Source organism: Tachypleus tridentatus, chromosome 8 (assembly GCF_004210375.1).
Source record: "Tachypleus tridentatus isolate NWPU-2018 chromosome 8, ASM421037v1, whole genome shotgun sequence".
Taxonomy (NCBI): domain Eukaryota; kingdom Metazoa; phylum Arthropoda; class Merostomata; order Xiphosura; family Limulidae; genus Tachypleus; species Tachypleus tridentatus.
The window spans coordinates 72980108-73052196 of NC_134832.1; the positions used below are offsets into that span (position 1 = coordinate 72980108).

The following is a 72089-nucleotide window of genomic DNA, read 5'->3' on the forward strand; positions in this document are numbered from 1 at the left end:
CCATTATTCCATTCAAACTTTGCTTTTGTGACCTGGATAATGAAATTTAGAAATTAACCTATTTCCTATGAAAAAACAGGCAAATTTGCACGTGTTCATTTACACAAGGTCTGAATAAAATAACATATGAATCAAGATTTCCATGTATTTATACTAAAGTTATACAAAAATGTTTAGAAGTGAGTAGTTTTTCGAGATTTGCAACTGTAATGTAAATCACTTTCACATAACAGCCTCCAAATATAGTCTTCCATCATGTTTTCGTTATACGCTTCTTAGTAGCGGCGTTCAAAGTCCAGTATATCTTGGTGGAAGCGCTCGCCTTCCTCCTCTAAGGATTCTCCCATGTTCTCCTTAAATTTATCACGGTGAGCGTTAAGGATATGGACTTTCAGGGACATCCTGCAGCCCATTTTACCGTAGTTCTTCACCAGAGTCTCAACCAGTTCTACATGATTTTGAACCTTGTGATTGCCCAAGAAACCTTGAATCACTGCGACAAATCTGCTCCAAGCTTTATTTCCTTCCTACTCGACTTCTTGAGGAATTCTGCGCACTCGAGGATCTTTATTTGTGGTCCAACGAAAACACCAGCTTTGACCTTTGCCTGAGACAGCTTAGGGAAGAAGTCTCGAAGGTACTTGAAGGCTGCAGACTCCTTATCAAAAGCTATGACAATTTGTTTCATCAGATCCAATTTTATGTGCAATGGTGGAAACTACACCTTCTGGAGGTCCACTAGTGGCTCACACTTGATATTGCACCTCCACACAGAGAATTCAGTCCGTGGTGTCCAGTGCTTCCTGTTGTGGTATGCTGCAATGTCCTTGCTGTCCCAGAGGTAAAGGTAACAGGAATACTTGGTAAAGCCTCCTTGGAGACCAATCAGGAATGCCACCATTTTGAAGTCTCCGATAACCTCCCATCCATACTCATCATACTTCAAAGCTTCTAGCAAGGTCTTGACGCTGTTGTATTCCTCTTTGAGGTGCACCGAATAAGCCAGGGAAAGAGATAGATTATTATTCCCGTTATGGAGCAGCACAGCTTTAAGGCTTCTACAACATTCTAGAAAGTTCTTGAATATTCTTGTAAGTTCGTGAAAATTCTCTATTAGTTACTCAGCGCTGAATCTACCTGGAATGTTCTGGAAAATGGATAAATTGAAAAATTTCATTACCAAAGCCACAAAAACAAAGTTTGAAGAGAAAAATAGGTCTTTTCCATCTACTTTAGGCATAAGCGATTGGGAAATAACGCTTTCTTCTCAGAAACAAGAAAAAGTAAAAGTTACAGGCAATGAGAATAATGAACAAATTTTTCTTGGTGATTTTCAATCGCAAAGAATTCATCCAACCACATTTCAGTTTAATAGTTATATTAAATTAGATGAGGCTGTGTGTTTTCTCGCAGCTAATTTTTTACGTAACTGGACGCAGATTGTGAGCAACACATGAAAAGTGTAGCTTGCTTGCGCACAGAATGAACAATGAGCCTTGGTTACATGTTAAACTCACGCATAAAGACATAAGAATAATGAAGAAAAATCGAGAAAAAAAATTCTTGTAATTCCAAAATAGAGATCCATTACGAGCAAGTATTTTTATTTTTATATTCGTCCCGGCGGCAGTTTCTGTGCAGTACAGAAAATTGATATACTTATACAAAATCGTCTGGTATTTGTAACCAATTTCTGTGGTAAGTTCCACCTTATCACTGCTTTTCACACGTTTTGACAGAGAAAGTGTCCATCATGATAATATTAATTGTTTCTTCTTGAGTGTGAAAATCAAAATACAAAAACTCAAATAATCAGTGATGACGAGAAACCCACTTGTTGAGAAATTTATATGCAAAAACGGCTCGTTTGGGCTGAGAAAACACTTTTACATAGAAGAGCGAACAACGTTTCGACCTTCTTCGGTCATCGTCCATTCACCGAAGAAGGTCGAAACGTTCACTCTCTTCTAAAAAGTTTTTCAGCCCAAACAACGTTCTAAAAACTCAAATACATTACCAATTGCACGATATTAGGAAAACAAAAACGTGCTGAAGTACATTCGGTGGTCTAGTGTATTTTTACAGAAAACATTATTGCAATAAATATGTTCTTCTACTTTTCTACGTTGGGAAGAATACTTCAGAAGAAGGGAATGGGCTTACAAACACTTTCAGGAGGTCAGTGAAATCTCTAAAGGAAAACATTTCAGAAACATGATGAGCTGTTATTTTTATTACCACACGAAAGTAGGCGCTATTTGAATATTTATAATGTTTCTGTCAAACAAGCAACAACAACAAAAGAATCGTTGATTATCTTCAAAGTTCTCTTCTCTCTTCAAAACATAACACAATAGTTACACTGTCACAATCAATGATTTACCCTATTTTGGGATATCGAGTTACGTGACACTTGTGGGTTATGACAAAGCAAACAACCCGGACACTGGTGAAACACGTTTGTGAGGAAAGTCTAAGCGGCAAGCAACTTTAAAAGAAAAAGAAACTGAGAAGGACACATTAAATTTCTTTCTGTACAAATCTGAGAAACAGGTGCTGGGTATTTTCGTAAAATGAAAAAAATTATACATCTGACGATGATAGAGTTGAGGATATTCTGCTCCATCCATTCACAAACCTTTCAGAAGAATGTAAGTTTGCAGTCAGAACCGAAACGATACAAGTAATAGAGGGAGTTGTTAAGCAAAGCGAAAACAACCACACACACATACACACAAAATAGATTCCATTCTACATGACACAGTCACTTCCACAACAGAAACACTGCTTCATTCATGCAGGTAGAATACTACGACTATTTATCACAATAATTTATATAAACTTCATCTATTCATTCTCCTGTTTCTGGACCTGCAACACTACTCATTCCAGTATTGGGTTTATATTAGATGTGGAATAGAACTTTTGAAAGTTAAGCCCTTCCTGGAGGCTCAGCAGTAAGTCTGAGCGTTTATAACACTAAAAATTGTGTTTTTGAAACAGTTCATTATGTAATTATCTGCATAATAGCAAACAAAAACTGCGATAAAGAAAGAGAAGTTATTAAATTAATCTAAAAAACAATAAAGTAAACTCGACAGTATCTGAGTAACACAAATATTTCATAAAAATGTAATTCCAGTAATAATTATTATTCAGCCTCCAGTACTTTCGATATAGTAAATTCTGCACTACAGCATTTAATATTACGGCGCCCGGCCTGGCCAAGCGTGTTAAGGCGTGCGACTCGTAATCTGAGGGTCTCGAGTTCGCATCCCCGTCGTGAAAAACAACGGCCCTTTCGGCCGTGGGGGCTATTCGTTGGTAAAAGAGTAGCCCAAGAGTTGGCGGTGGGTGGTGATGACTAGCTGCCTTCCCTATAGTCTTACACTGCTAAAGTGGGGACGGCTAGCGCAGATAGCCCTCGAGTAGCTTTGTGCGAAATTCAATACAAACTTAATATTACGAGAAATTTTTTAAATTATATTAATTCGGGAAACAATTAGTTTACTCATTTATTTAATTAGTTTTTAGGAAAAGTTTGCTTCCTTATTATAAGATGTTTAATTTTTCTTTCAGAAAATTTGATAAAATATAAATTATCTTGCTTTCGAAAGTTATAATGAAATATGTAATTATATTTCGAAATAACTGTTCGTATAGTGATAATATTTTCTAATTGTATCCATAGAGAAAACTTACTTCAGAAGTTTATTTATTCAAAATGACTTATCTTAACGTCAAGACTAATCGTTTTTCTGCCCAACTTGAACAGCACAAGTTTATGTTCCAAACAGTTAACCTTCCTTAAGAAAAATGGTGTATCCCTTCGAAGCTTAGTGATGTCATTCGTTAGTAACCGTACAATGAAGTTTTCTTTCATTTTGTCGAATACTATTGTGTAACATATTATAATAACCTATATTTTTAATGATGTAATATTTTGTTAGCTGAAGGGCAAATTTAATTCTAATTTGATATCAAATTTATGTTCTAGCATATTAAAAAGATAATTATAAATATGAGGTAATGTTGAAGAGTTGAGTAAGTTAAAAGATAGTGTTTGTTTGTTTTTGAAGTTCGCGCAAAGCTACACGAGGACTATCTGCGATTGCCGTCCCTAATTTAGCAGTATAAGATTAGAGGAAAGGCAGCTAGTTGTCATCACTACCAACCGTCAACTCTTGTTTTACTCTTACCAACGAATAGTGGGATTGACTGTTAAATTATAACGCCCCCAGGGCTGAAAGGGCGAGCATGTTTGGTATGACGGGAATTCGAACCCGCGACCTTCAGACTACGAGTCAAGTACCTTAACCGCCGGGCATGAAAAGATAGTTATGATGATAGAAGTTTATTTCTAGTTAGAAAGTGAATGAATGGGTTAACTATTACAAGTATATTGATTTAATTTTACATAATTTTTAGAAATATTAATTGCTGGAAGATGAACGTAGGTCTACCACACTTTGTTATAGTAATAGTATATTGTCTAACTTAGAAGTATTTCAAAATTAGAGTTGAAAGGTATGACTTCTTGTGAAGCCCAAGAGTTGGCAGCGGGTGGTGATGACTAGCTGCCTTCACTCTAGTCTTACTCTGCTAAGTTAAGGACGGCTAGAGCAGATATCCCTCGTGAAATTCAAAACAAATAATGCTTGTGAAGTATAATGAAAATAAAACTTATAATTTCTATATTCACACGTTTTACAGTTTAGTAACAATTATTTACAAACGTTGACGTCTTGCTGAGCTGGCTTTTTTAATCATGTTGATAAAGTGTACAGAGCAGATAACACTAAGTATAGGAAATATACAAAAAGCACAAGTAGTCGTTCAAGAATATCAAACTTCGTAGATGATGAGAATTTCGTAACATGTCAGAAATTGAGGGGCGTTAGGATTATTTTAAATTGTTTGCTCGATAAAACTGTACCCAGTTTAAAATCGTTATCTAGGTTTGGAGAAATTGTTTAATATAATCGCTCTTCTGGTCTTTGGGCCTGAAATGTGAATAATCGGGTTTCGATACCCTTGGCTAACAAATAACCTACTGTGCAGTTTTGTGTTTAAAAATAAGAAGGAAACAAATTAAGATAATCTGAAATTAACTGTCAACTTAGTCTTCGAAATCTGCACTAAATTGTTGTTGTATAAGTTGCCAACATAATTACGAATATTTAGAATTACTATTGTATTACGTTGTTTTCATTTAGCATAAATCATAATTTTAACCAGGAGCCTTTGTAATCATATTTTTAGGAAATAAATTTTCAGTTCCTTCTAAAATTGCATTAAACAAATAACAACAACCAGTGTAAATAAACAAATAATAATGAGTTGTAATCGACATATGACACAAGAAGTTCATTTGACTGTTTTGAGAAAAAAATCAAAGAGAAAAACAACATTGTGTGGTAGCTCGCTTTTTGTAAGAAAATTTAAATAAAGATTATGCTGTTGCTGGAACATTGTGAAGGTAACAGGAAGAAACACTGCTTTTTAAGATTATATTTCCAGAAGTTTGTCTGTCTAGAGAACAGTTAAAGCTGTTTTTTCTTTGATTGTAACATTTATTTTTATACAGCTGTTATCAGTGCAGGAAATCCCTATTTTTCAATATGTTCCATTTAAAGGGCACAAAAATTCAGAAAACTGTCAGGAAAAGTGGGAGAACGAATAAAGAGCTTCTTGGGCTCTTAAGCGTGCCCTAAACTCTGGCCTCAGTATGCACGACTTTGTGTATTCCCTCACTTTACTTGGTCAAATGAACCTTGTCCCCACTTTTAATTTGCCTTTACTCCTCTGAGAATGTTATTTATCAAAACCTATCAGCGTAGAAATAAAAATTTAAAACATTTAACAAATCCCTTTCTTAAAATTCGGCCAATTTATAAAATGAAGTTTACATTGACAAATGATTTACGAAAGAGCTGTAAAATTATATTTCATGACGGGTATTAGTTTGAAGATGGCCTGAGAAAGTCGAAACGTTGTTCTCTGCTTTTCTTGTGTTAATACTCATACCAGCCATCCTGACATATATTTTTTACTTCAAGTGGGTTTGTCGTCATCACGAAAAGGTGTAAATATTTTACATTGTGTAAAATTCCAACATGAAAAAAAATGTATTTAAATATGTATTTAATATGTTTTTAACGTGTATATAAAAGTTCATCTCTTATGTTTATCGGTTTTAAGTGCTATCATATTCCTTAAAACATTCAACAAGATGAATAAACCTCTTAGGATAGCGTTTTCCAGAAAGTGGCGAGGGCGGGTCGGCCTTTTGGCGGAAAATAAAAAAATAACGGAGGAAGAAAAATATTTCATTACAGAATATTTAAAATCAAGAAATACCAAAGACTGTATAGAATTGATGGTAAACAATTATAAAACACACAGCACACTATACTTGTCACAGATTATTAACTGTACAATTGATCAATGGATGTATAATATCTTAAATTCACAGTCTTATATATCAATATCAAAGGTGCACTTGCTTCCAAGAAACATGAAATTGAAGAAATTAGTCATAGTCAAACCAATTACATATGTCATGTTGACCTGAAATAGTTTTATCTTTGACCCAATCTCTAATAAAAAATATTTATTGCGGCGCCACCTTCCTCGAATGTAGTGTTGACCCGAAATATTTTATCTTTGACCCAATCTCTAATAGGTAATCTGTATTTCCGCACCACCTTTTTTGGAATGTAGTGTTGACCTGAGACAGTTTTATCTTTGACCCAATTTCTGATAGAAAATCTTTATTGTGGCACTACCTTTCTCGAATGTAATGTTGTCCACATTAACTCCCTCATAGAAATAAAGTACTCTGATTCTTATATTAGATTTCGCGATCGTGCCAAATGGTCAAGATGCGGTTAGATTTTTGAGATAGAAATGTTTCTAAAGTTCGTCAAAAAAACAACAAACCAAAAACGAATTATAGAAATAGCCGACTTTTCCCAGTGTTGTCAAAAAAACATACACCTAAATTTCTTTAAGCTTTCGTAAGTAAACAGAAGATAAACATCTTCTGTGAAATAAAATGCGCATGTCCGAGGTTGTGTCGTGCGTGTACAACCACTGTTATTGATATTAAAACTCTCTTCTGAGCTATCGTGGTTTCTCGGTAGACAATCAATGCACTTTTTCGGTTTCGATCATTTTCTTCTTGACGAATAACTTTCTCCTGTACGTAACAAAACATCCTTTCTTGTCCTTTAGGAGCAAGAACTGTGAATAACGTCATCCGTGACCGAAGCAATTTTCAATATAATTTCACATTCTAAATATTGCTCTTTTATACAGTAGCGTGAGAGTGTGAAACACACATGTTGCACATAAACCATTAAAGATATTTATCGGATTTCCGGTGTCAAAACGTACTCTACCGTCTTGTATAAGAATAAAGAAAACTGTGCCAGTGTATGAGATTGATGATTTAAGTTTTATCGTATAAATAACACAAATGATATCAGAACACAAAGTTTTGATATACATTGTTTATTTACAATATTTTAATGCAATATAAATGTAAACAAAACACACCGTATCTAAAGAAGAATTCTCTTCCAACATTTGTCTTTACTTAAGTACATTTTTCCTCTTATGTGGCTCGCTCGTTCTCTCTGGGCAGGACGTGATTTAGCACTTAGCGTGTTGGATTGTGGATTCGTGGTTCGCATCCCATTGCAGAAACAAATCGCGCAAGCACTTTGTGGTTTTCAGTATACCGTAAGAGTGATGGTCAAATGATGTAATCATAATAGTCTAAAAGCTGACGGTCAAGTTATGTAATTATTATAGTCTTAGAACTGGCGAACTTGTGATTTGATTATAATAATCTAAAAGCTGACGATCAAGTATCATCATTATCATTAGTGTCATCATTAGTATCATCATAATCATCATCATTATCATTAGTGTCATCATTAGTATTATCATCATAAGTATCATCATTAATATCATAATCATCATCATTAGTATCATCATCATCATCAGTAGTATCATCATCATCTTCATTAGTATCATCATCATCATCATTGGTATCATCATATTTATCATCATTAGTCTCATCATCATCATCATCATTATCATCATAAGTCTCATCATCATCATCATCAGTATCATCATAAGTCTCATCATCATCATCACTGCTTATTCCCCGATGCTAGAGACATTTACAACAGTGCTTAACCACTCGTTGCTAGGTACATTTCCAACACTGCTTACACCTCGTTGCTGGGGACCTTTCCAACACTTCTTACCCAAATGTTGCGAGGGAGATTTCCAATACTGCTTACCCCCGTTTCTAGGGACATTTCCAAAATTGCTTACCCCGTTGCTAGGGATATTTCCGACACTGCTTACCCCCCGATTCTAGGGACATTTTCGACACTGCTTACCCCCCGTTGCTAGGGACATTTCCGACACTGATTAACCCCCGTTGGTAGGGACATTTCCCCCACTGCTTACCCCCGTTGCTAGGGACATTTCCGACACTGCTTACGCCCCGTTGGTAGGGACTATTCCGACACTGCTTTCCCCCTTTGCTAGGAACATTTCCGACACTGCTTACTCACCGTTGCTAGGGATATTTCCCCCACTCCTTAACCCCCGTTGATAGGGACATTTCTAACACTGCTTACCCCTTGTTGCTTGGGACATTTCCCCCACTGCTCTCCCCCCGTTGCTAGTTCAGGAATTTGACCATCCTACTAAAAGAGATCTATAGTGAAGGAATTTTAACGTTTTGTCAACATGACGAGGGGCGTAATTATCATTTTGATGTGAGACCTTCTCATCACATGAAACATTACACCGTATTCTCATGCTGCTCTACCGTTTGTCAATATTTAATTGTGGATTATCGTTACAAATGTCCCGTATTACTCTCCACAGTTCAGCTAAGCCTTTTAATTAATTTTCTCAGTTTTTATATAAGACTATTCAGCGTAAAACATGTTAATTGTGAAATCCAAACCATTGTTGTGAATATTCCATTGATCCATTTTTCTCTATCCCATCAAACAAAATGTCTTTCATCCTTACTAGATAATTCGATATAGAATGTACCTGCTAAAAGTACACGTTTCTAACTTTGGTCATCTCGTTGTGTGTGTTTCATTGTCACTTAAAACCTTTCATCCTGTCACCTGTTGTCAGTGGTAGTTTTGTAGTGGCTATACACCCATTTGGATTACTTCGTACTAAATGTGTATCTTACTGTTGTCAATATTACCTTCATCCTTGTATTTCAGTGTGGATTAAACTGTCAACAGCTCCACGAAAAGCTTGCTATTTCTCTGTGGTAATTATCCTGTTATAGACCGCCCTTCAGTTTCTGTTAAAGTTTGATCTCTACTGTCTACTGGTTCGTTATCAAGTGAAACTATCTTTCCTTCTATTTTATAACACACTACAATTGTAATCTGCTTTTTTTGTGAGATTATACAGGGTGTTCGGAAAGTCACTGTTTAGTTTTGAAAACAGCGATAACAGCATTCATTCAGTCTATTTCAAGCCAGCAACTGATAGCGATGTTTAGAAACAAAATAAAAAGGATCCAAGCCTGTATTGATGCCAACGGGGGGTCACTTTCAACATTTTTTGCAATTATCATTCATATTTACCTCCTATTCGATATTGAAACATGTCTGTTAATAAATATATAAGTGCACAGTGACTTTCCGAACACCCTGTATTTCTAATAAATATTGTTCTGTGTGTTATCGTTCTTTCTATTTTGTCTCAGATATTTCTATAAATCTCTAAATTTTATATAAATTTGTAACTCCCGAGTGAGCCCAGCATGACCAGGCGGTTAAGGCACTCGACTCAATCTGAAGATCGTGGGTTCGAATCCTCATCACACCAAACATGCTCGCCCTTTCAGTGATGAAACTGATGTTCTGTCCCAGTACTCTTCATCATTTTCTATAAGTAAGGATTTCCCAAACTGACAATTCATAATTCTAACAAATAAATCATAATGGTTATGTTGAATGTTATTCAAGTGTTTTTGGTATAAAAAATAATAACAATGAACTGAATCTTTTTCTCGTTTTTGCCACGACATGAAAGGAAGGTTCAAGAATTGATGGTGGGTTTTATTCACTAAATAAAATATGTTTGTGTGTGGGTTTAAACTTAACAAGGGGGTATCTGCGACAGGCCCACAACAGGTATTCTACAAACTTTATTTTTTAGCTCAAAAAGTAAAACTAATAAAGAGAAATTTAAAAACGTTAAGATAAAATCTTTTCAAATACGATGTAAAACGCTTAATCCGTCTCTGATTTGAAAACCAATTAATGATTCAAGTAACTTTTACTTAAGTTTGAAATAAAAAAATGTCGATTGATACAAGATTAAATAGCGTCTAAACTAGCTTTGTCTTGATATCTGTTTTGTTTTTGAATTTCGGGCAAAGTTACTCGAGGGCTATCTGCGCTAGCCGTCCCTAATTTAGCAGTTTAGACAAGAGGGAATGCAACTGTCTTCTCCCTTATCTGTCTTTTGTTTTCTCACAGTTTGGTTCAACAAAGGGAATATCACTGACATCAAGAGGATTTTGAAAGGTCTTGTTGCTAATCACACCAGAAGATGTGCTAATTGCCCTCTTCTAAACTGAAGAAATAACACTTTTCTTTGGAGTGTGATGGTTTGGAGTTTGATAGTATTCTCCAATTCTGCTCCTATTCCTTACTTCACACTAATGGACACTAATTTCAGGTCAGACCAAAAACCAATTTTTCAAAGTAATTTTATTTAAAAAACTGAGAAATTCCCTCACTCTACACTTTTATAAACTCAAATATTACACTTTAAAAATACGCAATCTGTTCTACCAATATCAGCGTGAATTTTAAAAGCCATTTAAATATTACACTTTAAAAATACACAATCTGTTCTACCAATATCAGCATGAATTTTAAAAACCATTTAAATATTACACTTTAAAAATACACAATATGTTCTACCAATATCAGCATTTTATAAAGTAAAATATTACACTTTAAAAATACACAATCTGTTCTACCAATATCAGCATGAATTTTAAAAACCATTAAAATATTACACTTTAAAAATACACAATCTATTACACTTTAAAAATACACAATCTGTTCTACCAATACCAATATCAGCATGAATTTTAAAAACCATTTAAACTCTAATAAGCGAGACATCTCTAAGGTGTCCCTATTCTAAACACTCTTCACATGAAATATGTACATACACAATCTACCACATAGATTTGGAGAATCGTTTTCATCACATGTGTTTCTTGAACTTTTTGCTCTTGATACCCGTCTTTGGGAAAAAACTAGAAGCTTCATTGAAGGGTGCGAGAGTTCTTTTCTAACACTTGTGTTCCAAAGTTGTTGATATATCAGATTTTAGGTGTAAAGTAGCCAAAACATGTATAGAGATACTGAAATGTTTTACAACTGGATCATTTGCTGAAATGGTTGAATGGCTGCATAGGTTGGTACGACATGCTGAGGTTAACTATAGGGTTTTTAGCTTGGAAATATTTTCAATGCTGGTCAATGAACCAGAAAGAACCCAGAAGTAAAACAAAATAATGTCAGCAGACAAGCAGATAAGATACTGATTAATTTCTGAACCTCTTCAAGAGACAGGTCAGTATCTTATCCAATGCACTTTCTGATTTTACTACCTTATTGGAAGGTTTTACTCCGAAATTTAATATACATCTCATTGAACATGTTATCCAGCAGTTAACAGAACTGGCAAAAATAGAAACTGAAAAATGTTTGTTCTTTGACAGTCATCATCAGATTGAAAATACTCGAAAGAAGAGACCAGATATTTCACTGTTAGCTTTTATCGGTTTGAAACATCTTTGTCAGCCTCTGCATGGAGATGTTGAGCTATTGGATCTCACTGTTATGAAATACCTTCCATCAAACATCCTGATGTTGAGGGAAGTCAATCTATCCCTCGAGCCCAGCAAATAGTTAAAGATAACGCTGTTAATTTTATTTGTTACCTTATGAAGAAGAACCAAGAAGCTTCATTGAAGGGTGTGAGAGTTCTTTTCTAACTCTTGTGTACCAAAGTTGTTGATATATCAGACTTTAGATGTAAAGTAGCCAAAGCTTGTACAGAAATACTGAAATGTTTTCCAAGGTAGTAAAATCAGAAAGTGCATTGGATAAGATACTGATTAATTTCTGAACCTCTTCAAGAGACAGATCAGTAGTCTGCAGAACAATAGGAAAGTTGTTATCTCTAACGTACTGTGACGATCTTCTATCCAAGTCCAAATATGCTGGGATAGGATTCCAGATTGAATAAATATCATAATACTTACCTCATTTCTGTCAGACTTACTTGGATGGCAATATAAAAACCTACAGAGATAATGATTTTGTTGTTAAACGTTTTTATATAAATACATCTTTAATAATTGGTTTTTAAACATTTGTATTTGTAGCAACAGTGTTAACAATAGATCACTGGTATTTCATACTTAGTATTTATTTTCAGGTCATAAGTATAAATACAGTGGTTTTAGATCAGTGTAACAGTTACGTGTTCATGTTTCATTAGATGTAATGTGTGGGTTTTATTTAGGAACTTAATACTGACATATACTTTTAATTTTACTTATTCTATTATATTATTGTCTTTAAGGATAATTTAATTAAATGGTAAGGTTCGGTTTTGTTTGTTTGTTTTGAATTTCGTGCAAAGCTACTCAAGGGCTATCTGCGTTAGCCATCCCTAATTTAGCAGTGTAAGACTAGAGGGAAGGCAGCTAGTTATCACCACCCACTGACAACTCTTGGCCTCCTATTTTACTAACAAATAGTGGGATTGACCATCACATTATAATGCCCCACAGCTAAAAGGGCAAGAACGTTTGGTGTGACAGGGATTCAAACCGGCAACCTTCAGATTACGAGTCAAGTTTCTTAACCATCTGGCTATGTCGGGCCACTAATATCTGGTAAGGAACCTGCTAGGTTGAATAAATAATATTAAAATACAATAACAGTAACTTTTACATAAGGTAAATTTTGACTTTTAATAACTTCATCCTTTCGACCTTTGGTAAAACATAATCATCAGTTAGAAATAGTTGTTATTGTATTTTGAAATTATCTCTTACCTTATTTTCTGAGATATTATACCATGATACTTGCCAGGTTAGTTTTGTTTTCCCTGTAATGAATTAACTACAAAATAATAAGTTGAATATATAATCATTTTATCTTTCGTTAACTTCTAACTTACGAAATATATTAATAAACTAGATAATAAACGACCTCTAACGTGTTTTCTTTCAACAGCAGATAAAAACAAAATGAAGAGTAAGAAAAATATTTTTTCAAGTTCATACGTCATGTTGTGTTGTATCGTACAGTTTATAATTCTTTTCGTGATTTATGGCATGTGCACGTTACACTAACGTCACGACAGTACAAATTATAACGTTAAGTACCCCTTATATGGCATCATTTTAGTGTTTACTGACTGAGAGACAGACAGATAACACCCTACAGTATAATATTGCAAATGGTTAAAACAGAAGATCACCAAAGGCTCTCTTACACCGCAATTAAAATAAAAAGAGGCGCTCTGTATTCGGAGAGTGGTTGAGAATTGATACCATATTATTAGTATACTCCGGTGTAGAGTGACGTGAGTGGGGTTTGATACGTCACGTGGGGAGAAAACAGTTGTAGTTAAAGTACAGATTGTTGTTTTCTTTTATATTAACATGGATTAAAAGTTAAAGTATGCAATTAGTGTCATGCCACACGGATGTTGGTAAAAAACATAAAAACAAGTGTCTCTTAGTGTCTACAATTTGAGCCAAAATGTAGATAAATCCAGTAAGTAATTTCAATTGAAATTATCAGTATAAATCTATTCAGAGACATTCCAGAATGGCTAGGAAAATTATGAACTCTCGACCTTTAACATATTTCTGTTCAAATGTATGATAGTCTAAAACCAAAAACACCAACTAAATATCCATTGTAAGTTAGAATTTATCTTTCTCTACACATATAATATCAAAAGGAGTTTGTTTCTAGATCACTGGTGCCCCGATAAAGTTCATGCTAATAATACCATTTTGTGGATCAGATAATGATTATTGTATAAAGAACACTTTTATGTAATAACTTGACTACTAACCAAATATCGTCATTTCACCAGGTAAAATATGTCTAAGTAGTCAGTACGACTTCCAGTTGTACAGAAAACAAACCCAACATTCTCTGTAAAGCCACTTACCCACAAAGTTTAAGTGTTTAATCGTCATCTAAGAAATAATGATTATTCAGTCGTGTGTAGTCGGAAACGCAGGTTTTTGAAAGCGGTAAGGCCATGGCCCACCACTTCTTAATAGCTACAATTAATGAATTAATGAATTTAAACTTGCTTCTTGTAATACAGTACATCACGTTCTATATACGCAGTATAAAAATTCAGTATCCTACTAAAATCATAAAAAACCAGATACTTACAGATCGTCACACATTGGTTACCTCAGTGTCACATGATCGTTTAGATCTTCAAAATGACGAAACATAATATTTCTCCATTTCACGAGAAACAGATTTTCGTAAACGGTGGAGAAACTTCTTCAGAGATTTTTTGGATTTTTTGTCACTGAAATAGAAACAATAATTACAAATACTGAATTTGTTTTGGTACATTTACACAAAAGTGAATTTCATCAGAGAAGATCTTTAGATCTATATTTATTTATATAAACTGTATTATACTGATAAATCCTGACATTAGGTTTAGTGGCTAATAACTTTAATAACATTGACAAATGTCATGATTTAAATAAGTTCAAACATAAAAAAAATATTGTTCAATCAATTTGACAGCACGAGTAGTGTCTCAACAACTACTAGATCTACCGTATACCAGCTAAACTGAAGAGTCCTGATATTACATGAAATACTTCGATAACACAGGGTTTAGTAGATGTGATGTACTTTACATCTTGAAGTTCGTCCTGTGAAATTAAACGTGCTAGAATATTTACATGTTGGCATAAATATTGACTAAATATTCAATGTGTATTTGAGGGTCACGTAAACTACGTCACAAAATTTGTTTTCCTTATTTTCAAATACAATAATTAAAGTTTCAGATAAAATTATAATTGAAAATCGACACTTAGAAAGTATTGAAGAAAAAAGATGACATGAATGGTTGCGTTTAGCTGACCCGGCATGGCCACGTGGGTAGGAGGGCACTGGACTCGTAATCTGAGAGTTACGAGTTCGAGTTCCCATCACATCAAACATTCCCGCCCTTTCACCCGTGGGAGAATTTTTAATTTATGGTCAATCCCACTATTCTTTGATTGAAGAGTAGCCCAAAAGTTAGCGGTGTGTGGTGATGACAAGCTGCCTTTCCTTTAGTCGTCCGCTGCTATATTAATGACAGTTAGAGCAGATGGCTTTCCTGTAGCTTTATGCGAAATTCAAAACAAACAATTATAACACCATGACTACTTAATAGTAGCTAATACACAAAACAAATAAACAATTATGACACCATGACTGTTTAATAGCAACTAATACACAAAACAAACAAACAACTGGCCCGGCATGGCCAAGCGCGTAAGGCGTGCGACTCGTAATCCGAGGGTCGCGGGTTCGCGCCCGCGTCACGCTAAACATGCTCGCCTTCCCAGCCGTGGGGGCGTATAATGTGACGGTCAATCCCACTATTCGTTGGTAAAAGAGTAGCGCAAGAGTTGGCGGTGGATGGTGATGACTAGCTGCCTTCCCTCTAGTCTTACACTGCTAAATTAGGGACGGCTAGCACAGATAGCCCTCAAGTAGCTTTGTGCGAAATTCCAAAACAAACGAACAACTATAACACCATGACTGTTTGATAGTAACTAATACACATCACTGGTGTGTGTTCTTCAAATCTATCAATATATATCTTCACTATGGTGATTGAAAAACAACTATAAAGAAAAATATATAATATACATTAACCGATACACATATTTTTAAAACCTAACGTGTCCTATTTGATTTAGAAAACATATGGAAACGTCTTTCTAGTTTCAAAATGTTTATTCAGTACTTCACCAGTTTTCGTAACTTCATAAATGCTACATTTGGCTAGGTTTTTTTAAACTTTCCAAAACGCTACATGTGGGTTATCTGCGCTAATTGTCCTTAACTTAGGAGTTATAAACTAGAAAAGGAAGACATATAATCAACATCACCCAATGTTAACAACTGGGTTACACTTTTACCAATAAATAGTGAGACTGATCATCATATTATAACAGTCCCCCCCCCAGCTGAACTGAAAGTGTGTTTGGTATGACGGGAGTTCAAATCTACGAAATAAAGGTGGGATATTCCAGTGTTTAATTAGATATATTTGTATAAAATTTACCTGGAATAAATTTCTTTTCATCAAATAATCGATATCTGTATATAGGAGGATAAACTTTGATGATTAACAAATGTTAGGAATACATTGAACTCATCTTATTTTTAAGTATCACGTATGCAGTTTTTAATATTTTCGCCTAGCAATATCTAATGCAAATATTATTCTGTCCTTGATATAAATCTATGATGGTTTGTTATTTTTATAATTTAACGACACTTCGGTGAATACAAGTGGAGAACAAATAATATTAATGTTAAATTATTTTCAACTATAATGAGATTTATCAATATAAATATACGTCTAATATACACTGCTGGCCAAAGTCTTAAGGCCAACGAACATAAAGAAGAAATATGCATTTTGCGTTGTTAGACTCAACCACTTATTTGAGTAAAGCATCGAAAGATGAAAATAAGAAAATGGAAAACAAAAATAAAAAACTCTTTTAGCATCTAATATGGAAAATGTGGACGCTATGAAATTAGCCTAAATACCAGCTGGTCAAAAGCTTCAGACCATATTGAAACGAAGCATTAATCGGTAAACACGAAACGAAATTTAGTAATTTATGTTCAAGCAAAAGCGTTGAGAACATTTCCCACTGACATCTCCTGTTTTACATTGGGTAAAAACATGGCAAAGGCTAAAAAGCTGACAGAGTTTGAACGTGGCAGGATTGTCGAGCTGCAAAGCAAGGTCTCTCTCAGTGTGCCATTGCTAGTGAGATTGGGCGTTGTAAAACTGCTGTTGAAAATTTCTTAAAAGACCCCGAGGGATACGGAACGAGGATTTCATGTGGTCGGCTCAAGAAAATTTCGCCGGCGTTGAGCAGGACGATTCGACGGGTTGTCCGGCAAGACACCAGCTGATCGTCGAACCAGTTTAAGGCCCTTACGGACGCAGAATGCGGCTCAAGAATAATAAGACGGTATCTACGAGAAAAAAAAACTTTAACATCTGTAAACGTTTTCAAAGGTCAAGGCTCCTTCCACACCACGAAACAGCTCGGTTACACTTTGCTGAGAAGCACCAAACATGGGACGTAGAAAAGTGGAAAAAGGTGTTGTTCTCTGATGAGAAAAAATTTAACCTGGATGGTCCAAATGAGTTCCAACGTTACTGGTACGATAATGATATCCCACCGGAGACATTTTATACACGACACAATGAAGTAGGTTCCATCATGATCTGGAATGCTTTCTCCATTTATGGAACAATGGAGCTTCAGGTTATGCAGGGGCGTCAAACAGCAGCTGGTTACATTGCCATGTTGGAGAGAGCATCCTTATTGACTGAAGGCCCTCGCTTGTGTGGAAATGGCTGAACTTTTCAGCAGAACAACGCTGCAATCCACAATGCCAATGTCAGGACAAAGAACTTTTCCATGGCGAATAACGTGATTCCTTTGGACCATCCAGCGTGTTTTCTGGGACTGAACCCATTGAAAATGTTTGGAGGTGTATGGCAGGGGAAGTCTATAGAAATGGACGTCAATTCGAAACAGTGTTTGATCATCGTGAAGCCATCTTCACTATTTGGAATAACATTCCAGCCAGCCTTCTGCAAACGCTTATATCGACCATGCGAAAGCGAATGTTTGCAATTATTCGCAATGACGGCCGTGCAACTTACTTCTGAGACCTTTTGTTGGGCATTTCCTACACTGTTTAGGACTTATTTTTGGTATTATCTTAAACTTTTGGCCAGCTAGTATTTGTGCTAATTTCATAGTGTTCACATTTTCCCTATAAAATGCTGAAAATGTTTTTTATTTTTATTTTTCCTTTTCTTATTTTCATCTTTCGAAGTGCTACTCAAATAAGTGATTGAGTCTAACATCGCAAAATGCCTATTTTTTCCTTATGTTCATTGGCCTTATGATTTCGGCCAGCAGTGTGTGTATACAGATAACATTACTTTGCGTACGTGACAACCTAAGAGAAAATTCGTTAACCACTTGGTCCATCAGAACTTGTAACTTAGTTATGGTTCATACTCTTCAGACTGTAAAACACATTTGTTTATTTTTGTTTATTTTTTAAATATAATAAAATCATTTGAATATTATAAATTAGTACGTTAAAGAATTTAATCTTTAATGTCAAAGAATCAAACTTAAAGTAGATTTGAATTTATTTCAGAAGAGTGGACTGTGTATTCAAATTACAATATACATTTAATATACATAACTATATATTTCAAGTGTAATATAAATGCAACATGAATAAACGTTTATTTCGAGTGGAAGTACAATTATGAGTAATTATGTTTATTCGGGGTTCACTATCTAGTTGATCTATATTTTATGTATCAGTAGATTTGCTGTTTAATTAGGTGCACATACAGAATGTTTTTATGTTTCTCTTATCAGCGTGACTTAGGAATTAAAATAGGTTCGCAGTTCGAATTATGTTGCTGTGAATTTACTCTGTTGATTTTTCAGGCTGAGAGTTCGGTGAAAACACGTAATTCGATTACAGTAGCTCATACGTTTGTAGCGGATGGTGTTCACCAGCTACTTTCTAATCTACCACTTGAAAATTAAGGACGAACAACACAGATATCTCTTTTAATCGTTTTGTTTTCGTTCAAAACGACAGTTATATTCACTATTCGTCCTGATTTTAAATATGCAGAACTAGACATGGATTTGTTTGTTTTTGAATTTGACCCACAGCTACACGAGGGTTACCTGTGTTAGCCGTTTTTAAGTTAGCAGTGTAAGACAAGAAGAAAGGAAGGCAGCTAGTCAACAACAACCACAGCCAATTCTATGGCTACTGTTCAATCAATGAATAGTGGGATCGACCATCATTTTATAACGCCCCGACAGCTGAAAGAGCGAGCGTATTTGGTGAGAGGGGAATTCGAACCAGCGACCCTCAGGTTACGAGACGAGCGTCCTAACCACCTGGCCATGCCGGCCCGAACTAGACATCGCCTACTTTTGATTTATACATGGTAAGAATAATCGTCACAGTATAATAATCACAAGGCGATAACCTTTGAAATAAGTGGAAGTTCTAGTACCTCATACAGTATGTTCGTTAGGAAAGTCAAAGGTTCCCATAACAACAGATGCTTTTTTTAAGCAGGATTTTAAAGGTTTAATAACTTCCACCTGCTTTGTTTTCTCTGATGATATATCTGAAAAAGAAAGATTATAAAATTCTTGTCATTAATAACTTCATTTATAAGAGGCTTCTAACTGATATATTTACGAATTATTATGCACACAATCACACACTCACACATCAAGATATGTATATCAGACGTGAAGTAAACAATTTTCTTTTTAGGGAGAAAACCCTACATTTAGAAACTCACTATTACATTTTATTACAACTTTGTACCCACAAAGAAGACTAAGAAACTTCATAGAACTAATTAAAAAATCTAACACCGTCTACAGGTTAAGCACATACATAATAGATGGGTCTCTTATTAAAGTTCAAAAACTTACAAAATAATATATAAACCCTGGTCTCCTACCAACATTCAATTCTACACCAGAAATTACTATTCTGTAGAATAACTTGAGCATTGACATTAAACGTTGAAAGAAAACTGTATTTACCTAACCCTGAATAACGTCTACTACAGGAACAATGCAAGGCACATACATAGTATCCCATGCAAATGTGTTAAGATCACTTCGTTATATTTATAAATCTTTGAATGCCACCTCATTGTTTTAATAGCCTAATGATGTACCTTACTGAAGCATTAAATGTTGACATGGAAGAAACTGTAATAGAGACACAGAACGTGATCTAACATATCGTTTACATTAAGTATGTAGAAGAAGTAAAAATAATGATAATTCGGCCATAGCAGACTATTTACAACAAATATAATTAAAACATTATGATAAATGTCGTTGAAGCATTCAAAGTGACGATCTTCAGAGTCACCGTGTAACAGTCCATTGAGGAGAGGTAGACGTGCCTTGAGAGAAAGGATGTCCAGATGATCACCGTATTTGTCCGCCAAGTACTTCAGCTCATCAGGAGTATCCTCTTCTCAAAGAAATTTCAAGAGAAGATCTTCCATATGTCGATACGCCTGGAAGCCTGGCTGATCAAAACGACGGTTGATTGCGTTAATGGCAAGGCCAAGAACCTCAAAGTACTGCCTTCTGTAGAATTCCTTGTGAGACGACGGGAACGATGGCTCACCGGTTCCTACCTCAAAACGCTTGGGCTCTCTCTTCTGTCTTGGCATTTGAGGTTCGAAAATGTTGAGCTCCATTGCCTTTCGGTGCACTTCTTCATATATCTTGTCAAAATTACTATCATTCCTCATTTTATCAAGAACACCTGCTACCAGTTTTGCATTTTGTTGCCCCTGTGCTGCAGACATGCAGGTCTTCTGCAATGTTTTTGACAAATTGTCCGTCAAAGAGTACACGGCGACACCAAGATGAAGAGCGGAGAAGTATTCAAATTTCTCTATTTGGAATCTGACACCTATTATTCGTGCCCTCATTTCAGAGTCTAGATGATCTTCCAGACAAACGTCCCACTCCAAGAGAAGCGCTTTGTGGTTGGCAATGATGCAGTCGAAGCTCTGGCCGCGAACTGTCCAGCGAGTTGGGCAAATCACCTTTAGACCTGCTGTTTCTAGGTTGATGTTAGCTTTTATTTTTTCGAGCAGACCTTGACACTTTGGTGAAAATTTTATAAGCTTGCAGATTTCGTATGTGATATCTAGAGTATCAGCTAACAACTTAGACCCTTTTTTTGCGTCACATACTGCCAAATTTAAGGCAAGCTCATGGCAATATGTATAGTGTGCCTCAGGAGCATCTTTGAGGATTTGTTCAGCAACACCTCTTCGTGATCCAGCCATAGGACATCCGGCATCGTAGCACTGGCCCCGACAGTTGGTCAGGGTCAAGTTCATCCGAATTATCGCGTCCTTGATGGCCAATACGATAGTATCTGTCTTTATGGTGGGGATTTCATAAAATCCGATGAAGTCCTCGTGGGGTTCCAGATTGTCGTCAATCCATCGAACACATATTGTAAGCTGTTTCTTGTTTGCAACGTCAGTGCATTCATCGGCAAGGATGGAGAAATAACGACCATTTCTGATACAAGACGCCACATCTCGCAACACCTGCAATTCCATTACCTCTAATATTTCGTTCTGTACATCATGTGTAACATACTTGTTGGTTTTCTTCTTAAGCCACTCAATCATTTTAGAATTGTTCTTTGCTCTGAGGTGATAAAGTTGTATGAAGTTCGATTCTTCATCGCTGTGTCCTTGCAAAGCTAGTCCCTGTCTCGCCAAGAACTGTAAGTTCTCGATGATTTTGGCCATGTTGCTTCTAGATTCTTTCTTCTCTTCTCCCAGTGTCATGTCCAATATTTCGCCAATGTAAGAACATGTTTTGGGAAGAACTATTTCATTCTCTTCTGCCATTTTATGGCACTGCGACATTTGGTGATCTCAAAACTTTTCCCTTGCCTTCTTCCAGTTTGAAAAGCCATCTCGGAGGAAAGCCGATTCCTTGCTCTTTTTCTGCCAGTAAGCAGGTGTGACAAAGAACCGTATCTGAAAACTCTATGTAGTGTAACTAAGGAACTTCTTCGTACCATGACGGCTGAAATGATCCTTTGAATTGCTTGCATTCCCTTTTGGGGTACTGGAAATTTTGTGGTTGATTTGGTTTTGACGGGATTATCAATTCCGCCTGTAATGTAAACTGTCATCCATACTTGCTTTGCTACCTACAGAAGAATGGATGCCTTCTGAAGCTGTCGATAGACCAACAGTTTCTACTGACGACCCGCTTTGCTGAACCTCTGCCTGCTGTATAGTTTGTTCACATTTCCCTTGTTTAACAGGCAGCTTGGGACCACAGAACTTTTCCATCGATGACTGTATTTTTCTTTTTCTGGGAAGGGGCTTTGGTCTGACCTATTGAAATACGAAACGAAATGACTGTAGGACGTTTCCCAATTCAAATCGCCCTATATTTTCATTTGGGTCATTTTGGCAGAAAGGGTACCCATTACACTGGTTTACAAAAAAATATTTTTTGTCTGAGGCAAGAATGTGAATAGGTGTTTTTTACTAATTTGGGTGTGCTGAATTCAAATTTATAAACAGTTTTGCTATATCACCTCTAGTTTTCTGGCTTTTAAATAGTCTCATTTTAGTATATACAGAGTATATACGTGCTTATTTCAACAGTTGCAGCAGCTTATTACAGATAAAACAGGATAGATAAAGAACATTGACCGAATAAATATACTTGGATGACACAATGTACACAATTCATAGTACCGCAGACAGTTAGAAGTGTGTTTTCTTAGATGATCTGGTGTATTTTGCCTCCGGGATGTCACGCAAGAGCATCCAGCAGAAGTCTCCCATCATGCTGGGGTTCCACTTGCCTTGGTAGTTGCTCTCCATCTTCGTAATGTATTGGTGGAATCTTTCTCCGTGCTCATCACTCACTGGTCCAAGGTTTGGAGGGAAGAAGTTGAGGTGGGAATGGAGAAAATGAATTTTGAGTGACATTCGGCATCCCTTATCCTCATAAGTCTTTAGCAACTTCTCAATACAGGCTTGGTAATTTGGTACGCGTGTGTTACCAAGGAAGCCACTACAGACTGACTTAAATGCTTCCCATGCTCTCAGTTCCTTTAAGGTAAGAAGCTCCTCAAAATCAGTATCCTTCAGCACTTCTCGGATTTGAGGTCCGACAAAGATGCCCTCTTTGAGCTTAGCAGCACTGAGACCTGGGAACACAGTAGACAAGTGTTGGAAGGCAGCACCATTTTTGTCCATGGCCTTCACGAAATTCTTCATCAAACCAAGCTTGATGTGAAGAGGAGGAAGAAGCACCTTCTTCATGTCAACCAGAGGATTCTCTTTGACGCTGTGTTCGCCAGGAACGAAAGTGCTTCTAGACCCCCAGTCTTTCCGCTTGTAATGCTGGGATACAGCTCGACTATCCCAGAGACAGAGAAAGCAACAGTACTTTGTAAAATTAAATCATATGTAAGGCAATAATAATTATGTGCGTCGTTGGAAATTGTAATATAAATATATACCCAAAAGATTGTGTAACACAATTGTCGAAGGACACCAACCTCCTGCGCTGACTGCCAGTGCACTACTGGCTGTTGATTGAGACGTGTTGGCTACGCTTAACCGCCAAAATCCGTCTTGATATATAGCTATATATATATATATAATGTAATGCTATCACTTACATTTATTGCATAATAACTAAAAGAGAAGACATAAGTCACACAATATTAGAAATTAACCCTGAATGCATATGCGCCTTTATGTACAGTATGTGTACAAAATGTACAGTATGCATATCTAAAAAACTAGAGGTGATGAGTAAAAACGGATTTCAAATCTGAATTCAGCACCCCCAAATTAGGTTAAAACAGCTGTTTTTGTGCTTGCCTCAATTTCTTTGTAAACCAGTGTTATTAGGGATTTTTAAGAAGAACAATTGACCCATTTTAAGGGTATTTTATGGGGTACGTTCGACATTCACATCCATTGTGGAATCCTCCATGATACGCAGGAAGTCATTACCCCATATAACGAACCCATCCAGGTCTATATGAAGCTACCGAGTTAGCTGATAACATACCCATCCCGCACCGGTCCGTACGAAGCTTTCTAGTTAGCTGCGTGCGGCCGACCGGCTGGCGAGGGATCGGAGCCGTGCGCACACGCGTGATCGTGATTCTTAAATTTCAAGTGCAACATTTAAAAATCACGGGTGTGCGCAACGTGTACACATCGAGCATGAGTGAGAATCGGTGCGAGAACTCCGGGCGAGAACTGTAAGAATATCATTTTGAGCGATAAACTTACCCATATTTAGGTCAAAATGGATTGGGGGGGCATATTTAAGGATTTTCCGGCACAAATCATACTCCATGTTTATGGTTTTCTTGGGAAAAAGTAACCTATTAGAGCGGCATACACCCATTAGGCGAGTACCTCTCCCCCCACCCCGTCCACGCAGTTTGAACGCACACATGAATGTGACCACATGGCGGATACGGCAGCTACACACTGCTAAATCCAAAATATCTTCCGACCATGTGATTGGTGGATACAATCACTGAATCTATTACCACTGGCAAAATTAACCATGTTTAACTGAGCAGACACAAAATGTTCAAGTTTTCCACATATAAGATCCAGATTTCAGGTTATCAAACATTTTACAGGACTGTGGACATAGCCTGATTATTAAACATGGAACTTGATTAAGGCCACACGAAACACATGAAATTTTAGTAATATGTTTCAAACCAAATGACTTTGTGTTGTGTTTTCACTTTATCAAACTAAGCTGTGCGTAAAGTTGTATGCCTGTACATAGATTTGTGAATGTAGTTCATATTCTTGGAATTCACAATGTTCTCGTTTCTTTAATTATCAAAGACTCGGCATTTTCTGGAAATCTTAACTGTAAAATTGTAATTGCATTGGGGGAGGGGAGTGAAACGGGATATTGACAATTTAGACCAGTCTCACGTACAGGTCATGTTTCTATTTATGTTTTGAATATCAAATTCAGGGCTGCCACTCTAAACTTTTATTAATATTTTTTGATTAATAATTATAAATAATTACTCATACCCACATGGTTACTGATCTTTATTAAGTGGGATTACCTTGAACATCATTCTCATTGGATTTGCTCAAATCTAACAAAAGTTAACAATTTAGAAAACCCCACACCCCTGCGAGTGTCCGAAGTTGATTAAAACCATCCCGCGTGTCAGAGTTGTGCACAGTAGGCCTATTAAATGCTTATTTGTAAATAGATATCCTACAACTTACAAGGCTACAATACATAACATAACTGCCCAAGAACAAATTGACAATTCTTAATCTAAGTTTATTTTGTACCTCACTCTCCTGATCCTCACTGGTAAAAGCATGATCCATATTGAGCTTAAATTCTGTATCAAGGCATCTGAGGGAAATTTTGGAGTCGTAATGAGACGCCTGGTAGGTTTTAGAATTAGTCTGAGCCAACTTCGTGTGTAGTTTATCACGCACACATGTACGTTATGTCTATGCATACTGTGTTACGTTTTGTTTCGGTTCTTAGAATGCATATATTCGTGTGTGTTGTGATAGCTCGCCACCACGCACGCAAGGTCCACGAATAAAAAAAACATCGTCACATTCTATTTGAAGTCACACAACAATACGCGCGCACAGTCCCATACAACACACACATGATTGATATAGTGTGTGTCTACACGTCTGTAAGATGACGGCCATAATGTGCAATCAAAAACAGGGCACGGTATGTAGTACAGATCCGTACGCACGCGGTAGGCCTCGCTCGTTTATTTTTTTTTTTTTTATGTCGCGCACCTACGTCACCCCTCGTGTAGTCATGTAGGAATTTAAATAGGGTAAAACAAACGATATTGATACCAGCAGGATGTACCAAGCAACAGAATAACGAAAATTTCATTTTAACCAAGAATCAAAATATTATCTATCTGCGACATTTCATTTTTTTTGCACTATTGAAAAAAATGGTTGTTAGCCAAAAGTGTGGGGTTCCGCGGTCCCTGCAACAACTGTTGACCTCTTATTTACAACTTTATTTCTTGCAAAAAGCATAAGAAAATTCCTATACTGATGTTGTCAGCGATATTCTAGCTTTATACCACACTTTGAATCCCATTTCTTGTTTTTCATAGCTACATCATATGGTTTTTCAATTTTTAGCAGCATATTTCTCTCCGAATGTAGGTAAAGAACTTATGTGGTTACCACATGCAAAGGAGATTAATATCGTGCTAGCAGAGTTATGCTGCATTTGATAAGGGAACGTCGATTCTAAGCTTTTCAGATTTCTTTTTGTTAGTACGTATATCCATATGGTGATCTTGCTGTTCAATTGCTTTGCTTTCTGCCATCCATTTGATGGTCAATCAATCTCAATGTTAATGTAGTGTATCCTGTGAGTCAGCTGCAAGTATTGTTAGTGACATTGCCTATTTATGTTTCATTGCTTTTAGTTATTTAAAAGAGAGTTTCCTTCATGCTTTCCATTTCCACTTACGCTAAATTAAAATATCTAAGATTAGATTGTGGTGGATAATGATTCAATGCATTTCTTTTTTTTTTTACACTGCAATGCTCTGAGTATAATTTTGCTTGCATATGCTGTAGGTGTTACGTGATGCCGCACTGATAGAAGAACTTGAATTATTTCCTGTGACCAGTCTTAAGCATGTTTTGTACGTTTTCAGTCTTATCAAGTTATACAGCAATCAAACTGGTTATCGATGCTGTATAATTCAAGATGGAATAGACAATATAATAAGTAGGTTCTGTTCTTCAGCTCGATTTACAGCTGCACCTTTCACAGCATTGCTTTTGGTAGCTCTAGCTGTCAGAGTATTTATGTGGCTGGTGAAGTTGGAATGTTTGTAAAGGATTACCCCTTTCTTTAGGTACTTCTTTGTTTCTTCTTCGCCTGTTGATAATGGTGATGTCCCGCCCTCATCAGCTCATCTATTTTTGAGTATGTACAACATGGCCGTGGATTTGGAAAGATTATTTACCATCCTCTCTGACTCCACCATTTCTTCACACTGTTAAGGAATGGTTTCACCAAAATGTCGATGATAAAGGTCAGTACTAAGTAGTTTGTTGAACTGTCAAGGCGAGCTACATCCTTAACGTAGTTGTTTAAGAGAGCTAGTGATCCAGTCTAATTGTCAGATTCCATATTCAACTAACCATATGTCAATGTAGCAAGCTAGTTTACTCCAACTCAACGTAGTCAAGGTCACTAACATGGTTCCTAATCAAAGTAATGTTCCTCTTCATTCTAGAAATCTATGAACAGACCAAGTTTTCTCTATTTCGTATGATATGGTTAGCAATACCACCTTGCGAACAGGTGGGCTCAAACTAGAAGTGGTCATTTACTGTTTTTACATCTTTCCATTACACAGTTTGATGCTCAGAGCTTTGACAAACACACCTCTTCATGAGGTATTTGCATATTCAAGTGTTTTGACACCTAACATGCAGAGTCCTCACTGATACATCAGTCCAGTTTAGACTGATGACTGTCAAGAATGACTCAGGTAGGGAATCAGAGTATTTAATCAAGTGACCAAATAATCACCATTGTAATGTTGTCTGCATGCAAAAAAGCGTACAATATCTATAAAGGAACGATTGTGGCGAGACCTTGTCACATTTCCACATTAGTATTAACTCTGATTCGCATATGCTCAACATCATACCACTGGTACTTGTGTGTGAAAAAGATGGGATTTCCAGCAGTTGTAAAAAAATTGCAAATAAACAGAAATAAAATAAACAATCCTTTTTAAAATACAACACAGAGTGAGTACTTGTTTAACTTGAAATACATGTGCTTTTACATATCTAAATTGTCTAATTCCTCTCCAAATTCTACTGAATGAAGCATCTACCATATTGTTCAATTTTAAATAATATTAAACTATGTTACAACATCATATTAAAGGAGCACTATCATAGTCCTCCAGAGCGAATTCTGCCATTAACTTGACTGGTAATTCCCAACAGAAAATAAAGGGAGGTTGTCGCCTTGAAAGCATCTGAACTGTTGTTGAAGAAAACTGTTCTTTACTTTCATATCAAACCACGAACTGAGCAACAGATAACAGGAGTAGAAGTAACTTAACAATCTTTTTGACTACTTGTTGGCCTGGCATGGCCAGGTGGTTAAGGTACTCGACTCGTAATCTGAATGTCGTGGGTTCGAATCCCCATCACACCAAACATGCTCGCCTTTTCAGCCTGGGGGCGTTATAAAGTGCGGTCAATCCCACTATTCGTTGGTAAAAGAGCAGTCCAAGAGTTGGCGGTGGGTGATGATGACTAGCTGCCTTTCCTGTAGTCTTACTCTGCTAAATTAGGGACGGCTAGCGCAGATAGCCCTCATGTAATTCACTTTGAAAATTCAAATCAAACAAACAACGTGTTATATAAACTGCACACTATTCTGAACAACTAGAAAGTTCTCAAAAGTAATACATTACAAAAAAGTAAAAAAAAATGCATGACATGCTTGCACATTGCACATGTTAGGTGACCAAAACAAAGCAAAAGAGAGAGAGATTTAAAATATACATGTGCCTCATTGGCTGTAGTGATTTAAGAAAAGTGCCAAATAGGCAACACATTTCACAGTGGCAAAAAATTACATTTATTATGGATTTTACATAGATGTGATTACGAAATGCAACAGAAAATACATAACAAGACGAAATATCTGATAATTTAAAAATGGTATTGATGAGAATAGCAGCTAAGAACAGTAAATTCAAATTATAAAAACGATTAAAATATTTAAAAGACTTAATTCAATTTCAAATATCACACTGGAATCTGGCATGAAAAAATACTGTTCTGAATGATATCTTGGGTACGTAATTAAGAACTGTAAATCAATATAGTTTCTAATGGTAACGTCTTTCACGCTTTTATCTTTATAAGTATTGTCACGTGATCACAAAACTAACAATGGGAACGTCACAAGACAAGAAGTGGCGTGATTAGTAACCGCATCTATGAAAAACAAATGACCAAGTAGCTGATTAATGTTACAAGCTCCGTACATTTCGAAACACGATAAAAAAGTAAATCCTAATTTGTAAGTTTCTTTACACAATAGGAAAAAACAAAACTATACCTTGTGTTTTGTTACATGAGTTTTCGGTTATAAGTAATCGCGGTTAAAGTTAACATAAGCTTCAGCAGTGTAAACTTTTATAAACTAATGCTAATGTTTGAAATATTAAAGGTTCCAGATAAGGTGGTTACTTTGATATTACTTTATTTATGAATAGATTTCCTTCAAATTGTGATGTTTTATTACACAGTGGTACCTCGGTTCTCTAATTTAATCCATTCCAGAAGACTGTTCGAAAACCGAATCAATTTTTCCCATAAAAAGTACTGTAAATTAAATTAATCCGTTTGCAACCTCCAAAAATTACGCATTACGTCATCAGTCGGGTTATTTCGGGTCACGACAGCTTTCTTCGGGAACCGAGTTTACTTTCGACAACCGAAACATTTTTTTTATCAAACAATATATTCGAAAACTGAATCGTTTGAGAAAAAGGTATTGTCCTAGGGTTTAGCCTGACTTCTAACTCAAGTTTTAAAATTAAACAAAAGAAGCTAAAAAAGTAATTTAAAAATACAGAACTTAGTGTCGTTCTTATTGGAACGTTAATTTGATGAACCTAGGTAAAACGGTTAGGCCTACCTTAGGCTTAAGGAACCTTATTTAAATAATTATATGTAATAACTTTAGAGTTTTATTCTTGCTGTATTAAAATACCTTGACAGCAGATTTATAGTTTCGATCTGTTAAACAAACATAAACCTACCACGAAAATATTTCTTAGATTCTACTTTAACCTAACAGTAACGAATGCAACTGAATTTTTGTAAGCCAAAAAACGTCTTTTCTGACCAACAGAAATAAGATTATTACGCTTATTATCTTCCCAGGTGTTGTGTGTTTTTTAAAAAACAAAATCACAAAAATATTTTAATATGTAAAAAAAGACAATGATGATAAACTCCAGATTATTTAAATTTAAAATTAAAGTTATTTACTTATCTCTACTTTAATGATAAAGAAGATTGTTTTGGTAACCATGAAATTAATCTCGATTCCATGAAAATTTAAAGTTACGCCTATACCTCTTGTGGCCATATTGCTCATTGATGCATTGAGTTTTATTTGAATGTACATATTTAGAAATAAAGAATTGTAAAAAAATTCATACAAATATTGTTACCATTAAGTAATATAGTAACACCAGTTAACATTACGGAAATAACTGGGGAACACAACAAAATGCAGTTTTCTCAAAAGGCTTTTGCAACAAAAACTAAAACAGTTCTTCAATATCTTTCAGTTATATAATTGTCTCCCGGTGTGACAGCGATAAATCTTCGGATTTACAACCATAAACTCAGGGGTACGATTCCCTCGATGAACACAACAGATAATTCCATGCGGCTTTGCTCTAAAATCACACACAAACGCATTTATAAAGTTAAGAACAATTAAATATTTATTTTGTGGAAATTTAATGTTTTGTTTCTATTATAACATGCTATTAAAAGATTTTTTGTTAACAACATTTAACCTTAAAGTCATGAAATAGTGAAACTGTCGATATTTTACCGCACTTCCGCTCCGCTCGAAAGTCAATAAACTTCATGGGCCTTCATATCATGGGCGAAGGTCCTAGACCATATCTAGGCCTCTCAGTGTAGATTCCTGTACGTGGTGAAGGGACCTCCCAGAGAAGGTCTATCTGTCTGTCTGTTTTCTTATAGGAAGACCATATTTCGCTGTCTTTTGAGTCCACTGATGGGAGAAGGTTATGTTCTTCCACTTTACTTTCTCTGGGATCTAAACATCCACCTACGTGTTTGCCGTGCGTGGCGACCTGTGAAGAGGAGGAGAGGATCCTAGTGGTTGAGGGGTCTAACCATAAAACACCACTTTAGCCTTGAATCTAAAGACGAGCGGGCTTGACTTGGCCTTCCAGGGTCATTCAGCTGGTCCACTTGGGCTAGGGTCACCCAAATATCTGTAATGGACGTTCTCAACAAGTGTTGTGAACATTGTGTGTGATGCTAGTGTTTGGGTATAGTGCTCAAGAAACCATGGCATTTGCTGCAATGTCCTTGATTGGCATTGGAGCGCGTTCCTTCATAGGGCTCCGTTATGGGTGAGGTAAGTGGGCACTGAAATATATTCCCTTAATTCTTGACAACTATATTTAAAAAAAGTAAATATAATCTAAAAAAATATTATCAGAAAGTGACCACGCATGGACGACTCTGTTGTACAGTAACCGTCTCAGTCAGATTTTGTACCTCGATTTCTAATCATGCACTCTTTATCCGAGAAATCCTTAGTGCAAATGTCTCTATTTTATTCAAAAGGGATTAGAGGGACTTGCTGGCTTCCCCAAGTCAGTAAGAAAGTTACAATCTGGAAACATTTTGGTGGAAACATCTTCATTACAACATCTGAATTCGAGGAGCATTAGGGATAAACACATCGAGGTTATTCCACATGTAACGTTTAATTCTTCCAGGACAGGAATTTAAAGAACATTCCCCAGCCAGAGATTCTCGCTGGTTTTTCCAGTGAAGGTGTTTCTGTAGTGCGTCGAGTCTCCACTTGCAAAGGTGGAATTATGGTACCTACAAATGTAATTATGTTGACGTTCGCATCGCCACCTCCACTTGCCATTATCAAGCAGAATACTTAAATTGTAAAGTTAGCAGTCTGTGCCAGTTAGCAGTCGACTTGGAGTGAGCAGCATGATAACAGTCTTTTCCAGATAAAACCTTCTATTAGTCTTTTGTCGCCTTGTTTGCGCAAGAATCGGAAGGAGGAGGTTGTCTTAATTGGACTACGCATTGGTCACAGTTTTTAACTCATCGTTTTTTTTTTATCCAGGACTGTCGCTCCAGTGTGTGGTCTATGTGACACTCAAGTCGCAATAGTCTACACTTTACTGTCGTACCATCATTACGACTTTGAACGACGGCACCGTTTTAGACATGTTTTATCCAAAGGTTTACCCCTGACCCTGGACAGTACCGTTGGGGATGGTGACACTGTCCGCTTTACAAATGTTTTTTTTAGTTTTTTAAAGGATATTGGCCTTTTAAACGCTATTTAAGTTTTTAATCAAAAATTGAACTTTGCTTTGTTTTAAAATGATTCATGTTTAGGTATTTTAATAAATTTATTTTCAATATTTAACCGGTTGTTTGGCGCAAATGGCCTCGCTGCTTCGCACCATAAAACGCCAAACACCAACCAACCATACGGGAGGAATCGTCTCCACTCGACAACTCCATCATACAACTGTCTCTCTTCACGAGTAAACTTTCCTTTTTTCACAATGTTCTTCATTCCACAGAAAATAGCATGCCTTCAAAGAAAAGCAATTCTATAAACTTGGTCAACTCAATAGCTCAAGGCAGGACTAGTATACATACACTATGTGATAAATCTATTTGTGTTATTTTCAAGTGAATTTATTCCTCTACAAATGTCACACAGTGAGATCCTCAAATAAAAGCACATTCAATTAGTATGTATGTGGAGAAGTGTGTGCTTGAAAACTTCCGTTCATTGCAATATCCTATGGTTATGGCATCAAAATATCTTCTTCTTACCCACTATGTAATTTTATATCGTTACATAAACTATTTGATATGTAGAACAGTTACATCTATATCGTTACATAAGCTATTTGATATGTAGTACAGTTACATCTATATCGTTACATAAACTATTTGATATGTAGTACAGTTACATCTATATCGTTACATAAACTATATGATAAGTAGAACAGTTACATCTATATCTATATCTATATCGTTACATAAACTATTTGATAACTAGTACAGTTACATCTATATCGTTACATAAACTATACGATAAGTAGAACAGTTACATCTATATCGTTACATAAACTATTTGATAAGTAGTACAGTTACATCTATATCGTTACATAAACAATTTGATAAGTAGTAGAGTTACATCTATATCGTTACATAAACTGTTTGATATGTAGTACAGTTACATCTATATCGTTACATAAACTACATGATATATAGTACAGTTACATCTATATCGTTACATAAACTATATGATATGTAGTACAGTTACATCTATATCGTTACATAAACTATATGATATGTAGTACAGTTACATCTACATCGTTACATAAACTATATGATATGTAGTACAGTTAGATCTATATCGTTACATAAACTATATGATATGTAGTACAGTTATATCTATATCGTTACATAAACTATTTGATAACTAGTACAGTTACAAAGAAAAACATACTTTATAAATTTTTATTTTATCATTGCTGCTTTTATTTTACTTCATGTTTTGATTACTTTAAAACAAACAAACCTGATTTATAAGGAAATTCGTTTCCTCTACTATAACTTTGTTAAAACTTAGCAAACAAACTATCAAGAAACAAAACAAAATTAAAATCACTGTAACAAAAAGATAAATGTCAATAGACAGTGTCAGTATAACAAAATTGTATTGCTGATCCCGGAATTCGTTTCAAGAAGTGAACAGAGTGAAGACAGCTGATTGTGTTCTGTTAAAAGATAGAGAGAGAGAAAGTAATGACGTTAATCAGAACAAAGAAAAGCTGTTTATCAACACATTAAGATTTCGTTTTCTCTAAACGACGATATTTCTGTTTTCAGTTTTTATTTGTGTGTAGGAACAATCGTTTACTATTCATATAATTTACAATTATTTTTTTCTCCGTTTGTTACTTATTGAATTTTCCCTAAAGCTGCTCAGGGGCTTTGTTTTCTTGCCGTTCCTAATTTCGAAATGATTGAATGAAGGGGGAATAAAAGCCAGTCAACACCACTCTATATGATACTCCAACTAAATAATGTTATTTGACAGTCACTTTTATAACGCACCTACCTCTGCATAAATACGTGGTACAATTTTTCACATTAAATTCGCTGTAAGTGAAATAGAAGTGTGCACAGTCTGTCTCTAAACATGAGACCTCGGATCTATGGTTCGGTATACAATATATAATTTTCAACTTAGTAACATGATTCCTTTTACCTCTGAGTACCTGCTAAATAAATGTTTTAAACGTCACAATAGTCTATTTTAATTAAAATATAAGTCAATAAAACAGTTTTAATATACTGTTAAACATAAGTTAATTTAGGTTTTATTCCTCTATTTTCATGCTGCTACTGTTTGTTGAAGCTCAGTCTCTTCAACTGGACCTTCTGTCTGATATTTGACCAATCTGTAAGAAAAGATCTGAATACAAAATTGACATTTATTAAAAAGAAATGGCAAGATTCGATAATAGCATTTTAACACATTTTCAAGCATATTCCCTGGTTATAACTCAAACACAGGATAGATGGCGCTTTAACACTTAAATGGAAGGTTCGAAAGTTCACGTGCGTGTTAGATTTGCTCTTAAATACCCGACAGCATTCTGAATATTTCTGTAAGTTTGTTTTTTGGAATTTCGCACAAAGCAACTCGAGGGCTATTTGTGCTAGCCGTCCCTAATTTAGTAGTATAAGACCAGAGGGAAGGCAGCTAGTTATCACCACTCACCGCCAACTCTTGGGTTACTCTTTTACCAACGAATAGTGGGATTGACCGTCACATTATAACGCCCCCACGGCTGGGAGGGCGAGCATGTTTGGCGCAACTCAGGCGCGAACCCGCGACCCTCAGATTACGAAGCGCACGCCTTAACGCGCTAGTTCATGTCAGGCCCGTTTCTATAAGTAAAAAGTCACATATTTTAAAACAGTTTGAATTTGTCTTTACTTGAATAATAATAAGCCAAGACTTCTTTGAAAGAACTAGCATCTTTCTGCGACTGAATAATACAGTCACAACTTGTTTTAAATACTTTGAATTTCCATATAGTTGTACAATAATTAAAAACCTTCTTCAAAACATAAGAGATTTATTCTTAATTTTTAAGGGAAAAACTCATACCTATGTTAGATATAACTAGCACAAAATATCTGTGGAGTTTAGGACCCTTCATGATTCACAGATACCCCAATATGTCAATTAAGCTTCCTTATGACATCTAATTATTTTATATTTAACCATAAGTAGGATTTGTATACAAAAAACTAAACCCTTTTGGTATCAAACCGTGGCATTGGTATCTGTGCGCGTAAGGTATGTTTAGTTTCAATAGCTTCTGAGTGAGAATATAAACACAGTTTGAAACTTCATGAACAGAGGATCTGGGGGAAGAGGAAGGGAGCGAAGAAACAGATACTAGATTCGGTTAATGAGTTCCTTAAAACTCTATCCATCGTGTTTGGGTAATCTTCATGGAACTTTGTAACCCCTCCCATTGGTTTGTTTTCTGGTGTGTTTTTTAATTTCGCACAAAGCTACTCGAGGGCTATCTGTGCTTGCCGTCTCTAATTTAGCAGTGTGAGACTAGAGGGAAGGCAGCTTGTCATCACCATCCACCGCCTGTTAAAATACACGACATTGTTTAACTTGCATTTATAAGGACTCAATTTTTCTTTACATTTTAAACAGAAACAGCATTTAGGTTCAGTAAAGCTTCTATTCCCTCAACTTCTAACTCGTCCACATATTTACCTCTAGTATCCATAGTTTAAAATAGTTTACATCCACTAAAAGGAGTTGATATTCACACCCTCGTAAAATAAGGTAATTCTGATGAAAGGAAATAAGTTACTTTCAAGAAAAGTAGTGATACTCTACTGTGTCTGTGTTTTCTTAAATACAACTTGAGCAATGGGCTATGTGTTCAATGCCTAACAAATATATCAAGAGGTAATGGCCCTCAAAATTACTGTTAAGCCTACAGAAAAGTTCACACTCTCATATAGCTTATTTGTGACACTGTGGAGGCCTTATCTTAACACTTTTCAACCAATAACAGTACTGATGCATAGTTACAAAATAATTCTAATATTTTAACTACCAAAGATTGCCATCGTGCTATTAAACAGAGGAGGATAGATTCAGAAAATCAGATGCTTCATTATAAAGTGTTTATTTCTAATAATTTTTATATTTGATTAAATATTAATTTCACGATATGTAAGCCTCCGACGCCATAGTAGCTGAAAAAGCCTCAAAACATCTTCAAGGGATGTCCAACGAACTGATTGATGTGAGATTCTTAAAGTTTCTCACCCAGTCAAAGAAGTCTGCGAACATGCAGACTTCTTTGACCCTGTACGAAGAAATGAGCCTTGTCACTGAATACCACCTTCTTTCATTGTTTTTGCGTCTAGTTCTTGTATTTCAGACCTCAATGATACCGTTTTTTCTTCACTGAGTTGATAAGAAGTTGTTTTTTGACTGGCCTCTTTGCCCTTCTAATGCAATTTCGAATGACGTAATATTCCTCAAAATTTCGTCATATATTCCAAAAATAGATCGACCGTACCGCAAAACACAGCTAATGACGCCGTCTGTGTGAAAAAAATGAGTGTTAAAGGAAATCCAACGAGCCAACACCGGCCATCATGCTGAAAATATTGTAAAATGACCATTTGTTTCAATTAATTTGCACAAGGGTGTAGAACACAAACATATACCTATTTAAAAGCTGCGCACTCATCAAACAATAAACAAATAAAAGAGAGCAAGCAAGCAGGGAAAAATAAGAAAACAACGACATAAAACACCCAAATAAAAACATAAATCTAGCAAATAAACAACAGTCGACCTCTTTGATTATCTATACCTTAGAAGCAGCCAAAAACATCTTCATAGAGTTCACCCACAAACATCAGAATTCGCAAATACAGATAACATCACTTTACTTTAAGAAATAGCAAAGAAACATTTGATACTGATAATCCTATATTTAATTGGAACAATTATTATTTTTTGTTTGTTCAAAACCAAATAATTACCCCTTACCAGAGCTTACTTTACTAGCATTAAATATACTATAAATATTTACACATTCAATATGAAATGCGTAATTTTATTTTCCGCTCATGATATTGTGATAAGTGATAATTTACCAGTGATCTATTTGAAGTGATATGCACGATTAAATAAAGCAAAGTGGTAATGAAACACTAAATGTATTACATTCATAACCATGGTCCTGATAATGGAAAGTAAGTAGTTTAAAATCCTTTTCTAATCAATTAAGTATGTAGTTTAAAATCATTATGCAACAAATAAAGTATGTAGTTTAAAATCTTTTTATAATAAATAAAGTAAGCAGTTTAAAATCATTATGTTACAACTAAAGTAATTAATTTAAAATTATTTCTGTCATAAATAAAATAAGTAGCTTAATATCCCTTCAGTAACAAAGTAAGTAGTTTAAAATCCCTCTGTAATAAAGAAATAAGGTAGTTTAAAATCACTTTCTAATAATTAAAGTAAGTAGGTTAAAATTCTTTCTGTAATAAATCAACTAAGTAGTTTAACTATTTTTCATAATATAGTAAATGGTTTTAAATCATTAATTTTGTAATAAATAAAGTAAGTAGTTGAAAATTATTCCTGTAATAAATAAAGTAAGAAGTTTAACACCCTTTTCAAAATAAATAAATGAAGTAGTTTATTTTTTTCTGTAATCAATAAAGTAAATAGTTTAGAATCATTATTTAATAAATAAACAGAGTAGTTTAAAATCATAATTTAATAAATAAAGTGAGTTGTTTAAAATTATTAATTTTGTAATAAATAAACTAATTTAAAATTCCTTTGTAATAAATAAAGTAGATTAAAATCATTATGTAACAAATAAAGTAATTAGTTTAAAATTATTTCTGTAATAAATAAAATGAGTAGTTTAGTATCCCTTCTGTAGTAAAGTAAGTCGTTTAAAATCCCTTTGTAATAAATAAAGTAGTTTATAATCTCTCTATAATAAATAAAGTAAGTAGTTTAAAATCATTATGTAATATATAAAGTAAGTAGTATAAAATCATTTTCCAATAAATAAAATAAATAGTTCACAATCATTATATAATATAAAAAGTAAGTAGCTTAAAATCATTATGTAATAAATAAAGGAAGTAGTTTAATATTCTTTCTGTAAATAAAGTGAGTTGTTTAAATTTTTCTGTAATAAATAAAGTAAATCGTTTAAAATCATTATTTAATAAAGTTAGAAGTTTCAAATTATTAATTTTATAACAAATAAAGTTGTTTAATGTCCCTTTATAATAAATAGACTAAGTAGTTTAAATCCTTTGTAAAAATAAAGTAAATAGTTCAAAATTCCTTCTGTAATAAAATAATTAGTTTAAAAATATTTCTGTAATAAATAAAGTAGTTTGAAACCCCTCTGTAATAAATAGAGTAAGTAGTTTAAAATCATTATGCAATAAATAAAATAAGTTATTTTAAATCATTAAGTAATAAATAAAGTATGCGGTTTAAAATTCTTTATGTAATAAATAAAGTAATTAGTTTAAAATTATTTCTGTAATAAATAAGTCGTTTAATATCCCTTCTGTAATAAAGTAAGTAGTTTAAAATCCCTTTGTAATAAATAAAGTATAAAACTGTATGCAGAATACAAAATTAAGGTTAAAAAGTAGTTCACCATAGTAAAGTATAGGTGAAGTTATCTAACCTAATGTCACAGTAAAATAAAAATCAATTTCTCACAAATTGTAGGTAAAGGAACTGTACATATCATTTTCAAGGAACTGTTTAACATTGTATTAAATCATGATATGTGAATAAAAAAATTGTGGTTTCAAGTGTTTTGTGAATTATTGCGGAAAACTGAACTGTGTTTGCAAGTTCTTAATCGAAACAAGTACTAGCACTAACCCATTTCTACGCATTGAAACTGAAACATTATAAAGACCCACAGTAGCACAACGGTTGTCTGCGGACTCACACCGCTAGAAACCGGGTTTCGATACCCGTGGTGGGCAGAGCACAGATAGCTTTGTTCTTAATTCCAAACAAACATTATAAAAAACTTCCTCATCACCACCCACTACTCTTTTACCAACGAATAGTGGGATTGATCGTCACCCCACGGCTGAAAGAGCGAGCATGTTTAGTGTAACGGAGATTCAAACCCACGACCTTCGGATTACGAGTCGAGCGACTTAACCACCTGGCCATGCCGGACCCGTTGATAAACCCTGTTGTAATTTATCTATACACTTTTATATAAGAAAGTCCTTAAAGTAACTCATTTATGTAACGTTTTTAATTTAAGAAAGGGACTGAAACCAGGAACTACCTCTTGTAGATTTTTTTACTCAGTGACATAACCTCCTTCCCCCATCGACATCTAGTGGCTAAGCAATAATTGTACAGGCTCGTGACACCAAAAAACAGGTTTCTTTACCCGTGGTGGGCATGACACAGATAGCCCATTATGTGTCTTTGTACTCATCAACGAGCGAACCATACTAGGAAATACTGTTAAAATATTAGTACTGATTTATTTTAGGAATAACCACAATAAAGATGCTATGAAAAAAACATTTTTATTATTTTATACTCTTTTATTTAATGTTAAAGCCTACATTCTTTATAGAAAAAGAGATAAAAATGAAGGCTTTATATTTGAACATCCAGCCATACAGCATAGCTCGGATGTTACATTCCAGCCAGAAACATCATATGAAGTTAACATTCAAAATTTATAATATAAACATACAAAACAAAAATGTAATATTTTAACGCAGTTTACAGGCAGAAATAAAAATAGTTCTATGTACAGCAAAATTCCACGTCTAAATATCACTTTAAAGCCAAATTTTGCTTGTTTAATACAATAAAAATACAATATATTTAAAGCCTTTAAAATAAAGTATCGTTTCAAAGACACGCAGATATTCGTTACGTTCTATTTAAAATATTCAATTTTATATAACAATTCATAAAAAACACCTGTTGTAGTCTAATTTTTATATCAGATCATGAATTGATAATACGTTTTTAAAGCGAAGTATGTTATTATTATTAACGAATTTGTATTACTCCGAGAAGATAAATAAGTCCCCAGACAAAATACCTAAATGACCCAATAATATAACATCAAAATTCCTTACAGCAAAGTTATCAACTATCTCGTGTAGGTGATAATTTGAAATTACAGTGGTGCCTCGGTTTTCGCGGGTTTCGAACATATTGTTTGAGAAAAAAATGTCTCGATTGTCGAACATAAACTCGGTTCCCGAACCAAGCTGTCGTAGCCCGAATCCCCAAAATAACCCGACTGATGACCCAAACGACCATTTTCAGCCCACGCCAAGCTTGCCCAAAACATTTTACCCGCATCTGTCGCTCAGTCCACACCCCCGCTAAAATCTGCTGTGAACGTTCTCGTTTTTCTTTGTTGTTTTTTTCTAAATATTCTGATTAAATAAGCCACCATGGGGTCAAAGAAAGATAATGAAAGTAGCAAACCAAAAAGAAAAGTTGTTAGAGCCACAATAGAGGTGAAAAAAGATCTCACAGCGAAGTATGAGAGTGGTGTTCGCGTGTCTGATCTTGGTACACAGTTTGGTATGGCGAAGTCTACAGTCTGCACCATACTGAAAAATAAAGAGTTCATCAAAGGAGCTGATGTTGCAAAAGGAGTGTCAGTGCTTACGCCACAAAGATAACAAACAATGAAAGAGGTAGAAAAACTGTTGATGATTTGGGTAAACGAAAAACAGTTAGCTGGTGATAGCATTTCTGAGACCATCATTTGTAAGAAAGCAAAGCAGTTGCATGCTGACCTCCTGAAAAACACCGCTGGAACGAGTACTGATACAAGCGATGCCTTTATTGCCAGTAGGGGTGGTTTAAAAATTTAGGAAGAGAAGTGGCATACATAGTGTGGTGAGACATGAGGAAGGTGCCATTTCTAACAAAGACGCTGCTGATAAATTTGTTAGGGAATTTAAGGACTCTGTAGAAGCTGAGGGTTTTATTCCCCAATAAGTGTTCAACTGTGATGAGAGAGGCCTCTTTTGGAAGAAAATGCCAAAGAGGACCTACATCACCAAGGAGGAGAAGTCACTACTAGGATACAAGCCAACAAAGAACAGGCTAACTCTATTGTTATGTAGTAATGCAAGTGGGGACTTAAAACTTAAGCCTTTGCTTGTGTACCATTCTGAGAATCCGAGGGTTTTTTAAGAAAAATAATGTCCCGAAAAGTAAACTAAATGTCATGTGGAAGGCTAATAGTAAAGCATGGGTAACCAGGCAGTTTTTTATGGAGTGAGTCCATGAAGTGTTTGCTCCAAGTGTAAAGAATTACCTCACAGAAAAATAGTTACCACTCAAGGCCCTTCTTGTGATGGACAATACACCTGCTCACTCACCAGGCTTGGAAAACGGGTTGGTGGAGGAGTACAGTTTCATTGCTGTAAAGCTCTTGCCCCCTAACACGACTCCTCTCATTCAGCCAATGGACCAATAGGTCGTATCGAACTTTAAGAAAATCTACACCAAAGCACTGCTTCAAAGGTGCTTTGAAGTGACCACTAACAGAGAGCTAACCCTCATATAGAGTTCTGGAAAAATCACTTTAATGTACTCCATTGCTTGAGAATCATAGACAAAACCGGGAGGGAAGTGTCTTTGAGGACTATGAACTCAGAATAAATTGTGGCCAGACTCAGTAGCAAATAGAGACTTTGAAGGCTTTGAGGTTGAGCCTATTGTCGAGGATATTGTCTCACTAGGCAAGTGTATGGACTTGAATGTGAGTGGTGATGATGTGTAGGAGTTGGTAGAAAACCACAACACTGAGCTTACCACGGAAGAACTCCAAGACCTTCAGAAGGAGCAGTAACAGAAGGCAACTGAGAAAGTGTCTTCAGATGAGGAGGAGGGAAGGGATGATGTTTCTAGTTCACTGATCAAGGAAATGTGTGGAAATATGGGAGAGTTACAAAGTTTTGTGGAAAATTTTCACCCTGACAAAGCTGTAGGAAATCGCAGCATAAACCTTTTCAATAACAATGCCATGTCTTACTTCAGAAACATTTTAAAATGCAGGCAGAAACAAACCTCATTAGACAAGATTTTAGTGAGAAATAGGTCCAGTAAGTCTCAAGCAGGTTGCAGCGGTGCAAAAAGACAGAAAAGAGAAAGAACCCCAGAAGGAGAGTTACCTGACGTTTTTATGGAAGGTGACTCCCCTTCCAAACAATAATAACCCTCCTACTCTCCACGTTCCTCACCACCTTTCACTTACGCCATCAGCTCTCCTCAGCACAGGTAAAGTGCAGTTAAATTTTCATTTATTGCTTTTTTGTTGTGTTTATAGTTTTTGTGGTTGACTTTATGCATATAAGTATTATCATATAGGTATAAATAAGCAATATTTTACTTAAAATGCTTCATAATGCGTAATTTTTGGAGGTCTGTAACGGATTAATTTAATTTACAGTATTTCTTATGAGAAAAATTTATTCAGTTTTCGAACAGCCTTCTGGAACGGAATAAGTTCAAGAACCGAGGTACCACTGTATATCAAATATCAAGAATACCTTTGTATATCAGAAAAGGTAAAAATACACTATTATCTGAATTAGTGTGATGAGGTCTTATCCTCAAATACTTCACTGGTACATTTCCAGATTCTTGAGTATTTCTCATGTATTAGGTTTACTCACTTTTTTCTAAATAAAAATTTGTTTCCGTTACACAGAAAGTATTCTTTAATGAAGTACAAACACGAGTCTAATAAATTATCTTCACAAATTATCAATGGTTTCCACTGAACTATCTCAGATAAGTGCCACTTCAAGCTGAAAAATTCTGCGAACTTTTTCTTTACTCACCACACATTCACCTCCTGCTCCGATTATTAACGTAAGAAAATGAAAATAAATTCTTTTACAGCTTCGCTTTAACAGATGCTACACAGAAAATCGACGATGCTGTTTTTAGTAAGTAGTTTGTGAATGTAATTCAGACACCTGATGATTGGGGGAACTGGTTGTGTAAACGTTATACACAGAAAAGAAACGGATGTTTAGCTCTTCCTGTCTTCCTCGGTGAACAAATTATTTGCAGATCGCTAAATATTTGTCAGGTGAAAATTTATTGATAAATGAAAAAGGCTTAGCTGAGGTTTAATATAGAACGAAGTAAATATATGTAGCGATCACAATGCAAGCACCATTTCCATATCTAATGTATAAATGTACAAAATAAAATTTAAAAAACAAGATGGCACAAACCAATAAAGATCCTGAAATAAAATTATTCAAAGTAGTTAACTTTTAGTGACGTACAAGCCACGTAAATTATGTTTGTCTCAACAATTTAAAGCTTTTTTTTTTTTTTAACAAAAACAGAATAAGTAGTTATACGTTCATATAATAACAATGACACTGTCAGATTGATGGAAATATTGGATTCTGTCCCTTAAAAGCAAGCCCGGCTCTGTACTAAGATATAATAAACTAATAAAAATTAACTCAGATGAAAGGCGTCTATTCATGTATATATATATCAACTACACATATTTTTAGAAGACATATGTGATACAGTTTAACGACAGCAAACAGTACGTCCAAATTATTTAATTAAAGTTTTTTTTTTCCTTTTTTTGAACCATAATTCATCGTATAACATAAAGTTCATGCTATTTCTAGTATCTCTACCATAACACTATTGGTTTAAATTTCAAGGTCTGTTATTATAAAAACACAAGAAATTAAGGATCGTTACGAGTTTTAACTTAAGTAACTTAAAAAAATTTCTTGATAATGAGATCTAACCAACTAATTAATCATAAAATGTCATATAAAACTGTCTGTATTCTGACTACACATAATTGTCGCACATTATTTTTATAAAGGAAGGAAGCTTGTTTCACGAAAATTGGTGATGATAGAGAACTTGACTCGCGAAAGTTGTTATTAAAGAAAAAATTCCGATATTTGAAGAAACTAGTTTTTAAAAAAAATTCACAGGACGTAATATCTACTAAAAAATTGGTTTAAGGGTTTTTGTCCTTATATTGCAGTACATACACGTGTGCACACATTTTCAGGTTCACTCTCCATATAAAAATAACGTTGTCACCAAACATAGAAGTTAATTAAAAGTCATTTACAAATGTCACGTTTCTTTTTGTGTATGTGATTTAAGTCTTAGTGAATTCTACAATATATAAGAAAACACATTAGCAATTTGAGGTTTAGAATATTAATAAGGATTTCTGCCCGCAAATAAAGAAATGTGTTCCACAACATTTCAACAACACTATATCTATTATAACCAGAGCGAATAATTATTAGTGGTTTACGTGTCGTTAATGTTGACTACATTTTGTTATAAAAGTGTATATAAGAAGTTTGTTGACAAATACAAGATAACATGAGCTTAAAAACTAAGTCTGCTTTTAATAAAGACAGCGCCATCTGATTTTTTGTTATAATTACGGGTTAAATCAGTTAAAATAAGATATAATTAAAAGATATTCATATTTTAAATCCAGACCTGTTTATGTAATGGCGATACCCACACACACACACATACATATATATATATAGAGAGAGAAAGAGCGATCTATACATTCCAAAATGTTAGCTCTTGTAATCAAGTGCAGAAATAAAGTAAATATTAACGAATAATATATATATATTGAACCAAGCCTTGCTTGAATCTTAAAGCTAAAAACCTAATTTTCGAAATTCATTTATACTGCTGTGTTCTATATAAAGTTCTCAAAAGAAAGTTGACACATAATTTTATTAACTATAACCTGAAGGTAACATCTCGAGAGATGGTTTGTCTTTTAAAAACCTATTTCTACTCTAAAACTGGTTAATATATTTCACTAATAGAATCCTAACTTGAGAATTAAGTTATATATTATTTCTCTAAACGTACTTAACTGTTGCAAAAACGTGTTTATGCATCAAACTTAAATTAACAAAAACGATACATGAAATTCTCAATATAAACGGACTGTTTGAAATCCAGTTTTTAAAATTGAAAAAAAAATTGCGACCTATAAGAAAATACGAATATTATAACTGTGTATGTCACTTTGTCCAATAGATGTGGTTCGTTCTAGGGTTCACATATGTTCTGAGAGAAAGAAATCACAAATACACAGCGATTCTTAACAAACTTGCACATATTGTTCGAATTACCATTCTCCACTTTGCACATTTAATATAAAACTTGTCATCATACGTCACACTAGTGCTTATACTGTTCACGAATCGTTTTTACGATATCGGCGAAACATCAAAACCTTCTAGTCTAATAATAATTAATTACGGGCATTCTACATTAATTTGGTCTCCATGAGGAAATGTACTATTGGTCCCAATGGACGTCTGCTCATGAACAGTTTGCTCTAATGCCTTTTTAGATTTCCCTTGCACTAAATTCGTCAGCGTATAAAATTACTCTTTACCTCTAATATCAATACTTGTGACGTGTTCGAAACAGCAAGGAAGAGAAATATCACATTTTTGGGGTAACTTTATTTTTTTCCAACTTCCTGGAATTTTTCCCTTTAGCTTTAGGAACGGATAAAGATATATTGAGAGGGTCCGACGTCAGTAGGTCGACTTGTTCGTGAAACTGTCTGGCAGCTGTTTTGTTTTCTAAACTGAAACCACCCATTTGGCTGTGATCGGTGGAAAGGAACATGGTGTGAAAAGTATTATCTTGGGCCTCGTAGTTCGTCAAATTGTCAATGACATCATGCCAAAGAATGAAACCTGTGCTTTTTTCGGCGAGGACCAGTTTCAGTTTTCGTTTAGTTCGTGCTCTCGTTTTTCCTTTATCAAACAGCAGGACAGGGATACCTGTCAGGACTAACTGCCATTCTTCCTCTGGTTTATTCAACTACAGATTGGCCAGGCATTGCACACAAACACAAGTGTTTTGTGGCTACGATAAAACGTTTCGACTTGGGCTATGTCCTGTTCGGTCAATTCGCTGCATAAGTTATTTAATTCATCTTCTAAATCCTGTCGAAAATCCGCATCGTTGAAAGAACCACAACTGATACTTTTGTCTGTGTCCTCTACATTAATTCGGCCCAGAGTACCATATTTTTCTGTCAGTTTTTGTCCGGCTACCTTTTCTTTGGAAGATGGTTCGTGTGAAGCTTCTGAGTAGATGATATTATCTGGATAGTTCGTATCTGGAATACAGAAAGTTCTATTTTCTGAACATGACTTCACAAAGTCATCTTTTTCACAAGAAGTATGTTGAATATTTGACATATGATCAGAAATTTCCATGTTTATGCCATTATTTGAAATCGTTTTTTCCTTTATGAATATTTAATGAATTAATTCTTTCTATTGGTCTAAACTATGAAAGGTGGAGATCCTTCTATAAAACTCAAATATTTTACACAAAAACCTTGAAAGACGTTGAGTGTATACCTTAATATCTGTATAATACTTCGTGTGGTAGATTTCTTCAGGAACTTGTGACATAACCACCAAATAATACAAGATTGTTTTTTTCTCCATGTAAATAATAAAAAACGCAACAGTTAATACATTTTATTTTTATTTTTACTATATACAAAATTATTTATATACATTCGCATAAACGAGGTTTATGTAAACTTGTATGAAGCAACACTCTAGTAAAGTTAATTTTAAACCGAAATTTCATTTGTTCCAACAATCTGAACAATATTATAAAATTTATTTTATTTCTGAATTATTTCATGTTATATCTCTGAAATCATTATCGACATTAAAAACTACGGAATTTTAACACTAACTTTCCGAAAAATAGGCTACTCTAATGTCTGTAATAAAATGGAGTATTTACGATTGAAATTAATACAATGTTACAATACTTTACACAGATACCGAAACATATGTGAAATCTCTTTTTATGGCTAGTCCTGTTTTTAATAACTATTTATTGTCCGTGATAAGGAAAAATCCACTTGAAGTAAAAATGTATTATTAAGATGGCTGGTACGAGTATTGAAACTTTAAGTAAAGTGAAGAACAACATTTCGACAGTCTTATGTCATTTTCATGTCAACAAAGAGAAGTTGCAATGATTTTAATGTTGTATTCTTTTTATTGTAAATAAATATTTATACAAAAATGACGTTTTTTAGATTATTTAAAGGTGGGGTAATATTACAGGTATTATTATCGAAGTGATAACTCATTTTCAAAGTTAAAACTGCAATGAAAGACTGTTCTACAACTTACACTCAGAGTTATAACTGCAAACAAAGGCCTATTCTAAAATATTCTAATAATTAGCTCTCCAAAGTGGTATCTAATGGTCAGTGATACAGTGAAATATATTCTGAAGTTATTGTAGGTTTTTCTAGTTATGGCAAAAGATAAATATTATGAAGGCAAGAACCCTCTGTGATTCCCCCAGTAGCACAGTGGAATGTCGGCGGGCTTATACCACAAGAAACCGGGCTTTGATACCCATGGTGGGCAGAACACAGATAACCCTTTGTGAATTTTTGTGTTTAATAACAAACAACAATGGCAACCCAACATTTATTTTCGAATTGATGAAGTGGAAATTCTAGGATAAGCAGGAATCCGTTTCCAGAAATACAGTATTAACCTAGTACGCTACTAATAACTTATTGCATTATTGAACTGCTCCGAAAAATTAAAGGTTACTAAAATAAATAAGAACGAATCCTAAATATCCACAACACTTGGAATACTTTTAGGTAGGGATAATCTACTGGTCTATTTATTAGCTATATTTTTCTGTATAGGCAATACCAAGCATACAACCCGATTCAACTTTATTACTCAGCACGTTATCTACCAGCCACCCTCAAATAGATATTCTTCTAGGCACGATTAGAATAAATCCATCTAAGAGACTTTGGACATGACCAAATACGTCAGTCGAAAGGGTTTGACCTTCTGAGTTCAAAACTGCAATTAAATCTCAAATACATCAAGAAATGACGAAGCTGTGAGCTAAACGTTTGTGCTCTTAAAAAACAACAACTCAGAGGTGTACTATGAACCGCTATGCCGCGGCTAAAAATAACAGTAAGAGCTAGTTAGTATTGAACCTACAATACTGATAAACAGTATGTTTTCAAGGCGATATCGGTACAAAGATATCAGAAAATAGTATTACGATTTTAAACAAAAGGTTAAAGAGCAAAAGGGAAATAAATCTTAATTATCTGTATCCACATAATTATTCCTGTTATCGCTGATTAAACACGAAAAATAATTCACGTTAACTACTGGTCTTGGAGAAAAGTTTGGAACGAATATTCGAATCTTGCACGACAGCGATATACGTGTGAGACAAGTTTCAAACGTTCAACGAGTTTTTTTTAACGTTATTAGAGCCAAATCAACTTTAGGGTTAGCACTTATCTTCCAGTTCACGTCGTATTACCTTATAAGACTGAAACAACTTTTCCAATCCAAGCATGTACTTCCAAATATTTGTTTAATGTTCTTGTTCAGTTACTTACTCGTCGTTTCGCCAGCCCTTCTTTTTTTCACAGGTACAACTTAAATACTGAAGGGCTATTCGAATTTACAGCTCTCAGACAAGTTTACAAAATTATCTCGAAGATATGTATTACATTACATGAATAGTTAGTTGCACGAGGTGAAGGCTTATATCAACATCAGTCTTCAAGTTCTTACACTGTCCACTAGAATGGGGTGCTCTCGCTAACACAGAAGTAATCTTACAGGCTCGTCAAGATAAAATCGGAGTTCGATAAGCGGTGGGCACAGTCAAATATAGTCCGTTATGTAGCTTTGCATTTAACAAGAGACAAGTGAGCACAACCGTTAATCCAACTAATTTTATCATATTGAGCAATTATATATTTCTGTCTAAAACCTGAGAGTAAAATCAGTTACTTTTTATGTTTATTATAGTGTCGTTAAAGAAACCGTTTGTACAACGATGAACTGACGAGCAAACGAAATTCACCTACGGCATTCATATAACCGCTATCGACCTGGAAATACCGGTTTTGAAGACCCACGGGGCTGCGGAAGTATTTTGGATTTCTTTTAAAGGGCCCTTCATGCGAAGCATCAAGTTTGATAGTGTAACAAGCTTTCTTTGGTTGCTTTGCCAGTTTCAGCCCTTAAAGATGCCACCTTTAAAACTTTACTGACAGGAGCTAAGTTACGATTTTAACCCAAGATAACAAAAAGTAGTACCTGAAAAGTACAGTCAAGACATAATCGCTGCCCATGTTTACTTTGTACAACCTCTCGACTGGCCTGAACGAGACCGAAACACTTAGAGAGACCAAAGTACGACAAAAATAAAAAGAAATTCAACGAATGAAGACATGCTTGATTGATTTTAATACATAAATTTTAAACGATTATGTTATAACTTTTTTTTACGGTTTGTTTTACGTAATCAATGCCAGGGTAAAAATATTTCTTCCAATCTCAAAAATCCTGACTACTGTTAACACGCTACTAATAACCTACAATGTAAAATAAGACTTGTAACCATAAAATAACAAAGTAATATTTGATTGGTGTTACATGTAAACAGCTATACTGGAGAAACTTGTTACTAAAGGAATTTGAACTTAAAACAAATAAAAAAGTCTCATAAAAGTAAAAACTATTATGAAATATATGTCGCCAGGAGACAACAGTTAAATTGTACTAGTTTTGTCTCAGTAATTTAGGTAATAGAAATATTTCGTGCACACTTGTACAAACAGATGCTATTGTATACTATCTAAACAATTTTTGTATACTATCTAAACAATTTGACACGTGAAGACTGCTTTTATAAAAGTCTTTTAAAATCCGACAAGTACAAGCGATTTTTCTCCCATCAAGACTTAACCCAAGGGCATAGGGGTCAGTGAAATCTCATAGTCTAAAGGCGACGGAGTCTCAGCTCAGTGAGGGTCAAAGCTGTGTAGGGAACAGCCACTAAGAGAAATAATTTTGTTTGTTTCGGATATTTACAAGGGCTATCTGGGTTAGTAGTCCCTAATTTTAAAGTGGCTACAACAGCGCTGACATCCAGCCCTTGAGCCACTCTAATAATGTAATTTCAATGTCGATCTTTTGACACAGACCCAAAGTGCGAGGCGCCATTTTAAGGCAACGTGTAAGACCTCCGATTCACAGTCCAGAACGCTGACCACTGTCCAGTCAGTCACGTGATAAATTACCTTTGTTTTTTTCACATATTACGTCTAAAGATTTAATTGCTTGCTTGTTTGGAATTAAACACAAAGCTACACAATGGGTATCGAAACCCGGTTTGTAGCGGTGCAAGTCCGCAGACATACCTGTGTGGCACTGGGAGGGACGTGTAAAGAGAAACAAAACTAAGACACTTCGAACGTTTTCAGCAAAAGCTCGTTTCTCAAACACAACAAAAGTAACCAACTTAAGTAGAATGTATCTTTTATTGATTTGAATGCTGCAAGTGATAACAATTCTGATAGCACATATAAGGTAAAATTCGAATTTTAAAAACCTTCGACAGCATACAAATAGCCCTTCACAAAACATCGCGTTTAACAACAAACAAACAAATTACCCCATTCACTTTATAAAAAGATCCACAGTGGGACAGAGATAAGTGTATCGATTTTCAACACGGTGGAAACCCCCGCTGAATATGCTCTACAATAAACATATAAATCATAATAAACAAACACTTCATAATATTCAAGATATAAAACACTCGTTAATAAGTGGCCTTGACGTTCAGCTTTAACTTTTAGGTAGAAAAATAGAAAACTTCAATGAAATATTGGTTTTTGTTTTCTTTTTCGAATTTTGCGCACATTTACACGAGGGCTAACTGTACTAGCCGTCACTAATTTAGCAATGTAAGAATAGAAGGAAGGCAGCTTGTTATCACCACTGACCGCCAACTCTTGGGCTACTCTTTTACCAACGAATAGTGGGTTTGATCGGGACACTATAATGCCCCTACGGCTGAAAGGACTAGCATGTTTGGTGAGACGGAAATTTGAACCCGCGACCCTCGCATTACTAGTCAAGCGCCTTAACCACCTGGCCATGCAGCGCCAGAAGAATAGTAAACTTCAAGGAAATATTGGTTTTGTTTGGTTTTTGAATTTCATGCACAGCTACACGAGGGCTATTTGTTCTAGCCGTCCCTAAATTAGCAGTGTAAAACTAAAAGGAAGACAGCTAGTCATCACCACCCACCACCAACTCTTGGGACAGTCTCATTCACCCTACAGATACGGAACTGATGCTGTGTTCGACAGAACCTTCTATCACTGTCTCGTGTTCTCAACATTTTTACTCCTACAAAGAAAAAACAATCTTCGAAAAACGACGACCACGAGACGTTTTCAGACTTATCATCGACCCTTTTTAAAAATAGTCCATTATTCATTATGTATACTAATAATTTGTAATGTGAACATATTACCACATGCTATTTATAAAATTGTTGTACCTTTTAATAAGTAATGGATTAATATGTTTCTAGTCTTATATTTTTGTGAGGTGATAAAACTGTATACTTTACTTTTTAATTATATGAATTCTACTCTAAAATACTGATAAAAATAAATGGTGCATTATATTCACACAAGTAAGCACCATTCCTCCAAGTTATATTAATAACCTTTTGGAAGTGCATGTAGCTGTTACATTCACGGTGTCCTCATAATATGATGTTAGTTTCGAATATTTAATACAACAGTTCTGCTTAGATTATATGCAGAAATTAATCTATTTTAGTAAATGTATGGTTTTAATCCTTACAATAGTAATAACACTATGGATTATTTTGATCTATAAACCTTGTAACCATTACTGTGATCACACTTTGAAAGTTCCTTGGAAATAATATATTTCTACACTGTTATTTTAACTCTTCATAATTTGTCAAATCCCCTTTAAATCAAAATGTACAATTATTCAGTTACACATTTTTAACACTGAGTTATGCAACTATTTTTGCTGGGACTGAAATAATTACAACTGAATACAAACCTTTATTGATGTAAGCTGTTTTTGGATGAATCAAATTACCAACTTGTAACACTACATTTTTTTCTTTCCTTGGCAGGTCATAAAAGTATTAGATGTTTTTAATATTCAAAATTACTAAATTTTATAATTTTAATCATATTTTCGATACTTCAGGAATACCATTCTACAAAGTGATTAACTTGCATATTTATTTTCAATCTGCATCACGTAATCTATAATATTATTGTGTTAGTTATAATTTTTTGTACTAAAAATGTACTTCCAATAAGTACTTATCTCCTTTTACACAGGCCTGAAATAACCAGGCAGTTAAGACCCTCAACTCGTAATTTGAAAGTTGCTAGTTCCAATCCCCATCACACTAAACATGCTCACCCTTTGGCCGTAGGGGACTTCTAATGTTACGGTCAATCCCAACATTCATTGGTAGAGAAGTAGCCCAAGAGTTGGCAGTAAGTGGTGATGACTAGCTGTCTTCCCTCTAGTCTCACACTGCTAAATTAAGGATGGCTAGTGGAGATAGACCTCATGTAGCTTTCACAAAATTATAAAACAAACAAACAATCCTTTTACATCAATAGATATTCTCATTCAATGCTGCCATCTATTTGTAAAACTTGTTCTCAAGCATGTCACGAGTTTCTGCCTCCTCTTGATTGCAAATTATTCATTAAAATTATCATGTAACAACCCTTCATCAGTAATAAAGCAAGGTATTCTCACTATGCTTATGACTTCCTCTGTTCAATTCTACCAGATATCACTTTGAGTTCTCTTAGAATTTGGAAGCATCAGGTTTTAATGAAGAGGTAAGATGGAAAGTGTGAAATGAGGTAAGAACCTTCCAGAAATACATTTACAGTTTGGGAGAATTACAAATTCCAATTCAGTACATTATGTCATATCAACAGATAGTGAGAATCTTACATTGAATAGGTGGAAGAAACAGTTTGAGTGAAGGAAAGAAGCATCCTCCAAAGTCATCCAGAGGACACACCTGAAAATAAGAAAGTCAAATTTGGAGAACTGGTGTGGGAAACTGTACGAACCAGGTGTACATTTTACCCATATAAGGAAGGTGTGGTACTCATGGGAAAAATGGAATGTAATGAGGGCTCTCAATCTTCAGTAGAAGAAAAGTGAGAGTACAAAACACAGTGGAGAGTCTGAAGGAACAACAACACATGAAACAGTGCAATGGATGACCACAAAGACCTATTTTCAAATGCAGACCATAATTATTCACTCAATACAAGACATGGTAGGGATGAAGAGTATTCTATTCCACCTTAACCATATATGTTTTGGTTTAGGATAATGGCCACTTTGATAATACTTTTACAGTTGACTAGATGCCCCCATTAGTTCTGTCAAGGTAATATAAAATAAACTTTAAACAGATTTATCACAGATTCATAGTATGCAAAATAAACTTTGGAAGTACTGATGAGATTAGTTATTGTAGTTTACAAAAATAGAGGTATTCGTGTAATCCACACCCTGCATACTGACAGACTTGATGATTTATTGAGATGGAAGATTAGTGTGAAAAAATATTACATCATAAAGAACATGGACTTTACCAAACACAAGTTCTAACTTTTTGATAATCTATAATTATTTCACATGTTTACCACTTTGCAAAATAAAATTGACAAGAGGAATGAAAATTAAAACAGACTCAAAAGTAAATTATTATTAAAATATGCACTTCAGACTCAACACATACCTAGATAAAAATGCAGCACTTTATAGATCTCAATTCTTTCAAAACAGAAACTAATTACATGATTTATGTTCTCCTTGAAGCTGACCAATCAACTTAGATGGCAATAATCCAGAAGAACATATTATTTTTGTGACATTATTTATACAAATTCACACTCAAGTTGATACTGGGTGAACTATCCCATGAAGCAGCAGATTCCATCTGTGATGACTCATGTTAGGTACAGCAACACCTAGAAGTCAACTAGCACGTGCCCTAGTAAGAAGTTCTGAGCTAGAATCATAAACATAACTCAGAATTTTATGTTTCATATTTATCAAGCTGAGGTACCTGTCCTTTATTTGTGCATGAACTTAAACAAAATCTGGGGGTGGAAGATATGATAAATATCCTGATTTTCATGCAATTCATTTATAACATTCATTTACTACACTGTATAATGGTCATTATGACCCTGTAGAAAGAGGTAGTATCAATTGTAATGTCAGTAGGGGTGCATTCTGTTACCTGCTTTCAACACCCAGCTCATAACATCTTTCTACAGTGTTTTACATGATTATTTAATAGAAAACCAATGGCTACAGAAGTGTCTTACAGACAGGTCAAAGTAAGAAATTACAACTCAAACAACAGCTTTTCATACCAGCCTTATGGTGGCTGTTGAAATAGAAACTTCATCTCAGTTTATGCATTATTGTAACAAAGGCAGTCATCTTTGTTCATTTAATTCCTCCAAAGAGAGCCCAGCACAGTCTATGAGATGTATATATTAAATGTTTGTCTGCTTTAGGCATACTGTATGCATGCATATTAGAGAAAATTATAAACGTGTCTTACTTTTTAGTTTAAGATCAAGACACCATCTTCAAATATAATTAATGTTAACTTTATTAAAGTGTTCAATAACAGCAATAATGGGGGTGGAGGAGTTACGAACCCTCCATTAACATGCCCCCTTTTCCAAATTATCTTCACATTTACTCTCATGAAGAAGGATAGTCATCTATTGAAAGCACTGCTGTTTTTGGTCTTCTTTAAAAAACATTTCACACAGTTTGGTTAAGATTGGTCCAGTGAAGATAATGTAACAAGAGAAAGACAGATATTTGTGTTTTATATATATACACACGATATAGCAATGAGGTTTATGGTATCAGTATACCAACTAATTCTACTTTCAACAAATCAAGACAAAATTTAGCTATTTTCCTTCTTTTTTCAGACATAAATACTAGTTTCATTTCCAGAACACTGAGAACAGTTGTTATTCTATTTTCCAGGTGGGTGTCAATAGTACTTCAACTCCACTGCCATGTTTGTAGATTTATGAAAGAAAAGTAAAATTAAATATAATACAGCTTTATTATTGTCTGGTTACTCTGGTTGTTATCATCTATAATTTGATTAAACAACCTTTAATTACTTTTCATGAAGATAGGCAAAACAGCATGTATGTCAAAATACGTAAACAAAACTTTCCCAACAAGAGGCTCCTGAGTAAGTGAAGTTTCACTTTACTAAATCAGGAAAATAATTTTAAAAAATTCTTGCAAGGTTTTTTTAACAGATGCCTAGAAATATCCACTTATCAACACTTGTTTCCAGTTCAGCATGTGAATGCTTTACTTGTGCATCAAATGCATTGATAAATATGTTTGTCTTTAAAAGTATTAAAGCTTATAAAGCAGTTAAATGTTTCTATTTGCAATAAATTCATCTTAAAACATTTTATCAATCAGATTTGTTTTGGAAATAATAAACATAAACACGACTTTCTTCTTTTCAAACAGAATAAGAACATGTAATTATTAGATTCATTATGTTTGACAATCAAACACATTCATCGCTACCAGATATGTGAAGAGAGAAAAGAATATTGTTTTTCACATGCCCTGGATCCCTCAGACCCATGGGGTCTTACAAGGTCACCACTTCACACATGCCAAAACAGCTATTGACCTGTGGTGAACTGGTGCTTTACTTCTACCACCTATTTTTCAGTATAATTAATTCTATTAATAAATAATTGAAAACATTACTATTTATTTTTTACCCATCTGTAAAAGCACAGTTAATTTTTTTGCCACATAGAAAAACTTTTAACACATTTTAAACAGTTTTGGTGATTATAAAAATGCAGTTTTTCCAAATGGTGAAAATGTAAACACATTTTAAACAGTTTTGGTGACTATGAAATACATTTGGACACTGGTGTATTAGACCTAAAAGCACACCCACTCCCACAGCTTTTTAAAGAACCACAATTATTCCAATGTTCTGATTTCATTCCAGTTAGAAACTTACTTTTAAATAGTATATATAATCATTTAAATTGGTGTGTTGGACTAAGGATTCTTTTACAATGGGTGTTTGCCACATTTTGGAGATAAATTCAAAAATAAATGAACAGCATGCATTCCACTTATTTTAAAATATGTTCAAAACAAGTGAAACATGACAAATTCTTCACACTACATGTATCACAACTGGATCTAAATACTGTATGATTCTCTTCTTGATAAAATCCATTTTAGCCAAATTCAATTGGTTTTTCTATTTTAAATAATTCATTTCACATTTTCTAACTTCTCTCTGACTGAAACTCTCTTTTCCTTCGTTTTACTTTTGGATCACTTCCTACTCTGTGGTCTTTTATATGGTTGTTGACACTTTTTATTTCTTGCATTGAGGCATTCTAGAAATCTCTGTAGCCTTGATATGAATTACACAACTTTCAATAACCATCTGCTTTCAACTTTCTTACTGTGAAACAAAACAGTCATGAAATATTAACTCACAAAATTAACACTACTTACATTAAACAGTGTATTCTATCTTATAACACTGAACTTATATTTTCTAGTCACTACACTACTTGCCATTGATTGAAAACACTTAAATAAAGTTTGTTGTAATGCCGTTTTTGAAGAGGAGGAAAAGAGAAAGTGGACCAGTTTGAACAATTCTTGAATTTGAAAAGATAACTTAATTTTAGTGAAAATACTTGATCAAAAACTTTGAATTTTTTTGCATACAAAATACTAGTAATATTTACAGAAAGCTAGTCAGATTTTGTGAAGATACACATATCATTTTAAAAGTTACAGTGTGGAAACTGATGATTATGAACAAAGTCACACAGAGTGAGTCTGTAATGAAAGGGCTCATTTCTTTTGTTCCTATCCCCCTCTAACATGACATTTTAAGAAGAGAAATGTAGTTCCTCTATCCAGTAAGTATTTATTGCACTGGCAACTGAACCTTACACGTGAGGTTGTACTAATTATATATAAGGAGTGTTATACGTATAGTGCTTGATCTGTGTTATGACTTCACTGCCATATCTCTGCTATTACGATAATTTTAATGAAAGAAACATTGTACAGCCAGTGTGCTTTGTGAAAAATTGCATAGTGAACAAATGATGACTGGAAATGTATGATCCAAAATAATTATATTTAGTGTAATTGTTATTTCTAACTGTCGTGTATCAAATAATATAGATCTTTTAAAAATGTTAAGACATGTTTTGATTGAAGTTTTGTAGAAATCTTATAGATTTTGTTAAGATTCAATTGAGCCTTTTTCAATTAAATTTTGAGTTTATTTTGGTGAGTTTGTGCTTTTAATAATGACATTGATTTATCATTTATCTTACAGCGGTATGTCTGCGGACCTGAAAGTTTAAAAACCGGGTTTCGATACCCATGATTGGCACAGCACAGATAGTCTCTTGTGTAGCTTTGTGCTTAATTCTAAACAAATTAAATTAGCTTACAAGTGTTACGAATTATTAATTAAAAAGAGTTTCCAAATTACTTGAAACTTAAATTTAGTTGTTAATTAACTATTAATATGTATGAAATTTATATTTGCTAACAAGATTGATATTCACAATTTCCTCTTTTAACACAAATATATTTTATTATATAAACATAAAAAATAATACAATTTATAATAACAGTTATTACTAATAATTATTACAAATGACGGCTAAAAAAGAACAGTTTTACAGACAGTATTGAGTCTTATATCCGGTCTGGAACCGAATATTCTATCGACGATACACGACGAGCAAATTAATTCTGAGTAAATATTGTCACACATCTTGACTAAGTTAGCTAGTTTGGTTGGCGTCTATACTAATGACGCCTTTCTTAGATAGCTTCACAATCATACGAGTTAACTTCTTTCGGCGAGGGAGACATTTAATGTCCTCGTAAATAATAACGTCCGAAGTATCTCACTGAAGTTGAACGGTTGATAATTTTCGAAATCTATAATGTTTCTGGTCGAATTCTGTAGTTTTCCGATTAAATATAGACGTTAATCACAGTTATGGCTTCATACACCTATAGCACACTGACTGTAGCTGTCCAATAATAATATTTTCTCTTGACTCATGGTTGGCTGCTTTTTATACAAATCACGCGAGTTTTCCGAAAGTCTACTTGACAACAATGATCCACCTGTTAACTGTGATGAATATACGTCACACACAAAAAGACTAGTTTGGTTTGTTTTGAATTTCGCGCAAAGCTACACGACGGGTATCTGGGCTAGCCGTCCCTAATTTAGCAGTGTAAAACAAGAGGGAAGGCAGCTAGTCATTACTACCCACCGCCAACTCTTGGGCTACCCTTTTTCCAACAAATAGTGGGATTGACTGTCACATTATAATGCCCCCACGGCTGAAAGGGCGAGCATGTTTGGTGTGACAAGAATTCGAACTCGCGACCCTCGGATTACGAGTCGAGTTCCTTTACCACCTGGCCATGCCGGGCCCCTATAAAAAGTAAACGATACAGAAACATGCTTAGGCATTAAAATGTACAATGGTAAAGCCGTTACATATCCCTTTCACATTCCTTTAAAGCTAACATTATTCCACTTAAAAATGCAAATTATTTTTCATTCCATATAAGACGTGGCATTTAGTATGTCAGGTTGCATATTGGAAAGTCCAACGTTCGAGAACACACAATGTTGTCATACATGATTTATACTTTCAGCAGTGAATATTTTACAAAAGCAGTAGTTCAGTGTCGGTACATTCCGTTAAAGGTATGCAGTGGGTGCTGCTGAATGATTCACTCTCCCACCCACATCTAACCACCAGTTGTAAATTAGGAACGATTGCTTCCGAACCTGGAGATTTCTAATATAGTCCTTTAACTAATGTATTGCTTGAAGTGTCGAACAGGTTAAAAATATCAAACTTCAAATATTTTTAAATATTTTTTTAGAAAAGAAAAGAGTTAATGAAAGCTGTTGGGACAAAATAATTAATATACGTATCTTTATCTGATGCATTTATTGAAAGACACAAAATTGTATTAGCATGTGAAAGCGCGTATCAAAATACTTCAGAAGCAAATCTTACTTTAATAGTTCCGTTTTAAGTTTACTTATTGGTTAAGTATTATTTTATTACATGTAACTGGTTTTACGGTAACGAAGATTATTATTTAAAACAGATACAAAGTTTTGGTCATTAGTGTGATCACACTATATACACATCGGGTTCGGCCCAACATGGCCAGGTGGTTAAGACGCTTGACTCGTAATCTGAAAATCGCGGGTTTGAATCCCTGTCGCACCAAACATACTCGCCCTTTCAGCCGTGGGTGTGTTATACTACGACGGTCAATTCCACTATTCGTTGGTAAAAGAGAAGCCCAACAGTTGGCGGTGGGTGATGATGACTAACTGATCTTCCTCCAGTCTTACACTGCTAAATTAAGGACGGCTAGCGCATACATCCCTTGTGTAGCTTTGCGCAAGATAAAAAAAAAAAACACAAGAAAACAAACACATCGGATATCGTAGAATTACCACCAGCAGGGGCGTAGATCTGGGGAATACATCCCCCCTTCATTTTAGGTAGGGGACGGTGCATACAATCATCTCTCCCTACAGTTTGGTCAGTTGAATTGTTTTATTGCATCACAGGCTCACAAATTTGTGTTTGTTCTTGTGATTCTCGTGTTCTTGCCAATCGAATTACATAATTGGGCTTAGATGTAGGCTTTTTCAGTAACCTAAATGTACATCTTTAATATAGGCATGGCCGAGCGCGTTAAGGCATGCGACTCGTAATCTGAGGGTCGCGGGTTCGCGTCCGCGTCGCGCTAAACATGCTCGCCCTCCCAGCTGTGGGGTGTTATAATTTCACGATCAATCCCACTATTCGTTTGTAAAAAGTGTAGCCCAAGAGTTGGCGGTGGGTGGTGATGACTAACTGCCTTCCCTCTAGTCTTACACTCCTAAATTACGGACGGCTAGGTGCAATGGGCTAACAACCTACTCACTTAAAAACCTGTAACGGAAACCGCAGTGATTGCGGCCCTATGTTCCTTAAGGAATTGAGTGGCAGATGATAATGATGAATATAGGCATCTTTCTAAACTTTTCGATCTCAGCGATAGTTCGTAAGTATCATTCAGTAACCCACGTATACATGCAAGGCTTGCAAGCACTATCACAGAATCTACCTACGTCTTGTACGTGGTGTAAGATTAAGTAAACTTTTCATCACAACAGATTGAACAGAGCATGAAATTCGAAAATATCACTCCCAAGCATAAACTCCTGTTATTTAGATCTGGTAGGCAATTTGTAGCTTGTAGCTGCGTCAATCTCGTGTGTATATTGTGCGGTTTTCCTAAGCCATTTGTTCTTATGAATGTCCAGCCAGTTTTATTGTCGAACATCTTACTCTCCTTAGCTGCCGAAGTCGCTGACCATAGTGTACGTTTAGTGTACAGTTAACGACAGGTTCGGGCTGCTTGGATCCAGACGTGCCCTACATCACCTCCCCCCCCCTACGCTCCCTTTAGTTTGAGCCTCGATTTTACAACAGGGCTCATTCGATCTGTGTTTGTGGCCCTCATTAATCCATGAAATTTCAAATTATCACTGCCCTCTAATAAAGTGCTTGTGCTTTACGATAATACGGTTTTATTTAATAGACGTGCTTATAGACATTATATCACAACGTGTTTGATGAGCTTTTAACAGAAATATAATATATTTGTGATTGTTTAAGTATTTTCGAGAAACTTGCAATTACTTGTGTTGTAACTATCACACATTATTGTCCAGCGATGCCCAGGTGGTCAGTCGGCTCGGTAGTCCACCTAAGTGGTTGCAAAAATCATCCTACCCCATCGGGTGTATAAAATCTACGACCCTGTTACAAATAGACTTATTTTCTTCGCTAAGACTAATAATCTCCTGGCAAATATTCAGAAAGCCTCCCGACGTCAAACTGCTAATCACCTCGTTTGAGTTACTGAATCTCCATTTCAAACTTTTAACCGGAATCAGGTAGCCGTATTCCTTGATGTCAGGCAAGCTTTTGATTCGGTGTGGCATAACGCTCTCCTCTATAAGCTTTTCTCCATGAACAGTCCGTATACCTTTACCCGTTGGATAGGTAGCTTTCGCCAGAGTTAAAGTTAACAATGAACTCTCTCACTCGTTTCCCATATTAGCGGGAGTCCCCAAGACTCCGTGCTCAGCCCTTTGCTATACATTCTCTGTGAATGGCATTCCTTTCCATGCCATTACTCACACTCATGATTCACAAAACGCCGATGGCATAGCTGTTTGGAGTACGTCTACTAACCCGCTAATCGTGTACAGACTACCATCACGCAATGGTGCGACAACTGGCAGGAAGCACTTAATCCTCACAAATCTCAAGCCATTTTATTTTATAGATGCTTTAAAAGTAAAAGAAAAGAATGTCCAAGGCACAACTTAAAGTCCATAATACTGTGATCCTCTTCTCAAAATCTGTTAAATTTCTAGGTGTCCATTCTAATTCTAAACTCACTGGCCAACCCATATTAACATGATTGCATCACGTTTCAGTCAACGCATCTCCTTCCTTTGAAGGATTAGCGGTATAAACAAACGTACCCCTCAAACTATGATATTCGAATAAATTAGACCCCTCGGTCGAGTACAGTTGCATGCTACTCTGTAACATGCCCGACTCTCTCACCAAAAAAATTACAAACATTACAATACACGGCTACTAGGACTGCCTTCCGTTTGCCATGCTACACTCCCCATTGTTACCTCGATAAAATACACAACATATCACCTATTAAAACACGTTTACTTCAACGAGTCACTAAATTTTACAACCAAGCAGTAAACCATAACTCGCTTACAACCCAGTTTACCGATCTATCAGCTACCCCCTCCTCTTGGCAAACGCACATTTCACCCAATAATACTCTCAACTTTATTTACTAATGTCTTTTATCTCAATTTAGTTATGATTATCTTGTCCAATTATCTTTTTTCTTTACAGGTCAAGCACTAACCAGATATATTTTTCGGCAGAATCAAGAACTATTAACTCCCAACTTTAGTTTAGACCTTCCCATCCATATATATTTTGGCATATGGTTTGTGAAAGTGGGTTTCTCTCGTGGCACTCCCGTTTTCCTTCCACAGCTAAATTATCAGGTATTAGAATTAACCGATCCCTGACCTCGTATTTCTTTGTTTTTTTCCATGGAGTCAATGTTTAACCTCTCGCAAAACACCAATGGACCTTTGCCACCAGTTGACTGCATAATCTCGTTAACTTTAAATGTTGTAGGTATAGATATTAATCACCAGCCCAACTAAATCTAACTTCGCGTGTAGGTCGAAGAGGTCTCTTTTGAGCGCCCTCGATTGCTTTGCATCTCTTCTTGAGATGCAAAGTGTGAAATCGAAATACCCGCCACGAATTTTATTTTGTATTTTAATGTTTTTTGGTTGTTTTTTTTTCAAAATTTACTGCTTCTAGGTTAAGTTCTCTCCGAGATATAGTTGATTAATAAGTAATGAATCAAAAAACTTATTCGATATAACTTCTTTCATAATTGCTTATAAAATTTAATTCTTTTCGAGCATGTAACATTAATCGTACGATTTTTTATTAGAAGACTGGTAAGAGATTTCGATGACTTAACATCAAAATATTGACATGAGCATTTAACTTTGACCTGTCGTTTGTACTAAATAACAAAAGGATGGGAGTACTTAAGGAAACTGAGATTACATCATGTCTCTGGAATATAACTTAAGTAAAGGAGTTAAAATTGGTGTCCTCATTTGTCTTGAAAGTGCTCATGGTGTGTTTTTGTGGAAGATTCAAGTCAATTGATAAGGTATTTATCGACCTATAAAATGGGTCAGGATTACCATGAGCCATTATTTTCAGCTATCCGTGTCAAAGGTGGCTTCAATAACAACCCCACTGATCAACAATTCATGGCTACACAGAAAGGCTATTTTCATATCACAGTAGAGTGGGAGACCTGGGCAATTATACCCTCAACAACAAAAACATTTGTACTGTGTTAATTGATGTTGATGTTGTAGCTGACGCTCCCACTGTCACTGCATGTTCAGATATTTCAGTCATAAAAAATATGACCTACTTTATTAAAAGTCAGTCATAAATGGGCATGATTATGCTAAAGTACCAAATTTAATAAACTGTATTTTTACAAGGACATATCAATGTTCTATAATGGAGAGTATAAAGTTTGAATGGTTAACAAAAAAAAACAACTAGAAAGCTTGTGTTGTGGTGTACACATTGTCCAATAAAGAAAGAAAAGCTTTTGTACCTATAAACGACAGAGAGGCTTGAAAAAGGTATCTTCAAGTGTTGTAAAAATATGTAAGGAAATTGAAGAATGTGTTCATCATTTATTAAAGTCTGCATGTGATAACCTTCCATAACCAAGTTGTATTTTGTCTCTAATTTCTTCTGATGTACTCTCAATCTTTCAAATGTGAATCTGTTTCTAACACTTAATGATTGCATGTTTGATACTGTTGTTATCAACAACCATTCACATCTCTGATAAAAGTTGTTTCTCAATTCTTTGTTAAGATAATACTATACTATCCACGGAAACAGTTCAATGATAAACTAACAGGACGAAACATAATTTGAGAATTGTCAGAATTTATTCTTTTTAAGCACCAGTAACAATACTTTTAATCCTGAGACACAAACTGTAAGAGTGTGCATAAATAAAAGTCATTTTTAGACCCACACTTTACAGTTGTAGTAATAAACTACCAGATGCAACACAGTGTGTGTGCTTCAATTTTGCAATTGAATAACCATCCGATAAAATCTGTTTAAACTTTCAAACTGCTGCCACACTGAGACAGATCATAAACTAAAAATACTCAACAACGATCTGTAGTTTTACAGCCGGATAATGGAAAGTGTCTACGTTACTTTTTCCTCTACCCACAGCTTCTAAGTCACTTTCATTACTTGACAGAGGGTCCGGTTACATTCTTCACGAAGAACTTTACATGCACGTGTCAGTAAAGGAAAAGTATTTGACCTAACTTTATGCCCTTTTGTTAATGTATATATACGCTTGTTCGACCCGTAAGACTCGCTGATTGTTATTAGATTTTCCAGGCTTCAGATACTCAGATGTCATTTTAATATTACGTCACTATAAACCTTCTCTTTCCCAATATCATAATAGTTTACTTTACAACTCTTTCTATTAGATTTTGGAGTCCGGGCTAGTAGATCTCTGGATTTTGGAGCTATGGAATCTACTTCGATTCCGCGCGATACTGTAAAATATTCCCTACACTATAATATATTGGTGCGTTATAAGAGTGACAGTGCATCCCTTAGCGGGCTTTGCATCGCCTGGTGGTTAGTGCCCTAGACTCGCAATCTGCTGGTCACATGATCGAAACCCGTACTCGAACGTGGTCATCCTTTCAGCCTTCGGAGCGTTGTATGTGACGATCAATCTCGCTTTTTGTTGGTAAAGAGCAGCCCAACAGTAGACGGTAGGTGGTGTTGAGTTAATTGTTATCTTCTAGACTATCACTTCAATATTAGGGACGGCTAGGCTTGGTGGTTTTCTTAAAAATATAAATACTTTAATAGGAAACAGAACCGTTTACACGTTTTATTCATTTATTCCAAAAATCTGACTTCGTAGAAATTAGAATCAAACGGTATTCTAACCCACGCGTCTGGAGAATCGGAGGTTCCAATCCTGACAGGTTCAGTTTTTACATCTGGTTACTTCGGTTCTGAATAAACTAATGTTTAAAATAAGCAGTTAATCATAAATACAAACTTTAAGCGTGTTTTCAGTTTGTCTTTTATCGTTGCAATATCAAACGTTTAAACGTCCATACGTTATGTTGTCTGTCAGAACCAAAAGGAAACAGCTGTTTCAAGGCTGACTTAACAGTAATCCTCTCAACCTGTCTTTACTGTATTAAGATGTAATTAACTCTGTCACATATCTGTAAACCTAACCACATATTATTCTCTGTATATTGTGTAAAACAAACCGAGGGAAGTATTCAGCCAGAAAACTTAAACAGAAAACTAAGTTCGAGCAGAGTCTGTCTTCACCCAACTGATTAATTTGTCGGTTATGACTATCAAAGGTTGTACGTCAAAACCAGTTTATCAATGTTCAGAATCAGAAAACATCAAGTGTGTCTTGCATATTCATACAACATGAAGTGTATGTGTGTGTTTCTGGTACTATCCTTGGCTCATAATTCAATTAGTTTTAAGCCTAACGCAAACATACGGTGCCCAAGCCTTAAGTCGTTCATTATTTTTGTAACTCAAAGATTTTATTGTTACGAGGTCGCTGTAACCAATTAACTACTTTCAGGTTTGGCCCGGCATGGCCAGGTGGGTTAAGGCGTTCGATTCGTAATCCGAGGGTCGCGGGTTCGAATCCCGGTCGCGCCAAACATCTTAATGCTCGCCCTTTCAGCAGTGGGGGCGTCATAATGTGACGGCCAATCCCACTATTCGTTTGGAACGTTGTTTCAATTCTAACACAGTTGTTCCTACTCATTACACTTCTCCCTTCGTAACTGGAAAAGAAAAACATTTATTTAAGTTGTTACACGGATACTGCCATAGCTTGTCTCTATAATATTAAATAGAACATAATACAACATTCACACTTTACTGTAACTTTACCTTCTGTGGATCGTTAAAATGTGACACAGAGAAGCCCAACACCAAGAGACTGAAATGGGCGAGTACACTTATAGATTATATTAACAGTACCTTGATGACAGGTGTATAATAACAGGAAAACTGTTGGATAAGCCAAGAAAACGCATAGATAAAAAGAAGAAAGACTGGTAGATAAAGACACAAAAACTAATAGATAAAGACAGGAAAACAGCCTAATAAAGATAGGAAGATGGAAAGGTAAAGACAGCTGAACTTTTAACACATTGAAGCACCTCTTATTGTTATTGTTGATCGGTTGTGACTGATGAACAATGATTTTATTTATTTTTCGTCTTAAAATGAAAATATATAAAATAACTAAAAGGTTATGAATAAATCTGAGGAATTAGAAAAATTAAAAACAGAGCACTTTGCAACAGATGAGATCACAAACAAAATGTTAGAATACCAAAAGAAATGAATACAATGAATACAGCAATATACTATTCTCTATCACACACAAGTGAGATCCTTATGGAATACAGCAATATGCTGTTCTCTATCACACACAAGTGAGATCCTAATGGAATACAGCAATATGCTATTCTCTATCACACACAAGTGAGATCATAATGGAATACAGCAATATGCTATTCTCTATCACACACAAGTGAGATCCTAATGGAATACAGCAATATGCTATTCTCTATCACACACAAGTGAGATCCTAATGAAATACAGCAATATGCTATTCTCTATCACACACAAGTGAGATCCTAATGGAATACAGCAATATGCTATTCTCTATCACACACAAGTGAGATCCTAATGGAATACAGCAATATGCTATTCTCTATCACACACAAGTGAGATCCTAATGTAATACAGCAATATGCTATTCTCTATCACACATAAGACACCTTTCTTTTAACACCTTTCTTCATTTACAGGAGGCTACTATTTAGAATACCTTGGTGTCTTCTTCAACTACCATCTCAGCCGAGCTTAGCCTTTTCTCCTTTGCTTGTAAATTGTGGAGTGCAATTGCTGTAATTTTAATAGCAAGCTAAAATTAGCTAGTCTTTATGTGAGTCTTCAGAATACAAACAGTGATCTTTCTTTACCTTTGTTTGGTAGTAATGATAATATTTTTACAGTCTAAAGTTTTGGAAATAATTATATGAAAATGAACTGCACTGTAGTTTAAACTGTAGTTGGTTGTTATGTAATAAATTTAAAGTGCAACACCTATAAAAATGCAAGCAATCATACTCTCTTCAGTAGTAATGGTAATAATCCCCTAATAGCTCATAATACTGGAGATCAAAGTTGTAGTTGGCTAAGAATATTCTATGCAAAACATTGTGGTTAGGCTTTCTATTTTTGTAGAATATGGTATGTGATACTGGTGTTGTTAATAACAAAAGTTGAGGTAGAAAACTAAAATGAAGTATTTTAGTGTATATTCTTTATGTGATAGGTGAAGGTTGAATACAGATCTTTTCACTGTGTTACCCCAGCTGGAAATGGATTAAGAGGAGCTACTCTTCAATGTAGAAATGGAATCTCAGTTCCATGCTGTAAAGGTTGCATGTGAGGGTCTTCCTCATTCAATTTAACATATGAGGAGCAGGAATTGTGCTGAAGGGAAGAGCATAAAATTGAAAAACACAATTGTGATGAACAAACTGTATCAAATGTCTAGAGGATGGAGCAATCAGGATGTGGTCATCCACAGTTCAGGTGAAAATGGCCAATGGAGAGAAAAGAAATCTTCTATCTAAAATTATGGAACAGCCAAAGATCAGTTGAAGGACAATAGGTGTTACTGGACACCAGCCCATGGTCTTCTTAAGGAGCACAAAGAGACAAAAGTAAAACCCAAAAAAAGTTTTATACTTCCTTGACAGTATCTTTGGCCACAAGATCTTTTATCACATCCTTGAAAACAAAGATAGATTGTGGGTCTGAAGGAGTAGAAAATAAAATGAGAAGAGAAAAAATGAAGTGGAAAGAAAGAAGGTGGATGAGAACTTGTAGAATTAACATGTAAGTGCAGAAGAGTGACAAACAGATGTGTGTCTATTGGGCATGACCAAACAGGATAGTTGCTGACAAGAAATGGAACAAATCTGACACTGAGTAGTGGGAGGACAGGAAGAAGGGGAAAGTTTTAGAGGTGAAACAAATATATTAGAATAGACTGAGCCTGTCAAGGAACAGCAAGGCTGTGAAAGATGAGAAATCAGAGAAAGTAAATAAGGCTGATGCCATGCTGCTTTGGCCCATGGACTCCAGAGAATTAAGAACACCACTAAAGACATCAGGTCAAAAAAAGGATAAGAAGTAGGTAGTCATGCAATGGTAAGGAGTGTATCCTGACCAAACAGGTCTCAACAGTAGAACTAAGTAAGTAGGTTACAATATGTATGTAAAAATGGCTGGTATGGGTTGAGAAAACTCTATGTTGTTCGCTCCTCTACATAGAATTTTCTCAACCCATACCAGCCATTTTAACATATATATTTTTCTCTACAAGTGGGTTTTCTCATCATCATGAATCAAACAGGGTACAGGTCATCATGGTCAAAAGAGGGGAATAAATCTCTAAAAATCATTCTGAAGCACAATGAAGTACCTCAGACATAAAGTATAGAAAGGAAAAATACCATAGAAGGGTGCAGAAAAGAAATTGCAAAAACTGGAAACTAAAGAGCTAAACAGAGGAGAAGGGTTCACTCTCTAAGCAGATACAGATCTCAAAAACAGACAATCTAAAAAAGGGAAAGAACAAACAGTTGTAAGTTAGGACATGGAAGTGTGAAGGTCAAGGCATGTGGGAACATATGCAAAGCTATTCAAAAAGAGGAATCAGCATGAACCCTACTGTCAGGTGAGGTAGAAAGCATTAAATAATCACAAGGATTATAATCATTGAGCAAAGAACATGATGATCACAACACACAGGTTGAAGAGAATGAAAGCAATATGATGCATGATGGATTCCACAAAATGCTGTACAATGGTAGCAACCTCCTCCACAATAAACAAGCTTCCCCACAAAATGCTGTACAATGGTAGTAACCTATTCCATAATAAACAAAGTATAAATAAAACTTGTGTGCATAACACATCGCCCATGCAAGACATATTTGAAGTAATTATTCCTTGAAAATTCAGGACAAAAATTAAAGCTTTTGTAACAACAACAACAACCAAAAAAAAGCAAATCAAAGTTTCATAAAGAAATAAAAATCTCATCCAATTCAACTCAAAAAAAGTTTTAACAGGTCTGCTGAGGAAATGAATGAAGTTATCACGAGTGCAAGCATATAGGGGAATTTACTGCACATGTATGTTGTGTTGCCCTCCTTTTGTTGGAGAACTATTGTTTCATGATGTCATCATGCACCTTCATGGTCCACATTAAACACACAACTTTAGATAGGATTTAGCACAAGGCTAGTGGCATGTAAATCTGATAGACTGAAATGTGAGCGAAATAGCAGTTTTGTGTATGATAGCAAGTATTCTCTCAGTAACTGTCATGTTGTGCTCAAAGCAAATTTAGTAACTATTTTAACTTGTGTTCTCACTTGGGAATGAGCATACAAATTTACATATAAATTACATTTAGGTAAAAATACTAGATACATGTGTTAACCTAAATGTGGTTGTTCATAAGGAGTTTTGAGCATTAGGAAAATTTTAATATAATTAATATTGAAAGGATACACTTAAAAGCAGTTCTACAGCAAACAACATTGTTTTTCTCCAACATGATAGTTTCCCATAAGCTCTGAGAGTTAGACACCTAATATAAAAGATTAATTTTAATATTAGAGATATTTTATTTCATGGGTACATCAACAATGTAATAAGTTTTACAATACATGACAAATGTGTGTTATGAGTCATAAAGATATATATACCAATAGTTTATGTTCTAGTTTCTATAAAAAACAAAGATATACTGGACATTTAGTCAACAGCTTCAAAACAAATCAAGTTTTTGCATCTGATTCAACAAGCAGAAATAAAATTTTATAATAAATATTAAAAACACAGTAATATCAAAATACATCTTTCATTACAGTATTGCCTTAAAACTCCAACACCAACATTAAAACCTGAAACAGTTGGATCACAATATTCTGATTAACTTAAAAATAAACATTATTAAGTGTAACAATATAATGATAGGTACAATAAACATAATACATACACAGATTCAATATTTTTAAGAGAAGATATTATAAAGAAAGGATCAAAGATAAGTACAAATATTGCATCTTTTAAAATAATAATAGCAACCAAATAAAAACAATGAGAAACTGTTAATGGTTAAATATGAAGGGGTTGATGTTATTAGAGGCTTTCTTTAATAAAAGCTCCATAATCTGGAGTTGAGAATTTTATTTAAACTTTTCAAGAAATATGGGGTAGTTGTTATTCTCATAGTATAACTGGATACAAGGACTTAGCTAGATTATTTAAGTGATATCTACTCCTAGTTAAATTCCATGTGTTCATTCATGTATTTGTAGGTAACATGTAGACTGTCTCCAGCTTTAAATCATTAGTACAACATAATACAAAGGAGAGATGTTAAACTTCAAATTATAATGTATACTAAACAATAACTACAAAGTATAATTGATATGTCTGTAATTAAAAATAAAGTTTTTAATCATATGATGAGTATCTTATTACACACTAGTGAGGACTTCTCAACAGAACTTAACAATATTTTATTGTATAAATGTGTGTGTGTGTTTTTATATACTGTCCCTTTAATCCAGTACACAGGAATGGTGCTTTTATGTAAATAATGTAATGAAATATGTATACTTCACAGACAGTAAACAAATTTGTGACTGAATTAGGAAAATAATTTCTACTATCTTTAAAGTTCACTCATCTTGTACTTACAAAAAACTGAGAATAAGCATTCATTGACAAAACTACATGAGTGAACAAACCTACAAAAATGCTTGAACAATTTAGAACTTATTAAAACAAGTGCAGTCTTCAATAGATCATAGGGTGACAAAAGTATACATGAAAAAAGCTCTCAATATTTGTTTTCCCTTTTCCAAATGTGTTGTTGAATCACTTGAGAGGAAATTTAAACTCAGAATGTCCAAGCAGTTAGTAATAAGTACACCAAAACCTTTTAGACTTTAGAAAGTGAAAATAAAAACAAGTTGGCTGGTGTGATTTTTATTCAAAATTAAATTCATAGATCCAAATAGATATTTATAACAAAGGAATTCACACATTTACACTTATAATGCACTTAGTAAAACTGCATGGTTGTTATATTAACCTAAAGAAATTCACACTAAAAAATTAATACTTTACACAAAAAAACTCACATCTTCATCCCAATTAAGGTCTGCACACTAAAGTGATAAACTCTGACCATCCAGGTTAAAATCAACCCACAGATCTGAATCATATGGTTTTTGAACCTATTAAAAATAATGTGTTGCTTATAAATATAAATAGTAGTGTGTGTAAATTTATGCATATATACACCCACCCCTAAAAGCAAATTATACCACATATGAAAACATAAGCTGATAGAATTGTAAATGTGAAAGCGTGGTACACACCGCATATGTTCTTGAACATTTTAAGGGTTTTATTGACAAATTTAATGTTATCTTAACAAAGACTAATGTCTGCATATTAAAACTTAGCTGACTTAACCTGTCATGAGAAATCACATCTTCTGCCTTCAACACAAACCTCTCTTTGTTAAATAACAGAAGCATAAAGTTTTACAGAAATTTGTGTATCTTAAATATAAATATATAAAAACACATTAACCTTATAATTACAGGCACCCTTATACTGTGCACATCATAAGAATTTATGTTCTAACATTCCAAAATTAATAAAGCAATCTTATTATCAATGAAGTTAGTATCACAGTTTACATTCTAGTCCAAAGTTTTATATTATCTATGTTTTAATTTCTTTATTTAAAAACAACCCTTAAAGGAGAAATCTTAAAATTCAGTTTGATGAACAATTTCATAAAGTTTTAACTGTTAGATTTTCTAGCTGTGAGTTAGATATAGCAAGTACACAGAGAGAAGCTAGATTAATTGTTCTGTTTACACAGTCTTTGTTCAAGCTATTTAGGAGACACTGGAAGGAAAGAGAAAAAATTTCTTTGGATTCTAAAACATCAAAATATTAAATTTTGTGACAAAGTAAAAACTTACTATTAAGAATATAACATCCTTTGATGAAAAGTTAAAATGTATGTATATTTTTTCTACTTTTAATTTTAAATATTTCATTGCACAATATGTTGATGATAACACTCAAAATATTCAAAATCTTAGTGCAAATAACTAGAATACAAAAATA

General features: G+C 34.8%; 2 long non-coding RNA genes across 3 annotated transcripts; both read right to left on the reverse strand.

Moving 5' to 3' along the window:
• Window positions 1-11121: 11121 nt before the first annotated feature.
• LOC143222666 (uncharacterized) lies at window positions 11122-25661 on the reverse strand. Of its 2 annotated transcripts, XR_013012402.1 has the most exons (4): window positions 25342-25661; window positions 19465-19581; window positions 14520-14664; window positions 11122-13206 (listed from the first exon to the last, which is right to left on the reverse strand). It is a non-coding gene; the product is annotated as an uncharacterized LOC143222666 (long non-coding RNA). The 2 variants fall into 2 exon arrangements; XR_013012403.1 differs by lacking the exon at window positions 19465-19581 and having other exon boundaries at window positions 25342-25636.
• Window positions 25662-63678: 38017 nt separating this feature from the next.
• LOC143222667 (uncharacterized) lies at window positions 63679-68970 on the reverse strand. The gene is made up of 2 exons (XR_013012404.1): window positions 68791-68970; window positions 63679-68738 (listed from the first exon to the last, which is right to left on the reverse strand). It is a non-coding gene; the product is annotated as an uncharacterized LOC143222667 (long non-coding RNA).
• Between the last annotated feature and the right edge of the window lie 3119 nt (window positions 68971-72089).